This window comes from Gekko japonicus, unplaced genomic scaffold, assembly GCF_001447785.1.
Source record: "Gekko japonicus isolate JY-2015 unplaced genomic scaffold, Gekko_japonicus_V1.1 scaffold296, whole genome shotgun sequence".
NCBI lineage: Eukaryota > Metazoa > Chordata > Lepidosauria > Squamata > Gekkonidae > Gekko > Gekko japonicus.
This window is the reverse complement of record NW_015177014.1, coordinates 327,538-399,626: the sequence shown is the minus strand read 5'-3', so window position 1 is coordinate 399,626 and position 72,089 is coordinate 327,538. Positions and strand designations below refer to the sequence as shown.

General features: G+C 42.7%; 3 protein-coding genes across 3 annotated transcripts in view; 2 read left to right on the top strand and 1 right to left on the bottom strand.

The window, feature by feature from the left end:
• The window catches only part of LOC107124272, a 1,564-nt gene extending 854 nt beyond the window's left edge, over nucleotides 1-710 (top strand). The window contains exon 1 of the mRNA XM_015427691.1: nucleotides 1-710. This exon is cut by the window's left edge and continues 854 nt beyond it. Within this exon, the coding sequence (XP_015283177.1) occupies nucleotides 1-691 (691 nt within the window). The 3' untranslated portion in view covers nucleotides 692-710.
• A 59-nt stretch (nucleotides 711-769) lies between these two features.
• On the top strand, nucleotides 770-4,261 carry LOC107124270 (the record flags this gene model as incomplete). The annotated part of the gene is made up of 1 exon (XM_015427690.1): nucleotides 770-4,261. A coding segment is annotated over exon 1 (3,492 nt), but the record flags the coding sequence as incomplete, so codon positions are not given.
• A 20,607-nt stretch (nucleotides 4,262-24,868) lies between these two features.
• Nucleotides 24,869-51,269, bottom strand: MSL3 (male-specific lethal 3 homolog (Drosophila)). The gene is made up of 13 exons (XM_015427687.1): nucleotides 51,152-51,269; nucleotides 48,802-48,884; nucleotides 47,676-47,771; nucleotides 46,725-46,819; nucleotides 44,754-44,842; nucleotides 43,854-43,976; nucleotides 40,020-40,180; nucleotides 38,938-39,096; nucleotides 37,474-37,736; nucleotides 32,411-32,520; nucleotides 29,231-29,330; nucleotides 27,333-27,417; nucleotides 24,869-26,719 (listed from the first exon to the last, which is right to left on the bottom strand). Exons 1-13 carry the CDS (start codon nucleotides 51,248-51,250, stop codon nucleotides 26,620-26,622), a joined length of 1,563 nt encoding a protein of 520 aa, XP_015283173.1. The 5' UTR covers nucleotides 51,251-51,269; the 3' UTR covers nucleotides 24,869-26,619.
• Between the last annotated feature and the right edge of the window lie 20,820 nt (nucleotides 51,270-72,089).

Genomic DNA, 72,089 nt, shown 5'->3' with positions numbered 1-72,089 from the left:
TAGAGGAAGATCAGAGGAATACCGAACTGCCATCCTCTTAGGTCTCCAGGAAGCAGGAAAGAAGCCCATGAATATGGCTAAATTGAGGGAGGTCATTCAAGAGCCAACTGAGCCACCCTATACCTTCCTTGAAAGACTGTACAAGGCTTACCGCCTCTACACTCCTTTTGACCCAGAGGAAGAAGCAAACCGTACAATGGTGAATGCATCTTTTGTTAGCCAGGCTGCACCTGACATTAGACGCAAATTACAGAAGTTAGAAGGGTTCCAAGGGATGAACGTGTCCCAATTAATTGAGGTGGCCCAGAAGGTTTTTGTGAATAGAGATAAAGAAGAGAAGAAAGAAGAAGAAGCTAAGCATAGACGAAAGGCAGCAATTTTAGCAGCAGTGATCCAAGGCCATGAGTATGACCGCCCGTCCCCAACATCCAACCTTGAGCCCCGTGGTCCTAGAACCCTAGGCCGGGACCAATGTGCATACTGTAGAGCGGATGGCCACTGGAAAAACGAATGTCCGAACCGCCAGTCCAGACTCCGGGGGAGGGGAGGATCTAGAGGCCAAGGAAGAGGACAGAGCTTTAACCACCTTCCAAGAGGGCAAGTTAATGAAAGCCGGTACAGCCGCACCTACCCTGCAGGGAAGTCGGAAGATGGCTTTGTTGGTATGGCCGGAATGAACTATGATGATTAGGGGCGACCGGGCTCTGTCAATTGTGGCCCTCGGGAGCCCTTGGTCCGCTTAAATATTGAAGGAAATCCTGTTGATTTCATGTTAGACACGGGGGCTGAAGTATCCATTGTAACGACACCCATTGCTCCGCCCACTAAAGATAGCCTAACAGTTGTAGGCATGGCAGGGAAGAAACTTGCTCTCCCATACCTCCAATCAAGAACCTGTTCTCTAGGAGGTCACCGGGTCACCCACCGTTTTCTCTTAAATCCCAGCTGTCCGATTAATTTGCTTGGGAGAGATCTTTTATCTAAAATGCGTGCCTCCATAACCTTTGATACTCCGGATGGCTCAGCACTTCTGTCCTTACCTCCAGAGACTCAAACTTCACTAGTGTGTTGTAATTTAGAGGTTGATGCTACAGAAGAGTGGCGACTTCCTGAGGTCCTAATGGGATGTGGATTTAGAAGACACCCTGATGGTGACCCTGAAGAAGTCCAGTATCAGACTGATAAAGATGCTTTTTATGACAAGGAAAAGGTGCAGGATAAATTGTACTACCGAAATGAAGTGCCAACTGTATGGGCAGAAGATAATCCCCCAGGCTTTGCTAAACACCAACCTCCTGTAGTTGTGGTCCTTAAACCTACTGCCAATCCAGTGAGAGAGCGTCAATACCCTATTCGTGAAGATGCCCGAAGAGTGTTAACCAAACACTTTCAGAGACTCCTGAAAGATGGCATCCTGATCCCCTGTGAATCTGCCTGGAATACTCCGATCCTTCCAGTACCTAAGCCTTCTCCAGACCCCAAGAATCCTGATTACCGCCCAGTCCAAGACCTGAGGGCAGTGAATACTCAAGTAGAAGCTATCCACCCTGTAGTGCCAAATCCCTATACAATCCTGACTCTGATTCCATCCACGGCTGCATGGTTTACTGTCTTGGATTTGAAAGATGCGTTCTTCAGTATTGGACTTCACCACCAGTCCAGAGACATCTTTGCCTTCGAATGGAGAGCCCCTGGAGCCTCCAGCCCATGTCAGTACACTTGGACTCGTTTGCCCCAAGGCTACAAAAATTCTCCTTCATTGTTTGGACAGGCCCTCGGTAAAGACTTAGAGAACTTTGACACCCAAGAAGGGGTCCTTACCTTAATCCAATATGTGGATGACTTGTTACTTTGTGCCCCTGACCCTCATCGATGTTCCCAGGGCACCCTTAACCTTCTCCGTCTCCTTGATGCCTGTGGCTATAAAGTCTCATTCAAGAAGGCCCAGATCTGCTTAACTCGAGTCCAGTTCCTAGGATTTGAAATCTCTAAGAATCAACGGTCTCTCAGTAATGCAAGGAAAGAAACTGTGTGCCAGATACCTCTACCCCAGAGTCGCAAAGAGCTACGAGGCTTCTTAGGTGCAGCTAGCTACTGTCGGTTATGGATTCCCTCCTTTGCTCTTTTGGCCAAACCCTTATATGAAGCTACCAAAGGGGGGACACAGGAACCTTTTGTCTGGGGCCCAGATCAAGATGTTGCCTTTAGGACCCTGAAACAACGGCTCATTGAGGCTCCTGCCTTAGGACTGCCAGATCCAGAAAAACCTTTTTCCCTTTGCGTAGATGAGAAGCAAAGTGTTGCTTTAGGTGTCCTTCTCCAGAAACTTGGGACTCACAATCGGCCTGTGGCCTACCTTAGCCAAAACCTGGATGCTGTAGAAGCCGGTCTGCCCCCTTGCTTACGTGCTGTTGCTGCCTGCTGTAGACTTATTGAAGCAGCAAACAAATTCACCTGGGGAGCCCCACTCACAGTGTTTGTATCACACGGAGTTAAGACCATTTTAGAAGCTCGTGGTCACAAATATCTGACAGTTTCACGTATGGCCAGGTACCAAGCAGTTCTCCTCGAGAACCCAGGTGTATCTCTAGCTCCTGTCATCAACATAAATCCAGCCACCTTGTTGCCAGTACCATGTGAAGATGTTGAGCATGATTGCCTAGTAACCACTGACCAGCTGTTTGCATCTCGTCTTGACCTTCGTGACCAACCCCTTCAGCAGCCAGACTTAATATTGTACTGTGATGGTAGCAGTTTCATCAACCCTCAAGGACGTCGCAAAGCAGGCTATGCTGTTGTAGATGACCATCAGGTGATACAAGCAGAATCTCTACCCGTTGGAACATCTGCTCAACTAGCAGAAATAATAGCCCTGACAGTTGCCCTACATCTAAGCAAGAATGCAGCTGCAAATATATTCACCGATTCAATGTTTGCTTTCAAGGCAGCCCATGCACATGGAATGCTGTGGCAACACCGAGGATTTATTACAGCCGCTGGAAAGGATATCAAATATGGGCCAAATCTTCGTCTTCTGCTAGAAGCCATCAATCTGCCAACTAAGATTGCAATAATCCACTGTCGAGGACATCAACGGAAGTCTGACCCAATTGCAGAAGGAAATGGTCGTGCTGATAAAGCAGCTAAGGAAGCAGCAGAAGGAAAACTTTGTCTCCGCACTCTAGTTCCTAGTCCGTCAGTCTTAGCCTGTCCTGTCTTCCCCACTCCAGTCTCAGCTTGGACGCCTCGTTACACCAAACATGAAGACTACCTCTGTGACCAGCAATCAGCAAAAAAGAATGAGGAAGGTTGGTGGATCTTGCCAACAGGAAAAATTTGGATTCCAGCCTCCTTAGGCTATGAAATAATGAAAGCCCTTCATGCTAATACCCATTATGGATCTTCCAGTCTTGTTAAAGCCTTAGACCGCTGGGCTCATCTGGAACGGAAGACAGCATTAGCAGACCTCGTGTGCCGTCAGTGTGTTACCTGTGCCCGAAACAATCCTAGAGAAGGTCCCCGACGACCTCCAGGAATCAATACCCCAGGACCAGCCCCAATGACTTCGCTTGTTGTTGATTTCACCGAGATGCCAAAAGTTGGTCGTCATCACTACCTGTTGGTGTTTGTCTGTACGCATACTGGATGGATAGAAGCGTTTCCAACTGCCACTGAAAAGGCCTCAGAAGTTGCCCGAGCCATGTTAAGGGATCTAATTCCAAGATTCGGATTACCTACCTGGGTTTCCTCTGATAATGGACCAGCCTTCATCTCTGAATTAACTCAGCAAGTTGCCAAAGCCTTAGGAATCATCTGGAAATTACACTGTGCCTATCGTCCCCAGAGTTCAGGAGCAGTAGAACGAGCTAATAGAACTCTTAAAGCCTCCTTGCGGAAGTTCACCCAAGAGACTGAACAGCCATGGCCTAAGATTCTACCTCTAGTGTTATTCCGACTGCACTGCCTCCCTTCCAAACGAACTTCAGTTTCTCCTTATGAGGCAATGTTTGGCCGTCCTCCCCCACTGACCATGGGAGTTCATACCGATGCTTATGGGTTTCATCAGTTAATCACCTCAGCAGAATTACAAGCCCTTGGACGACAAGTTGAGAAACTCCAAAGACATTACTCTGCCTGTCTCCCAGTTCCCTTGTTTGATTCTGTGTGTCATGTCAGTCCTGGAGATTCAGTATGGGTTAAAAATTGGAGACCAGAGCCCTTAGGGCCAAGGTGGGAGGGACCTTTCACTGTTTTACTCAGTTCCCCTACAGCTGTGAAGGTCGTTGAGAGGAAACCCTGGATCCACTGGACGAATTTGAAGCTTGCCCATACTAGATGGACTGCTGAGCCAGGATCTAATCCTACTACTGTGAAGCTTAGACGTGTCGTGCCCAGTAATCCAGCAAGCTCTGCTTCTCTTGGGCCCACGCCCCAAGAGGACACAGCTGAAGATTGACTCCAGAACCCCTGCTGAGACCTACCGGAAACGGTCTCCCTGCGCACGGGTGAAAAATCAGACCTTCGTTGGAGCATCAGGCCCTGCTCTAGTCACACCGGAAGCTGACTAGTCGACGCACAGGCCCAAGATGTGGATGCTTCTGTTAAATTGTGTTTTTGTACCTTCTATGATCTGCATCCCAGTTATGGGGTTTCCTGCTTGTACCTCTTGCATTACTTCCACTTTTCGTGAAGGTCAAGTCTCACAAACCCTCATTTATCATTCTGACTTTGATTGTATTTCGTCTGTAGTTACCCAATGTTCTCATGAGGGCATAAGTTACAGTGTTTGTGTAAATCAAGGGAAATTTATGTGCTTTCGACCCCAGTCCAATGTGACTCGGGCCCGTATTAATGTTTATGCTTATATTAGTGGATGGTACACAAGTCCTGATACTTTCACCTCTTCCCTTTTAGCGTCCAATGTCACTTCCCAGTCTAGTCAAAGTATGCAAGTCTGTTTTGACATATGTCATGCCATCTCTCGAAGTCGAAAGTATAGTGCAGGGGAAATTAGACAAACGTGTGGAGGGCTAGCTAAAGAGCAGAGCTATGCCAAAGAAGGGAAAATGTTTCTGTCATCAACTTATGAACTTGAAGCACAAGTCTGGTATGTCTCTAATGATGGTAATATCTCAGATGGACCTCAAGGTGGAATAGTGGGAGGAGGGAAAGCCCACCCGTACTTTAAGTTATCCCAGGGAACTAGTCTAACCCCTTGCAGCCATAACCACTGCACTCCCTTGTGCTTACATTTCCGAGCATCCGAGAACCAGGGAAGAAAGAAACTGATGTATGGGGTTGGCATAGATATTGGTGGTCGAAAAAGTCCATACGGACGCATTGTCATAGAAACTATTAGTTCAAAAATCCAAAGCACTGAAATGAAGATTGGTTTGGAAACATACTTGGAGATTGGAAACGTATATTGTTCTTAATAGCCTTAGCCTTTGGTGGTTTGTTACTTCTCCCTTGTTTGATACCTTTGGTTAAGAATGTAGCTACTAGGACAGTTAATGCAATGCTGGTTCACAATGATACTGTTAAACTTTTATATTTGGTTACTGCTAAAAGGAACAGGTTGAACACTAATGCATAAATTCTTCCACAGGTTAAAGAAGAAAAGTACTGTTAGTTACTGTATACTCTCCAGGCAAGGAATAAATGCCATGCCATGTTATTGGTCGGTCTCTCTCTCTGTCCCAGAGAAAGGACCGAAAGGGGGGAATGAAGTAGGCATTATTATTCCTTGCCCATATAAGGGGATAGTTGCTGTTCATGTTCCAGTCATAAGGGGGCAGAAGTGAGCTTGTGTAGTTTGGGAGGGAAAAATAAGCCTAGTCAATGGAAAATTCCACTCTGGTGATGTAAATGGTGACGTGTAACCTTGTTGCAGTATAAAAGCCTGGAGCCTGCGTTGCTCTGGGTTCAGTCTGTTTAAAGCGTGCTTCGCTGACTGAACCGGCGCCAATAAAGTTCTTCTCCTTCTGTTGATCTGGTGGTCTGTGCTTGGGCTTAGGCCCCTTTCTCCGTGCTACATCCAGAAGGCTACAAGCACCCACTCACCCTCAAACTCTGTCTTCTCACACAGCAACCTCAGTTAATGATCCCCAGTAATTTAGCAGTTTAGGAAAGGCAAAAAACATTCACCTTCCCAGCCGCTCTCTCCAGAGTTCTGCTTCCCAGCCCAGCTGGCTCATTTCTCAGTTTCATTCTCATTACCAAGTACTCGCCTCTCAAAACAAACAGCCTGGCAACCTGCAGGAGACTTGAAGGTGGGAACATCAGGAGGCCCCCCCCTGTAACTTCCTGTGCATCTTTACATCACTTCCAAGAAAAATCCAGAAGTAGCATAGAGTAGCTCTAAGAATTACCAGAAATTCTATGGTAAAACTAATAGGTTTTCCCAATAAGTGGCATAGTGGTACAGGTGACACCAGCATTTTGTTTTCTCCCGACATTGTTCAGAGCAGTGGCAGTCAAAAAGGACTGGCAGTGGGAGGACTCCTGCCATAGCAGGAGGCCTGGCATCCCTATCATGAAAAATGTCTAGTATATTACACGTGTATGGTTTTATTTTATTTATTTACGCTCTTTTAACTGTCTTTCGATCCAACTTATGATCCTCAAGGTAGCAAACAAACAAAACCGTTAAAGCAAGCTTTAAATATATACTATAAAAGCAACTGTAACACAAAACATAGTTAAACAAAACACAGAAACGGGAAAGAGGAATAGTGCAGGAACACCAGATGAAACCGCCATGTTTTTAAACAGTGTTAGCAGACAATGATGGAGGGGAATAGATGAATCTCCCTGGGAGAGAAATTCCATAATTTTGCTGTCACAGATGAGACTGTCCTTTCTTGGGTTGCCATGCATCCAGTCTCAGACAGTGAGACACCAAAAGAACCTCTCTTGTAAGAGATGACTGTGGTGATCAGGTAGGTTCCTATGGGAATAGGTGATTCTTAATGTATATTGTCCCAACTCATACAGATCTTTAAAAGTCAGTACCAGAACCTAGAACTGGGCCCAGAAGCTGACTGACAGTCATTGTAAGTAAAACAAGACTGGAGTGATATAGTCCCTACAATCCATTCCAGTCAACATTCTAGCTGCTGCGTTTTGTAGTTTCCAAATGCTTTTCAAGGGCAGCCTCACATGCAGTAAATTGCAGCAGTCTAATCTAGATGTTATCAGGACATGTACCACTAGGGATGCCAGCCTCCACTTGGGACCTGGGGATCCCCCAGAATTATAGCTCATCTCAAGATTACAGAGACCAGTTCCCCTGGAGAAAATGGATGCTTTGGAGGATGGACTCTATAGCAGTGTACCCTATTGAGGTCCCTGTCCTCCCCAGGCTCCACCCCCAAATCTCCAGGGGTTTCCCAGCCTGAATCTAGCAGCCCTAGCCCCCATCTCCCACTGGTGTCCGGGGGGGGGGATGACTTGGCAACCCTATGTGCCACAGTGGCAAGATTCCCCCCCCCCAGGAAAGGCCATAGCTATTTCGCCAGCCCAAGCTGGTGGAAGGCACCCCTGGTCATCACTGCCACCTGCTTACCAAACAGGAGGCCTGGGTCCAGCACCACCCTCAAGCTATGAACCTGCTCCTTTAGGGGGAGTGTAACAACACCAAGAATAGGAAATACCTCTGCTCTGATTCTACTTGTCTTGTCTCACAAATGGATTTTGTCGAATGTTGCAGAATACAGAAAGGGTCAATGAAAATGAATATCGGAGCATCTATTTTGTAAGGAATGGCTACATTGTTTGTCACTTTACAATACAGAATAATATGGTTATGGAGAATGTGATCTAGCTCTATAAAATTATGATTGGTGACATGAAGCAGAAATGGTAGCTCCCCCTCCCCAATCCTTCATTTTCTCTTGATTTGATCAGGACAGCTATGGATAGAATTGTATTTTGCTTTTTGAAAATGTCATTGCCTAAAATTCATTTTTATTCATATAGCACATAGTCTTGCTTCCCTTGTTTGTGTCTACTATTGTATGAAATAAATACGCTATCCTTTCATAGCATTATTCTGAGTCAAATGTAAAAAATGAAAATTAAAACTTTGCCATTATAATTAATTGATTTAAAATCTTTTGATTGATGAAAAAGATACTACAGATTAATATTTTAAAATGTTAATTATTTTTAATGTGGACACTTACTGATCTATGGGAGATTAAAACCAGCTGACGGTAGTTGTGATAACCAAGTGCCTTGGGACTCCCATTTAGTAAATTACATCTCACAGTTAAGAACATCTTAGGTGGAAACCTCATGCCAAATTAGAACACAGCTTCCCTGACTCTAATTTCTTTCACTATGAGCAGAGAATATGTTATCATAACAAAATTTACCAATTGCACTAGAGTGGAAAAAGATAGGCAGTGATATATACATTCAGAATTGGATTATATTAATTGACTGTTGGCAAAGTAAAGCTCTAACATCCAAAAACGTGTTCAGTTTACTGAATTTTTGGAACTGGACACTGCTATATAGTTGTTTTAATGTCTGTGTTTTATAATTTAAATATATAACAAATATATAGAAACTATTTATAAAGTGGGGTAAACCACGAGCTTAACCAATGCAATAGGACTGACAAGATGGCTGGCAACTTGTGGGAGTTTTGTGTTAAAATGATTGTGTGAATTATCACTTAGCGTTTGACAATATGCAGACCACTGTTAAGAGGGTTACACAGCATCTGGGTATGAAGAAATGAAAGTGGATTCTATTCTTTAGTGCTGCCAGGTCCAATAAAAGAATACTGAACAGTGCTGGGGAGGGAATTATAAACATCTTTTCCATTCGCTGCACTGAAAGCGGTTCCCAGAAGCATTGAAATACAGGATCTCTCACATATTTGTTTTGGAAGACACAATTTAATTGACCCAGATGCTTACTAGAATAGAGTTGTGTTTAATTTCTCTCTCCAGCAGCTAAGATGGAAAGGGAAAGAGGCAAAAGAAATATGTTCTCGGATTCATTATAAACTGGTAACTCAAGTTCTGAATATTTTCAATGCATCAGTCTCATAAATATACCAATGCTCAATGGTCCCCCTCTTTGCTTCTTAAAAATGTGGTAAATGCTTCCTTAATCAGTTGAAGATACTTTAATGTTCAATGACTATGCTTCACTGTAGGAATAAGATATACATAAAAGCACACACACACATGCAAAATCAGACATTTCTGGGCCAACTTAGTATGGTTAATTTGATTAAGTATACAGTTGGATAATAGAAAACTAAAATAAAATGCAGTTGGTTTCTGATATGTTAACTCCACTAAACAAAAGAAGCACCAAAAAGAAACATGAATGTCCATTTATTTATTGATATCCTGCCCCCCCCCCCATTCGGTCACAAAGTGGCTTTTAGAACTTCCATTCTCCTACAACAATGGCCCTGTGAGGTAGGCCAGGATGAGAGCTTGCGACAGGCCCAAAGTAAACCAGTCAGCTTCCATGGCAGAAGTGGGGATTCGAACTTGGATTGCCAGGTCTCTAGTCCACCGTTTTTGTCCACTGTACCACACTAGCTCTTCTTGTTCCTACTGAGACAGTGGATTCAGCCTTTTACCACAATATTTGTAATACTACTAATCTTAATGCTGAACAGTTTTTTTTTTCTAAATGTAGTCTCTGTAATAATATTTTATGGTAGAAATAGAAATTATTTACCCATAGTCCATTAACAGGCATTTTCAAAAACTGTAATGCTAAGAACACTTTCATGGGTGTAAGCCCCATTGAATAGACCTGAAGAATATTGAGTAGATTGGCTTAGGATTTCTCTCCTAGGAAACTATAGGCTGCCCTACTTTCATTGTTTAAGGGTGCCACAAGGTAAGCAGAATCCTATAAATGTAGGTTTTGGTAACTCAATAATTATCCCTTTATAGTCATGTTGCTTTAGACTCCAGTTTATTGACAGATGGGTAAAGAGACCATCCTAACCAGAGAGTGGTTGAATGAGAGTGGTAGTAAAATGAGAATACTTTGTTACTTATTTGGTTTTACTCAATCAGTTATTTTTACTTTCTGTGCACACCTCATCCAACATTTCTATCATTGATATTTCCCTTGCACATTTATCACAATGACCTGAAAAACAGAACAGCACAAGAGCATGTTTATTTAAAAAAAAAAACCAAAATATGCAAGCCACTTAAAAAATCATCCATCATAAAGTTTCTTTGATATCATTCATCTACCATACCGCCTATTGGAAGATACAGTCTTCTGTTAAGATGAGTTCTGTAACTAATTATTTCTCTGCTCAGAGCATACTATCTAGTTCTCTGGCTCATCATCACGCACATTCAAGATTCATGCATTCTTAGTGATTATATTGCTGTTTAGCTCTGGTTTTCAGAAATTGTTTCAGAGATGCAGATAGATATGAGTAGCTGGGATGAAATGCAAAATACTCATTTCCCTTTATAGTCATTTCTCCTCTTGCTCACTCAACTGTTCTGTGCTCCCTCATATAAGACTTACCTGTGTAACATTGCAGCATGAATGTCTGCATCAAAACAAATGTCTGCTCCAGTAAGGCACATACCTAAAATAGCCCAGCTCTTCCTGCTTAAAATGTATGACAGCATTTCAGAAAAATAATACCATATGGAGCATTAAACAAGAACATCCTTTAGAAGTACATAAGCAAAGCAAAGCAAACCCACTGTCCAGAAGGTTTCAGGTTACACTAAAAGAAAAAAACATTAAATATCTGCTCTCCCATCCCATGTGGTTTACATTTCTCATTCTTCATTACTCTTTAACAGCTCAGCATACTCCCATTTTCAATCAATTTCTTCCTGTCCTGTCTGTATGAGGTGTTTTTATAGCTTTTAAATTTAGCAGCATCTACATCTAACTGGGCTTTTAGCTTTTCTTTTAATATCTGTACTTACTGGAAGGTGAAGCTCTATAGTCATACATTCCTACCAATCATAAGTAGAATATGGAGTGGGAGGGGTTCTTCAACAACTGTATATTGACCTAGTAACATCCCATTGCCACCATTCCATTCCTAATGACACTTTAATGGCAATTGATTTCCAGGGTCAGATTCTCTGTTGGTACTTGAAGCGCCAATGCAACTCTTCCATTTATTTTAGCACATTAATAGTACAATCAAAGCAGTTACAGCCATCTAAACTCACTAGACTGAGAAAGATGTAACTCTGCTTAGGATGGCACTGCAAAACTCTTCCGTTTATTAAATGGTAAAAATGTAAAGGTTCCCTTGCTCAAAAGCCAGTCGAATCCGACTCTAGGGTTACGGTGCTCATCTCCGTTTCAAAGCCGAAGAGCCAGCGCTGTCCGAAGACGTTTCCGTGGTCATGTGGCCGGCATGATTAAACACCAAGGCGCACGGGACGCTGTTACCTTCCCACTGAAGTGGTACCTATTTATCTACTTGCAATTTCTTGCTTTCGAACTGCTAGGTTGGCAGGAGCTGGGGCCAGAGACGGGAGCTTATTAAATGGTAACCCTATATTAATCTCTTCTTCTTCTTCTTCCTTCTTCTTCTTCCTTCTTCTTCCTCTTCTTCTTCTTCCTCTTCTTCTTCTTCTTCTTCTTCTTCCTTCTTCCTCCTTTCTCTTCTTCTTCCTCCTTCTTCCTTCTTCTTCCTCCTTCTTCCTTCTTCTTCTTCCTCCTTCCTCCTCCTCCTTCTTCCTCTTCTTCTTCTTCCTTCCTCCTCCTTCCTCTTCTTCTTCTCCTCCTCCTCCTTCCTCTCTTCTCCTTCTCCTTCCTCTTCCTCTCCCTCTTCTTCCTCCTCTTCCTCCTCTTCCTCCTCCTCTTCTTCCTCCTCTTCCTCCTCCTTCTTCAGCACATAAGACATACTGCTTTCAAAACATGCATGTAGAATTATGCATAAAACAGCCAAAAACTGACCATCTTTCAACAGCCCCAGAAAGTTGATCTCTGAGGTGAGCACCCAGCTCTTCATCATAAACAAACATCAGCTACTGTATTCTCCAGATCATCTTTTTACATTTCATTGCCACAACTTATTTCTGATTAGCTCAAGGTTTCAAGAAATCATATGAACATTATTCTTAGAAAATGTCTATTCTAATTCAATAATTCACAATAGTAATAAAGCAAAAGGGATTTTCAGATTAGCATATGTAAAGTTTAGGAATTGTTTTTCCCCTTATAGTAGCTAAAGGGGCAGAAAACTGGAGTTCATCTACATTAGACATAGTTGAGCTTGAATAACACGCAGGGCTCTTTTTGTAGAAAAAGCCCAGCAGGAACTCATTAGCATATTGGGCCACACCCCTGACAGCACAGCTCATTATCCAGCCTTTTGCTTGTTATTCTGTTTACCTTGTTTGTGGTCAAAACCCAGGGCCTTTTTTTGTAGCAGGAACTCCTTTGCATGTTAGGCCACACACCCCTAATGTAGCCAATCCTAATGAGTTTCTGCTGTTGGGTGTGGCCTATTATGCTAATGAGTTCCTGCTGGGCGTGGCCACTCAGGAGCCAGCTGGAACTCCGTTCCTGTGAGTTCCTGCCCCAAAATAGCCCTGAATAACAGGAGATGCTACTGATGCCAACAAAAGCATATTTTAATTCATCCTTACTCTTGTGAAAAATGGCTACATGATTGCTGTACATTTTACATTATTGATGGGCTTCTTAAGTACAGCAGAATGTTACAGGCTGAGAACCTGGTTTTCTTCTTATCATTAGTAAATGTATCCTTCCTGTGAAATTCTTAGATCCAGATTCTTATGTCATTATTATGCCATCCTTTGAGACATGTTTTCATTTTACTTTTGAAGATATGCCTCTAAAGCAATAAAAAGAAGATGAAAGAATTATTAAAATTTTAAAAACCAAGGTAGAATTATAGTCCCATATTTAACAGACCTTTTAAACCCAATCTCTTGACCTGAATTAGAATACTTCACTATACTGGTCCTGCACAGCAGATAAAGAAAGAGTGGAGGGAAGCATGCTGGAGGCTTCTTCTAATTATTTTACAAAGAGCTGTACAAAAACTCCCACCCCACCAATAAACAAAAACAAACTAGTAACAGGAGAACAAAATTCAAGTCCAGTTTTATTCAAGCTATCAGCTTTCTTATGCATGCACATTTCTTCAGACATATTGGAACAGGAAAGAGAGGGAGTTAAGTGAGTCCATTTTTGTAGTAACTTCCTATTTTTCCCTAAGTTCCTGAATAATCATATGAACAAAACTACTCAACTTGCTAGGAGATTAAGGCTGCAATTCTGAGAAAATTAAATTGGGGTTCACTTCTGAATAGAACTGCTCAATGTCTAAAAATTGTATGTTTTTATATCAAAATTTGAGAACATGAAGCTGAGCTTGTAATTGAGGTCAGGTCAAACCACACATGGAACAGTTTTGGGGTTGTGAGGATTTCTGTTGCTTCTTCACATACTTCAAGCAACGAAACACCATCTTAGATCACATTGAAGATGATGGTAAGTTAAGCAAAGGCTTTATAGATTTTTAAATCGAGTCTGCATTAGCTATATAAAGGCCCTGTTGACACGGAGCATTTGCCTCATGGAAGGCACGATAGTCGGGCGGATTTTCCGGGCGTGATCACACCAGAACATCTGGGAGGCATAGTGCACCCATGGCCAACCGATGGCATGCCGCCAAAGATGCACAGTTAAAAGGTACCTACAACAACCTACAGGAGCTGCGGTGGCTCAAGTGGTTAAGACGCTGAACTGCAGGCTGTGGAAGGTCAGTAGTTCAGCGGTTCAAGACCCGGGTGCCGCAAGACAGGGTGAGCTCCTGTCTCTAGCTCCAGCTCCTGCCAACCTAGCAGTTCGAAAGCAAGAAATTGCAAGTAGATAAATAGGGACCACTTCGGTGGGAAGGTAACAGCGTTCCGAGCGCCTTGGTGTTTAGTCATGCCGGCCACATGACCACGGAAACGTCTTCGGACAGCGCTGGCTCTTCGGCTTTGAAACGGAGATGAGCACCGCAACCCTAGAGTCGGATTCGACTGGCTTTCGAGCAAGGGAACCTTTACCTTTACCTTTACAACAACCTACAGGCAAATGGTTTGCCATGGGCTGCATACAGACTCCTGCAGTGTGATTGCGCCGGTGTGTGGCTTTTCCCCCAGGTCGTCCTCTTTGCTGCGGGTGCCGACGGAGGAAGCCCCGGTGTGCCGCCATCGCATCTGATCACCTAATGGCAGATCAGAATGTGACGGCGCAAATAGCCATGCTTCCCCCGTGCGTTATCTGGCCCGTGTGACCGGGGCCAAAGTAAAGTAATGTGAGCTACTGAACCTGCCTGAGTAGCAGATATATGGAATAGCACAGTTTGGCTTTCTCACTGTTGTGTGGTGGGGGAATAATGTTAATTTGGAAGATTTTAAGTGGCAGCTTATGACAGACAGAATCAGCCCTTACCGACAGGATCAATTCTACCAAGAGAAGAATGGATGTTTCCTTTCTCTGTGCACCTCTTCTCTTTAAAGGCTGTTTCGAAGTGTCATGTTTTATAACAGTAAACTCAGCCACCACCCTGTACTTGAAAACTGCCAACATTTTCTGAAAAAACAGCTGCATACAAACAAAAACGTGTAAAGTTCCACTATATCATGGTGAGCTACAGAATGAAAAAACTGAGAAAAAGAAAGTGCTATGATTTCTTGCTGTCGACTTTTGATGTTCATCAAAACCCAACATCATGCTGTTTTCAAATGTCAGAAGTTGAAATGTGTTAGCGCTTTGCCTCTTCAAAGGGCGGAAGTGGCATGATGTGAATTTGATGCAATAGAAAGTAAAGTTCTGTGGGCTGGTGGCCATTGCTGGAACTGTTCATTCAGAGGACTGACCTCAACACTTTTAATATATACAATGTATTCTGCCTACATTCTATCCATGCTTAAGTCAGGAATTCTGCTTGAAATGCAGAAATCATATCCACATATCTTGAATAAGTTAATCAGATACATGCAAGTTCCATCTATTTACAGCTTCATAACTGTTCAAGATGAGCAACCAACCTCTTCCCATTCTCTTCTGTCTGCTGAGGATACTGATAAGCAGTAATAGCACAGACTATGCATTTCTCTAACAACTTGGCTACATAGCAAGGAAGCTCACTCAAAGAAATGCTGCAAAGTTTTAAAATAGTAACTGTTTAACAACTGGAAACCGAATTACTGCAGAAGCTTTTTCAGGTTAGAGAACCATCTGAGCACTTTGACAGTGTTGTTGAGGAGTCACATTAAAAAGAATTGAATGAGTGATCCTGGTAACATATTATAAACCAATTTTTATTATTTTTAAAGCATAAGGGATTTTGTAAGCTGAAGTCTATCATCAGATGCATGAGGAGGAATGATTAAGGGCTGGTTAAAATGGTATTCAATGCTTGCCACAGAACAACTCTTCCCTGTATGTGATCCACAGATAATTGTGTAATTTTCAAAATGTACCTTTCATGCTATGGCGATCTCACCCTCTTCCCTCTCTCACACACAGGATTTTCCTTTTTCCTTCTTTTTTCTTGCTGAGCAGCCCCTATATCTATTTTTCTTATTTATTTGTCTATGGCTGTCCCACCTAGTCGCTTTACTAGGTATATTTTGATGCTGGCCCAGCCCAGGGAACTGAGGGAAGAAACACAATCACCTTCTTCTATTCAGCTTCTGAAATGGATCGTGAGGCTTTTGACAGTTCAAAATAAACAAAAGGTTTTATTTAATTTAGAGGAGAAAAGGTCAGGTGGAATCAGGGGTAGGATGTATGAGGTAAACCAATAATAAAACTGAGGTAACTTTGTAATCACACTAACTCCAGATAATTCGTTGCCAATGTTCCTGCTATTCAAAAGGTCTTTTAAAACTTCGAGGAGAGAGGCTTTCTTTTCAGTTTCTGTTTAAACACTCAAGTATAGCTTTTTGAGTTTCACTGACTCTTAAAGTCTAGAAGGCAGGAACATACAACCAATTTCCTAAAATCCTTCTATATGCACAGACTAGGGATCACTCTTCTTTTAAGAAATATCTCTCTTTTCACTGGACAGAGATTACTTCTCTTAATTAGAAGCAATTCCCCTTTTTGGCTTGAATGGGGATCCTCTCTGATCCTCCCACTCCTTTTGCCTCCTTACCAGTCCACAATCATTGTTTTACTGTCTCTTCTTCAATTGACAGTTCCCAACTGTCATTCCTAACTGACTCTCTCCACAGAATTCCATTTGAACAAACTGTCACTCAAAGGTTCTCAGATTCTGTTAGCCATTAACCCTTGACAGTTCATCAAATGTTCACACACTAGATGAGCTGCACCCAGTCATGGATATGAAACACTAGTGTGTGAACATGCCAAGTGCTTAGACCCATACACATGGAAGACATATTTAAATGTGTATGGATAATCTGTAGCATGTGGCATGATCTAGGGTCAACTAGATCAGGGGGCTATATGTGCAGCCCCCAGTGGAACAAATACCTCCCCCCTGGGACCATTTCAGTTCAGGAAAATGGCAAAGGAAATCCCTTCTACCCCCTAAAGTCCCAATCTAAATCAGGGCCCCACATGCTTGAGATATTCGTTCTCAGCAGCATAACATATGACTGATGGTCTGAAAGTTGGGTCACAGAACCCAGATTTAACCTCTGGAAAAAGTCAAGCATCTGAAGGCATTTTGGGATTTTTGCGGTCCAATTTTGCATCTCCCTAGCCCCACCACTTGGTACCTCTCCAAAACAAGGCAAAGTTCTTGACTGTGCATATCACAGGGATACAGGCAATATATTGTTCAATGCACTGTGGTAAACATGTATTGGCAGGGAGAGAATCAGGACATTCTGCTGTGCTCTCTTTTATGTGTGTTAGGTCTGTACAGTGATGTGTCAAGTCTTGAGGCCAGGAAATAAGTGAATTATTTTATCTGAACCACATTTCCTTTTACTGGTAATATAATTGGTCTTCTAGTATTCTATAATCACACAAATTAAAGATCAACCCTTTTAAGCTTATGTTAAATTGTGAAATGCTTGTAATCACAAGTAAAATTGTTTTTCTCTCTGTAATAGGATGCATATTTGTTGTGAGCCCCTTTTCTACAGCCAGGGGACTGAAACTAAATTTAGGGCTGATGTTTTACATTTGGTACAATCGCTACAGAAAAGTAAAATATGAAAAATGAATTTGCAGTAAAAATAACTTCAGGCTAAATTATTTATCATGCTTGTCATCTTGAAGCCCATTAATAGCTGTAGGCCCACAAAGAACCTGAAATTACTCAAAATGACATCCTTAAAGAATTTTACATAACTAGAAGTAAAGCTACAGTCACAGGACCTCTTCAGGAACTAAATGTTAAGTGTTATTGAGTGTTGGTAGCACACAGTGGTAAATATAAGCTTTTAGTCTAAAGCAGAGATGTACACTTCCACCTGCCACCAAAATCCCCCTCCCCCAGATATTATGGTGTAGTGGTTAAGTGCACGGACTCTAATTTGGAAGAACCAGGTTTGATTCCTCACTCCTCCATTTGCAGCTGCTGGATGACCTTGGGCAAGCCATAGTTCTGTCAAAGCTGTTCTTGAAAGAGCTCTCCTAACCCCTCCTACCTCACAGGGTGTCTGTTGTGGGGAGGGGAAGGGAAAGGAGTTTGTACGCCGCTCTGAGACTCCAAGTGAAGGGCAGGGTATAAATCCAATCTCTTCTTCTCTTCTCTTTGAGAGGGCAGAATGATTTTTAAGAGAAATATGTACAAATGTCTGTCCCAGGCTTCTGTAATAACCCTGATAATAATTCCGTACTATGTGTGGAGCAAATTACAGCGCAGCATCTGGGGTTGAAGAAGGCTATCCAACACAGGATATACTTGGAATCCCAATTTTTTGGGAGTACAAATAGAAAAGTGTTCCAATTTCCACAGTGTTTTCTCTTCCCACATGCAAATTAAGGATGTGCATGCATTCCAATGAGCTAAAAACCTAATGTGAAAATCCTAGTTTATTTTAGTTATTTGGCCAATGAAAACAAAGAGGAATATTAATAAAGGGAAAAAAGTTCTTTCTTCATGCATCATTTGTATCCATCCTTTACCTTTCTCTGCCCCCTCCATTTGACTGTGCCTTCTGCATGGTGGCTCCAGACTGGTGGCAGCAGCTGGGTCATAGGGCTGGCCATATGGCCAACCAACCAATATATCTTTCTCTCTCCTGCTGCTACTGCTGCTACATCAAATGTCTTTTTCTCACAGCATCTATGATGACATTCCTCAGTGTACCCTGATAAATGTAGTGATACATGCATACTCTGGAGACTGTATTTTCCAGGATACAACAAGCCTAGGGTGAAAACAATACCTGAAGCACCAGAAGGAGACAGAAGGCAGAGGCAAAAATCCTCTCTACAAGCTGACTGATTGGCTAGAGATGCCCTGCAGTAAGTGACACCAGTCATTGTCACCTGGCTGCAGGGGGGGAAGAGCAAGGGAAGAGCAGATGCTTCCAGTGGAAACAAAAGTTAGATTAAATGTAAATGTAATGAAACTGAATGAATGAATGAATGAAGCTTTAACGGCATATCCCTAATGGAACATGACTCAAGCTCACTTTAGTTTTTGTACCCATGCACATAAACATTATGGAGAGGCACATTTCTTGGAAACTTTTAAAATCAGTGTATGTACAGACTGTAGACCATTATTGATGAAAATTGCTTTTCCTGAAAAAATCTACAGTTTCATTTTCCTGTAGTACAAAATGGTCTCACAATTCCAGAAGTGAAGATCAATTCAAAGTACAACAAAAGCCTTGATGAATTATTGGACACCATTTACGGTATATCTTGATCTGAAATACATTTAGCTAAATCAATAGGATTTCATTCCGGTTTAGTATATTCAGAATGGGAATGTTCATGTAGGTCAGGTAATAATCAAGCTAGATTGCTGGTTATAGACTGTAATGAAATTCCATTTGTACTGGTGGCCAAGGGAATAGGCTTGCCAAGTCCCCCCCGGGGGGGGCGGGGAAACCTCGCCCCAGAGGCCCGTTCCCCGCCGCTGGCGGATCAGGCCCCAGGGGGAACTCCGCCCCGATGTGCATGTCACTAGGAAGTGACGTGACGCCGCCGGGCACGCTGGGGGTGGGGCCACAGTCATCCGAGGGAAAACTTGGATGGTCGTGGCCCCGCCCCCAGCGTGCTTGGCATCGTCACTTCCTGGTGACGTGGATGCGGCACGCATGCGCGTAGCATGCGCACGCTCCATGATTAGCCCGGGAGTCCCCCGCTGTGGAGGAAGGTAACACTTGGCAACCCTACAAGGGAACCATATTCACCATGTAACATCTTAAGGCAAGGGTGTCAAACTCATTTGTTATGAGGGACAGATCTGACATAAATAAAACCTTGTTGGGCAGGGTGACGTGTGTCATAAAATGTAATGCCAGGTAGTGGAGATATAAACTTTATAAAGGACACAAACACAAAGAGTTTTCTTAAACTTAAAATAAAAAGATGCTTAAAACATTAGCACTCTTGCAATATTTTGTTTATTTAACAGTGTCTGATAACTGACACCTCTTGCTCTGAATTATTACATCAAAATGTCTGTGCTGTTGCAATGTTGAGTAAGCTGTTCAGGTGTGTATCTGTAAGCTGCAAACCTACAATGATGCAGCAGCAGCAGAACTGGAAGAAGAAGCTGTATGTTTGACACCACTGCCGTAGGGCTTTGAAATACTGGGCACAAACCAGGCAAAGCCAAAGTCCCTTGAATTTCAATTGATCAGAAAGAACGTAAACCTCACACTTAAGATCTCTCCCACTGAAATGCATGGCATGCCAACAGAATTCAATTTGCTGGATTATGCCAAACATACCCTTCTCGAATGGACTTCCATTTTCTATCTAATTATGGAAATAATTAGGGTGATAGGGTCCATTAGTGAAGTCACATTGGTTCAAAGGCAGCTCCCACCTCAGTTCTATTCATCACAAAAGCTTGGCAAATTCCCCCATTAGGATGGAGATTTGGCACAGATAAAGTCCAACCAAATTTTATGAAAAAAGTCCAAACTGCTAAATTAAACAAGTTAAATATTGCCGAGCATTTCTATGGTTACAGAGCTTGAAATGACTTTTTTTTCAGTCAGTCACAAAGAAGCAATCCAAGGATCCCTACCTGTTTAGGCCCAAATTCACACAATATGAATAAAGTTACAGATTTCAAAGCTCCAGTACTACTTTCAATGGGTGCAAGAAAGAGAGTTCTGTGTGTTTTGGGAAGGACAGTGAGAAAACAGCTGGGAGAGGCAGAATGATTGTGTATATGTGCATATAATTCTGACAGGCACAAAAATGGAGTGTAAGTGGGCCAAAAAAAGAAATGTGGTACTACAATGTGAGTGGGAAACGGTATCCCTGTTCAGAGGTACACTTCTTATGAAGATGGAATAGGGTCACCAACCTTCAGGTAGTGTCTGGAAATCTCCTGGAATTACAACTGATCTCCAGGCTACAGAGATCAGTTCCCCTGGAGAAAATGGCTGCTTTGGAGAGTAGACCTCTAGGACACAATACCCTGCTGAGGTCCCTCCCATCCTCAAAGCTCCACCCAAAAAATCTCCTTCATTCCCAGCCCTGGCCACCCTAGCATGGGAAGTCCTTCTATCTGTCATGGCCTTCAAGTGATTCTCTATTTCAAGAAATACACAAATCCTAGGATCAGTTAATCTTCACTTAATAGAAGCGTGAAGGTACTTATCTGTTCCTTACTTTCTTTAAAAATTAAGTCATACCCTAACTTCTATGCTATGTGTGTAGTAAAGATGTTACACATTACCTCCGCTTACAAATTAAGCTCCATGCCCCTACACTTGCCTCTGGATTTTCATCCAAACATAGGGCCTATGGAATGTGTCCACACAGAAATTCAACAGTTGCACTTTTTCTGATAACTTGCTGCATACACACAATCTCTCCCTGGAACAGGGTTTCCAGGGGCATTTTGGGCTATGTTGGCAGATCACACTCTGTGGGCAGAAATACTTGCGCCTGCAGAAATGTTAGAGCTGACAAGAACACAATACAATCATATTCAGAGTTACTCCAGTCCAAGTTTATAGATTTCAATGGGTTTAGACTGGAATACCTCTGCATCAGATTGCACAGTGAGTCAAATGTGACTGCACACATTGGGTTGTGTCTAGCAATGTGCAAGCAGAGAAATAAAGGGACTTAGTGCAGTTGTGCTTGTGCAAGATCTTTGTACCCTATATATTACAGGGCCCAGAAATGGGTTGCTGAAGATATTGTGCAAGTAGAAATGCAAGTAGGGATACATTAACTACTGCAGTCTGTTTTTGGTCACATTCTTGGAAGACCTCTAGTGGAAGTAGAAATTTTGTGCTGGATGAAATCCAATGTATTTACGTATTATGTTACCTGGAAGTTACTTGGCTGAACTTACAATTGCTATACTTTGTAGAGCACTATTGTAGGCCATTTCAGGATCAGATCATGTAGCTGAGTGAGATATCTTGGATGGGGGAGGGTTAACACCACAAACTGTTATCCCCTCCCCCTAGTATTGTTGCTAGTACTATCACGGGGCAGAACTATTCATATACTACCTGTAAACTCATTGGGTTGGATCCAAACCAGATTTCTGGTCAGCACCAAAGATACCACAGCTAACATTCAAATCTGTTGGTTTCTATGAGCAGAGTATATGTGTTAAGAAAACAGCCAAATGACAAAACCGCCCACTTGATTCTTTTAATATTGTGTGTCCACACAAGGTTGTTATATCATGTTCAGCAGCCATTACAAGTCAAAAGTAGGGATGTCCAAGACAACTGGCATTCTGGGTGCCAGCTTCTCAAAACCAGAAATTCTTTGCAAAGCCACTATTGACTTGAAGCCCCTATAACCTGGTTGTAGTAGCTTGAAGAGGTGGTGTTTCCAGGTCTCTGTTGCCAACGTCTCTGTTGCCAACCAGCTGGCGAGGGAATTTGTAACAACTGTGCTTCAATGCTTCTGAAGATATTAGCAAGTCTTCTTTAGGTTCAATTGCTGAATATACCACTTCAGCACCTTGGACAGTCTATTAGATCATTCTGCCTTCAAAGGTGCTGACCTTACCAATGTTCCAGGTGGGCAGCAATGTTGTTTTGAAGCAGTAGTACAAAATTAGAGTCCAGTGACACCTTTAAGACCAAAGGTTTAGTCAAGGTATGAGCTTAAGGTATGCCTTGCACACAAAAGCTCATATGTTGAATAAACCTTTGTTGGTCTTAAAGGTGCCACTGGACTCCAATTTTGCATTACCAATGTTCTATCTCTACAGTTCCATGGAAATGAACCAATACAGTGCCACAAGTCATGTTTGAGCAGTACATATTTGCTGGATGGGACTACCTCCACCTCTGTCAGCCCCAATGGTTAGGACAACAATCACAGAAAAATCTGAATCTGAATCAGGTACTCACAACTTACCGTTTGATGTAAAACATCAATGCAGAATCTTTATAATGAAGTTGAAAGAGTCTTTTCACGATTGCCCATGTTATTAGTTTACATTAAGGACTATTTGACTATAAAATGTTAGCTCATGCATCCTATTGTATAGTAGTTCTCTCTTACACTGAACAATATTTGGACTGTTTGCATATAACAATGGAAACTTTTTTGCACACAAATCCCCAAATCTGTACTTTTCAGAACATCATATTATGTTAATATCTTATGCATATATACTATAACATCCATAATCTGTAGCATTCAAATACATACTTCAGCTATAGTGGACAAAAAGTACTATCATAAGCGAGAAGAGCAGCTAAAAAAATTAGCTCTTCATTCAACATATGAAATTTAGCCCTCTCCCTTGTTCTTCCTGATACTATTTTGCTCCTTTAGGAATGTCAGAGCACAATGGTGACATGACAGAAGCCACAAACAATAGAATCCTCTTTTCTGTGCAACTCTGAGGTACAAAAATCTTTTCTTGAATCCCTGGTCCAAAGGCATCCCCCCCCAAAGAAAACCCCACCTTTGCTGTCTTCTGAACAGAGAGTTTATTGTTCCTAACCCTGCATAGGGAAAAATAGGGCTTTGCCACAGCCCTTAGATATTTTCTTCAACTATGCATCTCTACCACATATTGTTTCTTGAGAGCTGTATATCCAATCCCTGCTGACTTTGGCTTAAGTTGTCAATACCACCTAGCAGTGCTGTCTCCTCTGTACCATAGTGTGTGCTGTAAGGCTTCTTTAGACTTTTCCATCTACCCTTGCTTCAGTTCTGTCTTCTGTCCTTTCCCTCAAGCTGTCTTCTCCTTCACCTGCCTTTTCGCCATATGTTTCTGAATCTATTTAGTAATTGGGTCACTTTCTTTAGCCACTTGGTTCCTTATCACTTAGCTTCTCTTTCCAGTTATCTTCCTATCTCACCATACTATTCTGTCCTGAGCCAGTATAACATTTTAATCACAGTCAAGGATAACTTTCCTTCTCCAAATAAAATTGAAAATGCAAATACATTTGCAGACCCATTGGTTTTGGAAGTTTCACAACAAGAACAAAACAGCGCACAGCTGTCAAGCTGATTCACATAAGGAACAAAAATGATTCCATTATGGAATTTTGTGTTATGCTAGTCTTGAATTTCAGGAGTCAAGCCCCAAAGTCCTCTTCTGTCTATGTGAAAAGCCAGACAGCTCAAATGCATTCACTATTTCATAATAATTGGTGCCCTCCTGTCTGCTTGGATTTTCCTCAGCACCTGTGGGAGCCATTCTGCACTCTGTTAGCATCATACATTAGAATAGAGGAAGAGCTAATTTGCCAGATGGAGAGAATTGATGGCACACCAGCTAGGCACTTCTCCTTCGCGCAAATAAAAGCCGTCCCCTAGCAATACAAGTTGAATAAGAATAACAAACTTGCTCCAGTTTGTCCTGCCCTGCAGGAACTGGTTTTATTCAAGAAACGCCACCATACATAACACAACTTGGTAACAGCCATCTTTAAATATATTTATGAGAACTCTTGCTGCTGTATGTATTTTGCGTTACCACCAAAATACTTCCCTCTTAACAACTTGCATTCCCAAGATTATTTAGAAACAGAGTTTAATGTGAAACATGAAGTGTAAAATAAGGATCCACATGGCCACTGATCTCAATAAAGACCTACAAAAGGGAACTTTAGTGTTAACTGGGTGCTTATACTGTGACAGATGTAGACATTTTGCAATCACAACAACAGGAAAGAGATCAGCTGCCACCACAAAAATGAATTGGTCCATTCCCATAAGCAATCTGTTCAAACTAGTCTTTCTGTGCAGTAATGTACCCTAGTACAGAATCATCTAGGTTTTAAAAAATGCCAATTTTGTGAACCAATGTTTAATTGTGAAATCCATACACTTGCTACTCTAAGTAAAAATGTGAAAATGACCTTTGGACATTTTAGTTGCATCCTTGCATGGTATTGGCAACCACACCCTGGGACAGGCACAAGTTCCCAGCTGAGTAAAATAATGAGTGTGAATCAGTGAGAGCCAGAAGGACAGGCTGGACACACACATTCTTAAAATATGCTGTACAGGTAAGCTAAAAAAAAAAAGAGTTCTCAAACATAGAAGAGTTTTTGTAGTCTAACAATCACATAAAAGTATGAATTCAGCTACAAGCTAACCTTTTTTCTTCTGTTCACTGAAAGGATGAAGCAAAACAGTATTTTACATGCATTGTGTTTCAAAACACTCAAAATTCAGAAACCAAAATGTATGATTATTCTACATTAAGTATCTTGTTAATATTTAACTACTTTGTACCAAAAATATTTACAGCAAGGCAGACAACACTGTCCCCATTATAAAGCTTCAAATCCAAGACCAAATTACATTACGGCTCTTAGGACCTAAGGTTTAGAAAGATGGCGGCATCTTCTTGGAACCAATCAATCCACAAATCTAGCCCCTCAAATAGCATGAGTCTAAATGCTGCACAGACCCTATTCTTACCAGATAGTAAGGTCACACTGGGACTTACAGACATGTTAGTTCACAGGTTACAAGGCCTGTAACAGACCGGTATGAGATAACTGCATGGAGGCCTACAAAGTATGTAAACAGGCCCAGAGTCTGAAATGTTTTTTTCTTTTCTTTTTTTAAGTCAGGTTTTATTGGTTTCATGAAAGAGTACTACAAAGAGAAATAATGGTTTTTTCAATGGTTTACCATTAAGCACATAACCTGATTTTCAGTTTAAGGTAATGGGGGTGCCTTTTCAGTTTTGGGATTGGTTCACTTAAATTGACCACTCCAGTACATATATTAGATGGTGCAACTTTAAGCTGTCACAAACTACTATGGGAATCCGATCCAGTTGCTACTATTACAGAAACTTTCCTAGGCAATAGAATGTTCTAGCTTAATCCATCTCACGCAAACAAGTACCCAGTTATAGCCCAAGATGACTAATACAAACTCTAATATAATAGTGTTTATAAAAGCACAACTGATAACAATCATACTGCAGAAGTGATAACCTTTAGGCTCATCTGCCTGTCTTCAGATCAGCTAATTTTTTTAAATAATCAAACTATCTGTTGGCATGGGCAGCAAAAGATTCTGCATGTAAATTTTATTTAAGTCTGCCCAGTGCAGGGAAGATAGTGTTAATTTTCAAAGGGCAGTAGCCACATTATAACCAAGACAACAAACTAGAAAACAAGTGAAGTATTCTAGATCTCTATACAAACAGTAATGTATACATTCCTAAAACCAGTCAAAGTAAAACCAAATACCCTTTTCAAACTGAACAGCACATACCTTACCTTGAATTAGAAGTCACTGTTTAAGACATTTTGCCTAAATGATTGTTGTTGCTTTGCCATTTTTCTTCCTAAGAACACTAGGTACACACTGTTCTTCACAACTGTTTACACCTATCACCAAAACAATTCAAATCATGTGTTTGGATAAATTAGTCCAAGAACAAGCTATTCAGACACTGCCAACCCACCTGCTGTGGAAAGAGGTAAATACATTCTTTTAAAGCAATCCCAATTTTCCCTCTCCCTATAAAAACATCTCAAAATAGAGATCACACTAAGAAGCTAGTTGCACATTCTTCTACAAGGGGAATTTTGATCACCACAGCTTCCTATAATGAAACATGAATTCCATTTGTGAAAAAGGAAGTTGGTACAATGCCCTTTCTGCATTCATCTTAAACGAGGTGATGTTGAGAGAGTTTAAACTGGAGCAAGCTTATGTTAAAGTGGAATGCAGCATGAAGTTAATTCTCATGAAGTCTTTTTTATTCCTTTTCCTTACTTCAGTCGTATCCAGTTCTGTGCATTAGCAGTCAATGCAGAGCTTCAGTTATCTAACAGCGAAGGTTATGTAGCCCTAGAATGCAATGTCAGCATAACTTTGAAATGAGAAAAAGATGCACTCATGTCAAAAGAATGACAATGCTGAAGGAACTTTTGAGATATCAGAATGACGACACTTTTCCATTTTCTCTCCTCATTCTGAAGCAGTACAGTAAGTCATGCAGTATGTACAACTGTGTTCTAGCAATATTCATAGCTAGTAGATGGCACGTGGATTCTTTGTGCTATAGTAGGCCTCACAAGCAGCAACATAAGCAGATTCTGGGAAGAAGTCATCGTGGTATTCTGCTAAAAACCTGAAAGAGCAGAGCACATATGATTTGCTTTAGAATGTATAATGTGCATTTACAAGTAGGCAATAGTTTAAAATAAAAAAATGCAGACTAAGAAAGTGCAGAACATCAGATTTTTAGAACTGTATTGCCTCATTTCAGTAACTTGTAAAACCATATTGTAGGGCAGCATCTAAAGGTCATTTAAAGGGTGAAAGTAGAATGCAATACATTTATTCCAAATTAGGAATATCTTTTTATAATCCAAATAGTGTGTGCTTCATATCACTTTACCAGGCAAAGAAATTCTTTTCAAGATTATTAATACAGCAATTTTTGGTCATTACCACTAGAGGCCACTGGTGCCAATGAAAACCAAAACCCATTGAGTACAACTTTCTTTTAGGTCCTTCTGCTACAAATACCATTGAAAATGACAGTTCCTAACCCCAGATGCAAAAAATATGGTTCCCAGCATGTTAAACAGAAGAACCTTAAAGAAACTCTTTAGGCAGAATCTCCTACCTTTATACCCTGAAGATGAAGTGATTCTGCCCTGGTTCTCTCTCCCCAACCTATTGGTAAGTTAACAGATTCCCTTGAATGTTAGGGTTGTGAGACAATAGCATCAAGTTACCTTAGAAACAATTCAAAGTGCTTCACTAATGCCTTTAAGTTCTTGTCAGGAAAGCTCATCTTCCCAAGAATCTCTGGAAGCTTTACTGTAAAAGGAAAGGAGAGAAATGATATGGGTTTTCCATCACTTCCACAGTGTTTGAACACAATAAAGGTAAAGGTTTCCCTTGCTCGAAAGCTAGTCAAATCCGACTCTAGGGGGCAGCGCTCATCTCCGTTTCCAAGCCGAGGAGCCATCACTGTCCGAAGACATTTCCATGGTCATGTGACTGGCATGACTAAACGCCGAGGCGCACGGAATGCTGTTACCTTCCCACCAAAGCGGTGCCTATCTACTTGCAATTTTTTGCTTTCGAACTGCTAGGTTGTCAGGAGCTGGGCCAGAGACGGGAGCTCACTCTGTCACGTGGCACTCGGGTCTCGAACTGCCGAACTACAGACCTTCTAGTCTGCAGCTCAGTGTCTTAACCTCTGAGCCACCGCGGCCTCCTTGAACACAATATACCCCTCTAAACACTTTTTCTTCCACCAAAGCAATTTATAGCATTGAACTAACTTCACTTCTCTATTGACACCTACTTGGATCATCATGCATGCTTTCAAAGTTACAGCCTATTTATGCTACAGTAAACTTCGGCAAAGATTTACAGCTGTGATTGGATTGGATCCATTCCAGTCTGGCTTCCGCCCGGGCCACAAGACAGAGATGGTGTTGTTCGCCCTGACAGACGATCTCCACAGACAGCTGGATCAAGGCAGGTCTGCACTGCTGTTGCTGTTTGATCTCACAGCGGCGTTTGACACAGTTGATTATGATCTTCTGACTCACTGCCTCACTGACATAGGAGTTCGGGGGGTAGTTTTAAAGTGGCTCTCCTCGTTTCTCCATGGTTAAGGACAGAAGGTGGCACAGGGAGCGAGGATGTCAGCCAGGTACCCCTTAATATGTGGGGTCCCTCAGGGGGCAGTCCTCCTTCCAATGTTATTCAACGTCTATATGCGCCCCCTTGCCCAGATGGCGTGGAGTTTCAGGTTGGGGTACGCCGATGACCCTCAGCTATATCTGCTACTGGACGGCCGCCCAGATACTGCCCCGCATAACTTGCCTGGGGGGTTGGAGGCTGTGGTGGGATGGTTAAAAAAGGGTTGGCTGAAGCTGAATCCAATTAAGACAGATGTTCTATGGCGGGGGGGGGAGCGCGTCAGGACTGGGGCACAGACTTCCCACGCTTGAAGACTTGGGACCAGTGTATCTTCGGGACCATCTCCTCTGGTATGTCCCCAGGAGAGCATTACGCTCTACTGAGAGCAATTTGCTGGTGATCCCTGGCCCCAAAGATTTTTCGGCCCTGGCTCCAACCTGGTGGAACTCTGCCAAATTCCATCAGGGCCCTGTGGGATTTAATGCAATTCCACAGGGCCTGTAAAGCAGAAATGTTCCGCCAGGCTTTTGGCTGAGGACCGCAACAGTTTCCACCATAGCTGCCACCCCTTTCTTTTCAGCCTCCTCCTTAACCTGCCCATGAGATGGAAGAACACCTGAGCAGGTTTTTAATTAACTTAAATTATGGATGCCATCTGGAGACTGAGTAATTAAGATTAACAGATTGTTGATTTTAATCTGTATTTTGTATGTTTTTAATTTGTTGTAAATCGCCCAGAGCCCTATGTACTCAGGGATGGGGCGATTCAGTAATAATAATAATAATAATAATAATAATAATAATAATAATAATAATAATATGATGCACCATATTTTGGAAGCAAGTACCACTGGACAAAGTAGGGTGCAATTGCAAGTATACATGCATAGGATTTGTTGAACGAATTAAGATTACATGCAAACCCTTTTAGATGTTCAGCGATGCACAGATTTTAAAGAAGAAAATTATATTTTACCAAACATTCGTAGTAAATGTTGAGACCCATAAATGTAAGAGGGTGGTGGTGGTTGATCATCTAGGGGATAGTTCTCTGGCATAAGTTTCCACGACAACACCTGAAGACAAAAAAAGAGAGGGCATTCAAGAATACATGAGTAACAATCATATTCCTGGATAACAGCATTTGGAGATCCTATTAGATATTGGCAAAGAATGCTGTTTTAATTCTTTATGTTACTATTAGAAATTAAATTTTCCAGCTTGGAATCAGGTCAGACAATTTCAAGACACAAAAATGCATTTACACAATATAACAATCAGATATGCAGACGATAACACTCTAATGGCAGAAAGTGAAGAGGACCTCAAGATCCTCTTGCTAAGGGTAAAAGAGGAGAGCGCAAAAGTAGGCTTGAAAACATCAAAAAAACCTAAGGTCATGGCATCCAGCCCCATCACTCCCTGGCAAATAGAAGTCATGGAAGCAGTGATAGACTTCACGTTCCTGGGATCCAAGATCACTGCAGATGGTGACTGCAGCCATGAAATTAAAAGACGCCTGCTCCTTGGGAGGAAAGCGATGGCAAACCTTGACAGCATAATGAAAAGTAGAAACATCACCCTGCCAACAAAAGTCCGTACGGTCAAAGCAATGGTATTCCCAGTAGTACTGTATGGCTGCGAGAGTTGGACTATAAGGAAGGCTGAGCGCTAAAGAATAGATTCTTTTGGATTATGTTGCTGGAGTAGACTCTTGAGAGTCCCCTGGACTGCAAGGAGATCAAATCAGTCAATCCTAAAAGAAATCAAACCTGACTGTTCCCTGGAAGGCCAGATACTTAAGCTGAAGCTCAAATACTTTGGCCACCAAATGAGAAGGGAGCACTCACTGGAGAAGACCCTGATGCTGGGAAAGACTGAAGGCCAAAGAAGACGGGGACGACAAAGGATGAGATGGTTAGACAGTGTTATCAAGGCAACGAACATGAAATTAAGCAAACTCCAGAGCACGACGGAAGACAGGAGTGCCTGGCGTGATGCGGTCGCAAAGAGTCAGACTTGACTATGCGACTGAACAGCAAAAATGTGGAAGAATCTGTGACAATTCCAGAGGGAGGATCTTATTTCCCCATTCCCTTTCCAACTTCCTGCTTTCCCTCTTTCCTCTCCCCTTGCAGTGTCTTAAGCCTCTCTTCTTTTCCTTCTTTCCCATCTTTCTTTTCCTATTTCTCTCCCTTGCTGCCTTCGCCCACCCAATTCACTCACTCAGCCACCTATTTCTGTTTCCCTTCCAAGGTCTCACCTTTCCCTTCTTTTGCTCCTTTCCCAATTTTTTAATTACTTTCAGTCCATCTCTTCCCCCCGCCACCCCCATGTTAACAGATGTTTGGAATCTTTGACAATGTTGTCAGACATTCCTCAAAATGGCCACTCTGTGGTACGTTTTCCAGAAACAATCAGATATTGCTTCTATAATTTGTTCGGTTTTTTTTAAACCTACTTTTTTTAGCATTCCATATTTTTCTGGAAACCTGGGACTATCCTTGGTCTTGTACAAAAATACCCCCAATGTATGGTCCCATTATGAAGATTTTTTTATTTATATCCTGAGGCTCTTGTTCAGAATTACCTAAAAAGTCCTAACCAGCCTGAGCCTAGGACACATGAACAAGTACCTATTTCCACATGTTAAAATCAGCATCAGAGGACAGTCTTTGAGTATTCGTCATTGACAGGGTAGCCTAAGTTGCAACTCCCAGGGGTAGGGCCTTTTCAGTGGTGGTGCCCTGTGAAATTGTCATCCCATGTCTGTGTAACTAGGATCAAGTTTAATGGTTTGTATGCACCAAAACAATATTGTTTCAATGAGCTATATCAGTGAGTTCTAGGAGTGATGATAGCTCTATATTCTGTAACAGGTCTGAATCTTGTTGGAGTTTCCTGGTATTTTATTCCTATTGATAGGTTTTAGCTTGTTTGCAAACTGCCTTGGAAATTAGTTAGAAATTTGGGCTATTAGTATTTTAGATAAAGTTTAGAACTGAAAGTACTGCCAAACCCGAATTCTAACCCCAAAACAATTCTGAGATTTTATTCTGTGTACCTGAACTAATTCTCTTTAACATAAAAAAAGGTGGGTTTCATTGCCTGGAACTGAAGCAAAAGTGTTCATCAGTCCACATAAAAATCTTTTCTGAACTGGTTTTTGGGCAAGGGAATTATTTTAGTTCGGCTTTCTGATTTTAATCCCAATAATACCTGTATTAACAAAGTTTAATTTTTTTATTTTGTTTTCTAAACTAAACCTCTATGGGGTCGGGGGAAGGGAACAACCTAAAACTACGAGTAACAAGAGATCATTAATACATATTTTGAATTAATCGATGTTTCCCTAATATCAAAATGGTAATACATGAGAGTTATTGCAATAAAATTGTAGAGAATAAAGCGAGCATTCAAAAACAGATTTGACCAAAGTGTATGCTTTTTAGCTTAAAGTTATTGATTAATAATAGGTATCAGAGTTACATTAGTATACTTATTTTCTTCCTTTACGTTTCTTTTCAAACTCCCTTTTATTTTTAGGAGGCTTAGGAGCCATAGCCCCTAATTCTGCTTCAGAGTCTAAGGATTCAGCAGACGAGGAGTTCTTAGAACTTTCTTCATTTTCATTGTCTTCTTTTTCTGCATCTTTATCGTCCTCCAATTTCTCAGGTCCATCTTTATCTTGTTGTTGTTGCTCAAAATTTTTTTTGCTTTAAGAACAGAGTCAATCTTTTCTTTCTTCCTGTTGAAGTTGAAAATAATGCCTTCCGGTGTAATTTATCTGTAAGGGGTGTTATGCTTTTGCCATCTCTTTCTCTCTCTCTTAGACAAATATCATTAGCAAACAAATAAATATCATTGGACAAATAAATATCATTATCAATATATATTTTTACCCCTTTTGTTTGTATTTTAGCAGTCTCATTTAATGTTAATAAAAAGCAAATTTGCATATTTTCCAAAAAAAGGGTGTGTAATATTTGTTCATGTCGTGTGGCTCTCAAACATCTGACGCTTATTCTATGTGGCTCTTACGTTAAGCAAGTTTGGCCACCTCTGGATACATGCATATTTCAGGACTGAATTCAGACGGTTATAAACAGGGGCAGCACAAGACCTAAGAATCCTGTGTAGGATTATAAAGGTTTACCTCATTCAATTCATTGTTTCTTCTGCCTTCAAAACCAGCAAATACTGCACTGCCCTCTTTGCTGGGAGTCAAGGTAATGGGCGAAGAGGATCCACTGTGGACAGGGGTTTCTTCAAAATAAAAGCAGAATAATTTTATTCATTGTAATGGGACCACAGTTTTACCTGAATGTCCTCTAGCAACTGGGCTACAGAATCCCCCTGGCCCTTCGATGAAAACTCCAATTTCCAGGGGGATACCACGGTCAACCAAACATGGTGTACAGCAATTCTTGTTTTAGTTACTTCCTACAGGGAGGAACAGTTAGGTGTGCATTCTTGATTCATACTTAAAGGTAAAGGTTTCCCTTGCTCGAAAGCTAGGCAAATCCAACTCTAGGGGGCAGTGCTCATCTCCGTTTCCAAGCCAAAGAGCCAGAGCTGTCCGAAGACATTTCCATGGTCATGTGGCCGGCATGACTAAACGCCGAGGCACACGGAACACTGTAACCTTCCCACCAAAGCAGTACTTATTTATCTACCTGCAATTTCTTGCTTTCAAACGGCTAGGTTGGTAGGAGCTGGGGCCAGAGACGAGAGCTCGCTCTGTCACACGGCACTAGGGTCTCGAATTGCCGAACTACAGATCTTCCAATCTGCAGCTCAGCATCTTAACCTCTGAGCCACCGTGGCCCCTGATTCATACTTGGAATGCAATAATTAAACAAGGTTGCTCTGGGAATAGTGAGATTTAGAAAAGTCTCAAACTAGTCTCAGACTAGGCAATAAGGTTTCAGCAAAGTATCATATAAACCAAATCCAAGTTAGACTAGAAGGAAAAATAGTGTTGCACTTACCTGTAAGTGTTATTCATCAAGTTGTTTTTAGTGCAAGCACACATTGGGACTGCGTAGGTGCAGGCCAGCCACCAGAGGACTTTTCCAGCTATTTCTTCTCTCTTTAGAAGATAAGGGGGGTCCCCCCCTCCCGTGGAGTGAGTCAGTAGCCATTTTCTCACTCAGGTGGTCATGTGCTCTGAAGTGGGGGTTCCCCTTTCCCTCAGTTCTCCTAAGTCACTGTGAGCACTCTGGGAGAAACACCCAAGAGAGCTCAAGGCAGAGCAGGAGGGAGGGAATGTGTGCCTGCGTAGAAGACAACTCAGTGAACAACCATTACAGGTACACTGTTTTCATCTTCGGTCTTCTGTGCAATCCCACATTGGGAGACTATAATGCTACTCACCAAGGAGATGGGGTGATGGCTCTCATTGGAAGAGAGAATGCAGGAACGCATTGCAGACTGAAGTCCTTTCGTGCACTGACATCCACACTGTTTGACAAAAGGATCCAACAATGACCACATTGCTGCTCTGCAGATGTCTGTCAACAGAGCACCACATGTGAAGGCTCCGGAGGCCACTTGAGCTCTGGTGGACTGGACTCTGATGGTCAACAGACACAGCTGCTTGGCTTGATCGTATTCGTACCACCATTTGATGGCCCTTGTGACCCACCTGGAGAAAGCCAGGGAGGAAGCTGCTCTATACTTGGAAGGGCCTGAACAGCATATGAAAAAGCATGCTGACTTTCTAAAAGGCTTTGTTCTATGTACATAATATAATAAAGCCCTTCTGACATTTAATGTGTGAAGGGCCTTTTCAGAGTCTGAAGTTGGAAAGGGGAAAAAAGAACGGTAAAATGATATCCTGTAACAAGTGAAAAAGGGTAATGATCCTGGCCAGGAAGCGTAAACTAGGTCTCAATACAGGAGGATGGCAGTTCTAAGGGCTGCCATCCTCCTGGCTGACATAATAGCCACCAGAAATAGGACCTTCAGAGATACGGCTGCTAAAGAAGAAGTGTCCATAGATTTGAAAGGTGTCAATATTAACTGCATCAACACCCCTGTCAGCAATCATTGGGAGATCATGGGCGTCAATGGGGGAAACATGTTAACCAATCTTTTAAGGAATGGACATGAGAGCTGGTGAGAAAACAGGGGTTTTCCCCCCACCATAACATGGGAAGCAAAGATGGCTGATAAGTGTATCTTCATGGATGACACTGAGAGCCTTGAAATCTTAACAGCTAGCAGATAATCGAAAACTAATGGTAGATGGCAGAAATCAGTGGAAACCCCCTTGGAAGCTGCCCATAGGGGAAAATGCTTCCATTTACCAGCATAAGAAGCTCTGATGGATGGCTTCCCAGGATTAAGGAAGACCCGATTCACCTGATCTGAGAATTTTATATTGATAGATTCAGTAACCAGGTTGTCAGACATGAACTCCCCACCTCATGATGTAACATCAACTCCTTGAGTAACAAATCTGGGATTGTCGGGAAGTGTATAAACCTCCTTTGGGATTCTGACATGAGGGTCTGAAACCATGTTTGTCTTGGCCAAAAGTGGGTTCCTAGGATACACCAGGTCCCCTCATTCTGAACCCTGGCCAACACCCTCATGATCAAAGAGAACGGGGAAAGGTGCCCATTCACCTGAGCTGTAAGGCGACCCCTATTGAGAGATGATCACTCCCTGCCCAGAAGCAAAATAGCATTTGAGGCAAACAGATCTACAGAGGTGCCCCATTGTGCAAATATTGGCAGCATGGATTACATGGCAATGGACTACTCATGCTCCAAAAAGCCAAGGAAGAATACGCCTTCCTGGTAATGGCATCAACTTTTCAGCCCTCTTTGTCAGCAGGGGATGCATGGCTACCTAGGCAATGCCAAACCTGCATTTCTTCTGCTACAAGGGACATTGGGTCTGGGTGCGTAAACAGATATGGGCATCCCTCCTGTTGTACCCTGTAAAGGTTCTCTACCCTTTTAGAAGTGAAGGGGTTGCTGGAAGGTTTCTCCCAGACAGCAGTGTAGATATCCAATATACCTTCCGGCATGAGGAAGGTGATGGTTCCTGGTGAGTCCAAACAGAGCCTTCCTAAGATCTTATCCTTGGGCTTCAGAACAGAAGAGGTCACCTGGATTTCTGGGGACCTGGCCATCCTGATCATCTGTCTAGGGTACAGACGGAGATCCTCATTGGGTGATATCAGATCCGTGCTTCCCACCATTTTGTCAGGAGATGGATTGGATGGCTAACCAGAGATCAGTTCCAACAGGGAAGGTGCGCCCTCCTCCTCAGAATAGTTAAGTGGATACTGCTCAGGAGGGGAACCAAGACAGTCCAGGTTGGTACCAAAGTGTGTGGAGAAGGCCCAGAGGGATGAGCAGGCTTGGTTCTGGAAAACCTAAGGAAATCATCCCATTCCTGCAGGAAGGAGGAAGTGTAATAGAAGGAAAATTGCTGCCAGGGGGAAGAGGGGTGACATAAGGCCAAGGTGCTAGTTGCATAGGCTCTGGGAGCAAGACCGGATCCGAGGAGGCAGAAGCCATTTAGACTTTGCCTTCAGACAATGAGGGGACTGGAGCCTGTAGGTGTGGATATGGTGTTCTAGGAGAAGGTAAGTCCTGTTGAGCAGGTGCCAGAACTGAAGAGGTCAGAATGGCTGGAACCAATAAGGCCACTTTGGGTGGTGAGCGACTCAGAACTGACTGACTCTTCTCACAGTGTTTTTACACAGTGGTTGGTTTTGGCCTTAGCCTTTTGGGGGAGGCTCCAAAACTCACTGAGAACACTCAGGTGATTCAGATCGGTGTGTCTGTTTGGAACGGACCCCGGACGGAACCAATGGCTGATCTGTTAAGCCTGGTAACTTACTGGGGATCATTTACAACTGCTCCACTGAGGCCGAAGCTTTCACTGCCAGGCTTTCGAAGAACGTTAGGGCTTTCTCCCAAAGGCTAGCCTTCAATCCGGCCACTGTGTTGGACCGTGCCTTCCGAGTGAACTGGAAGCACTGTTTGCAATTGCCAGTGTTATGCCCTTCACCATGGCATAGGAGGCAAAGGGAATACCCATTGGAGTAGGTAATTTTCATCCCACATTGGGAACACCTTTTAAATAGCACCTTCTGTGACATTTCTGATGAGAAAGACAATGATTCTGTGAAGAATAACCTAAAAGGAACAGGAAGTCACTCGAACATGTCCTTGCACAGAGCACGTGACCATTTGATGGGAAAACAGCTACTAACTCGCTCCGAGGGGGAAGAGCTCCCCCTTAGCTTCTAAAGAGAAAAGAAAAAGCCAGAAAAATCCTCCAGTGGCTGGCCTGTGCAGATTGTGCACAATGTGAGACTGCACAGATGACCAAAGAGGCACTGTATTTCTTACTTCACACATGAAATAAATTCAGTGAGTGTCAAATATTTGACTCATTACTCAACTTAGTTTATTAGAGTAAGAACAGTGAGTTTGATTTAATCAGCATTTCCATATTTATTGAAAGTATCCATATGAAAGCCTATGCTAGTGTCTTCTTCCCCAAGACTGACCAGTGGATACAGGTGCAAATATTTAATGTCTTTGGTAGTGGCCCAATTCACCAGCTTGTATGTGCTGAGACAATATAGCCAGTTGAATAGTTGAAGAACGGACCATGCTGCTTATAGAGCCAGAGTAAAAATGTAGTACTGTTACAAAGCAAATAGTTATTTCAGCTTCTGACAAGTTATTGCTGCAAAGGAATTTCTTCGCAGCAACTTCTGTAAGACAATCAGTCTGGAGCTAGACATAAAGGATGTATGGCTGCCATCAAGCAAGCAGCTGTCTCTCTCTAGTGCCTAGGAGGAGAACATCTGTGACAGCACAGAGCTGCCTCGCCTGCCTTGTTTGTTGCTGCAAACAAATATGATATTGTCTCATGTGCTTTGCATTATTATAATGTATACAAGAAGAAGAGATAACGGAGGGCTGCTGTTTTCCAACAGCAATTGTACTTATTCCATAATACCTATATCTGGCAGTTGAAGTTTCATGTATCAATACTTAAGATATTTACTGCAGGGTAAAATTTTCAGTCCCACTAATATCTACTTCCATCCACTACATTTACAAATTCAACAGAAATTACTACATCCCCTGCCCCCATCTGTAAAGGCGAAGTATGATAAATTAAAATAGATTTTACTTCCCCACTCCATAAATTTAATGATCTCATTTCGAAACAGCCACTTACTCTTTTCAAGATGCAAAAACAACTTTGGCATTGAAGCAGGAGTCTCAATATTCCGTCGCTTTGGTTGTGGAGAAGCACTACTTTCTGACAGTCTGTCACAATTGGATGTATGACGGGTAGAACGCCTGAGCGACTGCAAGATTTCAGGTTCAGCTTTCCGCCTTTTAGGCGTTGTGGACTCTCCTGCTATCGGTTGGCTGTCTGTGGACTGTGGAGTTGATGGATTCAGAAGAGGTGGACTTGGGGAAAGCTCTTCTTGATTTCTGAGATAGACAATATAAAGGAGGGGGGACTGGGTTGTAAGTTTGTGTAAGTGTGCTTAAAGCAACTATGCAGACAAATTTCTTCCTGTCAAGAAATTGGATCTTTAGTTCAATTTCTTGTTCTTTCATTAAAAACCAGGCCTCATATTAATATCTAGATCTGCAAATGGGTTGAAGAGGCCAAATGGAAAATAACTGTTGGTATTGAAGGGTTGGCAAATCAACCTTGTAAACTTTGGATAACAATTCAGGTATATAGACAAACCATTTGTTTACCAGGACAGGAGCTGGCACCAATGCATCCTTCAATTGGTGCTGTGATTTATACTATACAAGGGATAGGTTAGATTGCAGATAACCCCTCTATCCTGTCATAAAGTGGCCCCCTTCTGTTGCATCTGTTGTAACAGATTTATGTCAACATAATTTCACTGGCATGATTTTTGATTGGGCTAAAAGGCTCAGCTCACTCAAATCTTAGGCCTTAAAAAAAGTTAGCCTTTCTGTTCTTTGTTCATTGCTAGCACAGCTAACATGAGGTACAATGAGTTAACCTCGGAATGGACCAGGCTCTTGCCCTGGCAAAGTGTTCTCTCGACAGAGTGACATGTATTGCTGCGTGACTTCAACCTGGAAGAGTAACATCTGGTAACTATGAATTAATGACCTAATGTGTAGTTAGTATTTTAATTGTAGGTTTTTTTGTTTTAGTTCTCACTGCTAATGTTCTTTTGAAATAGTCTTGCATACCTTAATAAATATGCTTTGATTATACTTGGTGTGTTTTGTGCTTCAAGTGCCTCAATCCTAATTCAGTACCTTAGACCCTTAAGAGTCCACCTACGAGGTTGTTGTAGAAACTCATTCTGCAAGTGGCCTATCTTACAGGGCTGGCTTTCTTGATTAATCCTAGTAAGGTTAGAAGCCATCCTCTTAGATTCTGACTGTGTGGGTAGTAGCAAATACCATAACTGGTGAGTGTGTGGATGCACACCCCAGGGTTTTTGTAATTCTGCGCTCTGCCAGCCAGTACCAAGAATCCCTTGGATTAAGGATTCGTAACACTTGCTTCCAAGGGCTTTTTGTTCATTAACTTCAAATACAAATGCTTATACAATAAAACTTAAATGCACCCCAATTGCACAATTTATTGAAAAACCATCCAGGAAGAATACACTAAAATCCAGAGTACCAAACCTACCTGTTAGTATTTGCTACACTCTCTTTGATTGGAAGAAAGAATTTGGAAGAAGTCACCTTCTTAAATTGGGCTTGCTCATATGGATAGAGTAAAATGACTGGGAGAGTGAAGTCGAAGGTGATTCTTAGCCCATCCACCATTTCTTTACATAACTCAACACTAGAAAATAAAATGGATGATTAAATTAGCCTAGTGTTAATACTCCATAAAGTAGTTGACAGATCTCTGTTAAAAAAAACTCTTTCAACTGAAATGATACTTCATACCAATGTTCCCTCTAAGCTGTGGAGTTTTGTGAGCAAAAATTCTACTTTGTGAGCTACTGGCATTAAAGTTGTGAGCGAGCGATTTGGCTACCAAATACATTAGTTTGCTCTGGAGCCATCCTTCCTGAGCTAAGACGTGTGAGCCAGAGGCTAAAAAACTGTGAGCTAACTCACACTAACTCAGTTTAGAGGGAACATTGCTTCATACCCAACACAAGGTTAACAGAAATTGCCTTTCTTGGCTGCAAACAAGGTTTGGCTGATTAACAGTTCAATTCCCTCAACCGCAGAGGGGCAATCTTTATCACACTGAGCAATCTTGGACTTATCACACTGAACTGTGGAGTCTTGCTGAGTGTTTCTGAAACACAAGATCATAGACAATATGCTTACCCTACTAAGCTCAGGAAAAGGACTAGAATTCACGTTCTGCAGCATTTTTGAAGCACTCAGTGAACAAAACACAACACAATTCAGGAGACATACAAACATCTCTCAAGCCTGGAATTGGCAGAGGGGAGATTGCCCCATAGCTGTGCTTTGAAGGAGCTCCAAGGACCCCAGAAGTACAGCACAACTATGTCAACAACACCCTGCCCTCCACCTCAGCTCTAAGCTTGTGACAAGAACTGGAACTCTTATGCCTGCCAATACTACAAGGATACATTTGAAGCCCTGTAAGTAAGTCTTACAACTTAAGTTATGCATATTGCTTCTGCAGCTAAAGCAAACACAGGACAATGACTGACAGAAGATAATCTAGCCTCTCATTTCAAATATATAGTAGGCATATGGAACCAAAGAAGTTTTTCTTACTTCTTTTCTGGAGGGATATAGTGGAGATTCAGATTGGCGTGTGAAGACATTTGATGGTGTCGAGATCTTTCATTGGCTGAAAAAGCAGCATTAATGGCAAAATGCTTCACATATGACTCCAGGATGGTTATTATATTTGTCTGACATGGCAGTTTCACCAGCTGAAGAAGAGAGTTAATTATTTATCAAACCCAAACAATTTTGCAACTACATACATACATCCACGTGATCAGCTGTGTTGGTCTGAAGCAGAAGAACAAGTTTAGAGTCCAGTGGCACCTTTAAGACCAACAAAGTTTTATTCAAGGTATGAGCTTTCGTGTGCGTGCACACTTTGTTGTTGTTCAGTCGCACAGTCGAGTCCGACTCTTCGCGACCCCATGGACCAGATCACACCACGCCTTCCTGTCTTCCGCTGTCCTCTGAAGTCGGCTCAATTTCATATTCGCTGCATCTATGACACTGTCTAACCATCTCATCCTTTGCCGTCCCTGTCTTCTTTGACCTTCAGTCTTTCCCAGCATCAGGGTCTTCTCCAGTGAGTGCTCCCTTCTCATTTGGTGGCCAAAGTATTTGAGCTTCAGTTTCATTATCTGGCCTTCCAGGGAACAGTCCGGATTGATTCCTTTTAGGATTGACTGATTTGGTCTTCTTGCAGTCCAAGGGACTCTCAAGAGTCTTCTCCAGCACCATAGTTCAAAAGAATCTATTCTTCGGTGTTCGGCCTTCCTTATAGTCCAACTCTGGCAGCCATACATTACTGGGAATACCATTGCTTTGACCATGCGGACTTTTGTTGGCAGGGTGATGTCTCTACTTTTTATCATGTTGTTTAGGTTCGCCATCGCTTTCCTCCAAAGGAGCAGGCATCTTTTAATTTCATGGCTGCTGTCACAGTCTGCGGTGATTTGGGATCCCAGGAACGTGAAGTCTGTCACTACTTCCACGACTTCCCCTTCTATTTGCCAAGGAGTGATGGGGCCGGATGCCATGATCTTAGTTTTTTTGATGTTGAGCTTCAAGCCCACTTTTGCGCTCTCCTCTTTTACTCTGAGCAAGAGGCTCTTTAGATCCTTTTCACTTTCAGCCATTAGAGTGGTATCATCTGCATATCTGAGGTTGTTGATCTTTTCCCCAGCAATCTTAATTCCCGCTTGTGATTCATCCAGGCCAGCATTTCGCATGATGTACTCTGCATATATATTAAATAAGCAAGGTGACAATATACATCCTTGTCGTACTCCTTTTCCTATGCTAAACCAATCAGTTGTTCCATATCCGGTTCTAACTGTTGCTTCTTGACCCTTATACAGGTTTCTCAAGAGACATGTGAGGTGGTCTGGTACTCCCATCTCTTTAAGGACCTGCCATAGTTTGTTGTGATCCACACAGTCAAAGGCTTTAGCATAGTCAATGAAGCAGAAGTAGATATTTTTCTGGTACTCTCTTGCTTTCTCCATAATCCAGCGAATGTTGGCAATTTGATCTCTAGTTCCTCTACCTCTTCGAAACCCAGCTTGTACTTCTGGTAGTTCTCTATCCACGTACTGTTGAAGTCTAGCTTGTAGGATCTTGAGCATGACCTTGCTAGCGTGTGATATGAGTGTAATTGTGCGATAGTATGAACATTCCTTGGCATTGCCCTTCTTTGGGATTGGAATGTATACTGACCTTTTCCAATCCTGTGGCCACTGTTGTGTTTTCCAAATTTGCTGGCAAATTGAGTGCAGCACTTTAACAGCATCATCTTTTAAGACTTTGAATAGCTCAGCTGGGATACCATCACCTCCACTAGGTTTGTTGTTAGTAATGCTTTCTAAGGCCCATTTAACTTCACATTCCAGGATGTCTGGCTCGAGGTCAGTGATTATACTGTCGTGGTTGTCAAGGACATCGAGGTCTTTCTTGTATAGTTCTTCTGTGTACACTTGCATGCATACAAAAGCTCATACCTTGAATAAAACTGTTGGTCTTAAAGGTGCCACTGGACTCTAAATTTGTTCTACATACTTACATGTTTGTATTATTTAAGAAGTGCAAACATTATTATTTTCAAATATAAGCTGGTTGGCAAAGTTTGTTTTAGGAGTGTGTCACAGAGGATGTAAGGGTCTGTGGGGTGCTCCTTTACCCAAGCTTCTTTCTCTACAGAATTGAAACTGCCCCTTCCTTTCAGGCTACTATTTCTGGTAAGGAAGCAAATAGAGAACTAATATAATTACCCAATTAGGGTTAATAGGTTAGTTCTACCAGCCTTGATTCAACACACACACAACCCAAAACTGATGGTTAAATCTTAAAAAATACATCAGGATACACAACCATAGATCTCCCACAATTCTCATCTAGCAGTAGAAAAGAGTACGAATCCAGTAGCACCTTAAAGACTAACAAAAATTGTGGTAGGGCACAAGCCTTTGTGAGTCACTGCTCACTTCTTCAGATACAGCTAGAATGTGAGTCTATCTGTCCTGTCTATTGGGAAGGGGAGTTATTTCAGATGCCAAATGACATCAGGAGGCAAATGACAACAGAAGGTCTTGAGCATCCAACTGGATTGAATCGAGACCTAGGTTTCCTGTTTCACTACTAATGCTGATTTATCCATGCCTATTATGTCTCTGCATATCACACCTAATCCAATCACACCTTCTATTGTTATTTGCCTGCTAATGTCATTTGGCATCCACTTTCCAATATACAGGACAGATGGAGTCATTTTCTAATTGTGTCTGAAGTGAGCAGTGACTCATGAAAGCTCATAACCTACCACAAATTTTGGTAGTCTTTAAGGTGCTCCTGGACTTTTTTCAACTGCTACAGAGAGACTAACCCGTCATGATACAACACGTCTAGTTACTCTTATTTGTTCACAGCTAAAGGCCTCCATGTTTCACAAAATAAACTCAGTGAAACCATGCCTGTCCCCATCTACCTCCTCTTCTTGTATTGACACATTTATTGTAAGCATGACTGCTATAAAGAACTTAACATACTGCCTCTCCTATTCCTCCTGATTTGAGGGATAAAGATTGTGGCTTGGATTCTATATCTTGTTTTTGCCAGTACTCATCTTCGATGTCCAGTGCTAGACACTTCTGCTCACACAAGACTAATGTCTCTTGAGCAGCCAAAAAGTGCCTGTTGCCAGAAGAATGCACTTGGCAGACGTAAATCACTTCTTCAATGCACAAAGAGGAGTGCAGGTGGAAAGAAGGCAAACCAATAACACTCCTACACCAGACAGCATAACAAGCGAATAAAGGCCAAGGTTTCACCTAGTTTTTACTCAGAAAACCTCATGTACTGAAAAGTGTGTACATTCGTTCAATTCTACCAGTTTCAATCCTGTTTATTTATGTGTGCTCCAAATTGCTATCCTAACCTATTAACAATGCAATCCTAAGCAGGTCTACCCAGAATCCTACTCAGGTCTGTTCAATGAGCTTACTCCAAGGAAAGCTTCAATGAGCTTACTCCAAGGAAAGGAATGCACCATAAATTATTTAGTCCAAAGTTTATTATATGGTCAACAGACCTTTCAGTAACTATAAATTATTTAGCAATCAACAAGTTAGAGAAGCTTCTGTCCTATTAGAGGTAGTGAGCAATCGGATCACAGATTAGTACATTTCTTCTGTCTGTAAACTAAGCCTGAGAAGGCATAGAGAAAGTTAGAAGAAAAAAACTACTCCACTTGTTATATTATTTTAAAATGAAACATTCTTACTCCAGTAGTAGAAATTAGCTATTTTAAATTGTTCGTTATCAATCCAGAAACCTCACTAGAATTTCCACAAAGTTTATAGAAGTATGTCCATCACTTATTTTTACCCGTTTTCTCCTGTTAATATAGTAACAATCTTCTTCAAGCTTCTTCTTTAAAATTTCAGGAATTTCAATATTTATTGCTTTTTCTTCCATCTCCCTTTTAGCATGAGTCTCTTGTTCTTCTTTCTTTAAGACAACAAACAAAAATTTTAAGAAAGCTACTAACCCTTTTTGTATACTTTGTTCAGGTACGTAACAAAGCAGACCATTAGAATTTTTAACATTAAGTTACATGAAGTCCCACTTTGTGTATCATATAATCTACTAAAACATAGCTGTTCTAAAGAATGGCATTTACAAAAGCTGCCACAATACAAGGATGGAATTTACCCCAAGCATTTTTACAAGAAAGTTATTAAGGAAATAAATTCAGGTGACTTAGCAAACATTGTTTAAAGCTCCACAGGAAGCCAAAGTTTTTTGGGTTTTTTTTTTTAAAGGAACGACATTCAGTGGAAGCTCCAAACACTATGCCCCTGGCTGAGAGAAAAGGACTAAAAACAATAGACTGGAGGGAGGGGGGGAGGACGGGGTAAAACTGTTAGAGTATGATGGAATATGAAAATGTATAATCAGAACGATAATAATAATAACAATAAAAATATTTATACAACAAAAAAAAGTTTTTGGGGTTTTTTTTAATCCACAGTAAATGCTTATGCAACTCCCATAGTAGGCAGTTTTTTAGTTTGGGCGCAGAGTTTGCTGCTCCAACAGTGTTAATGACTATGACAGTAGCTTTAGGGAAAATGTTGGCCTTGTAAATCTCTAATTATGAGACTCTCCACTATCATTTTGCTTTGCCACCCTATGTGCCTGTCAAGTTTTGGTAACTGCTGATAAAGTGTTCCCTGGCATTTCTTTTCTTCATAAATAGGATCATGCTACAACATACAAACACACCATTTCTGTCTTCTCATCAATGTCACTTTCTTCACTTTTTATTTCTTCATCAGTGCCTTCATCGCTGTCATCAGAAGAACTGCTTATAGCTGTATAAGAAAAAAATGAGTTACTTAACCTGACAAAGAGGTGTAATCCCCAAAACTAGAATTATTCATAGACTAGGAAAAAGGCCCGTTGTGGAAATAAATACAACGGCCTCTAGAAAGAGGCTCTGGGCGGGTGCCCCAGCCTTGGGCACTCAGTGTCAATTTGCTGTGGCGACCTCAGCAGGGTATAATGACAGTGAGTCCACCATTTTCTCCAGAGGAACTGATCTCTGCTACCTAAAGAACAGTTGTAATTTTGAGTGATCTCTAGCCCTCACCTGGAGATTGGCAACTATAGTTCCCCAGAAGGGACTAGTTGGAGGGTGGAGTCTATGGCTTTGTACCTGTCCGAGGTCCCACGCCTCCTGAAACCTCACCCTCTCCAGGCTCCATCCCTCAAATCTCCAGAAATTTCCCACCTGGAGTTGGCAACCCTATCTCCTTCCCAGCTAACCATCAACCTACCTTTATTTCCCCCTCAGTCTTCAGCTTTCCACCCCCACACACACCTGCAGCCTCTCCCATGCTCTGAAGCCCTGACTGCTACACCATATTGGCTGTCATATGGGGCCACCTCAGCAGCATATAAGGATACAGAGCCCACCATTTTCTCCAGGGGAACTGATCTCTGCCATCTGGAAAGCAGTTGTAATTCTGAGGGATCTCCAGCCCTCACCTGGAGATTGGACACATTTTACCTCAGAACAGCAAACTGTTTAGAATGTTAGAGGCAAAAGCCAATCAAGTCGCATATGCAAACGACATCTGTGTTCTGAGGCAAAGGCCAATGAGGCTGCATATGCAAATAACCTCTGTGTTCTGACTGGCTATGGGGGGGGGAGAAGAACAGCAAACTGTTTAGAATGTTGGAGGCAGGACTCAGGCAAAGCAGCCAGTGGATAGGGAGACCCTCTGAATGACAGATCAGAGAGCGAACTGATTTTGGAGCGTGTGGAATGTTCTAGAGAAGTGCCACCACCATTTGGCTTTTATTTATAACGGAGATTGCTTAAAAACAATACTTTTTTTAAAAATGTCAAGTACAGGATTAATTTTAATTACCAAACCCCAGTAAAGGTTTCTTTTTGTGATAAATGCAGAAGCATAAAAACCTATAATGAACAAAGAGCCAAAGTAATATTAGAAAAGGTTACCTCCAACATTTTTCTTTGAAGCAGAATGACCTCAAAATATGTATACCTTAGCACTCAATTTACCAATTCAAGTTTAACCTCACTATTAATTTACCAATTCTGCCAGTTACCTGAATCTTTAGTTCAATCTCATATTTAAAGCTTGCAGCTCAATTGTTCCCTATGTAATCCCCTCTGTAATCTGGTTAACTGGAACTAAGAAGACTGATGGATATAGACAAAGCAAAAAACTTCCAGTTAAAGGTGGTATACAAGAGATTAGACTAAATAAAAGTTAACACTTAAACACTGCATCAGAGTGGATGGAAAATCTCTTTTCTGTTTTAAACACAAAATTGTTAAATCTGTTAAAATTGTTAAATTGGCTTGAAACAATGATAATGATTATAGACATTTACAGTAGTAGCCCTAGCACTATTCATCCCTGCCTATTGTTTCCATCTTCTCATTGACTTTAGATTGTAAAGATCTAATAGGCCAGTCCTACTTTTTTGTTTCTATAACCCTATGAAATGCTGCACACATGGACAGTTCTGTATAAATGATAGCTAAATAATCTGATAAACATGTTTTGTTTACTGGTACACATGGAACATTTCCCCCTTAAAATGGCACACAGAACTCATCTCTTTTTTAGCATTAACTATTAATTTTTAAAATGCTTCCCATTTTAGAATACCTTTAAACAAGCATCGTGACTGTCATAAGCAGAACAAAATACAACTTACATTTTCCACTGCTCTCATCATTCTCAGCAGGAAGGCTTTTCAGCACTGAGTCAACACCAGGCAATCTGCAACGCCCTTTCTTTCCTTTTCTTCTCCTAAAAGAGATTTGGGTCAGGCCATGCAGCACAACATTATTTTGCTACTTTCCTTTAAAGCAATAAAGTAGAAAAATATAGGAAAGTAAACACTTGTATTACTAGATGCCTCCCCTTTCCTGAACAGAAAGGATAACCTATTTCCATGGTGTTTTCTCAGAGTTAACACTAAATCATATTCTTTATGTTTTGGGATTTACAAATTACCCTTCTGTTAAGATAGATGTCTCCCTTCTGTTGGAAATACTCAAAAGCCTCCTTCTAACAACAGTCAGAGTCAGGCATAATGTTGCCTTGCTTCACATATAAAGAGCAGCAGTTGCCAGTCAGCAGCAGTAGCTTCATTTTAAAGGACTAGCTCCAGCTGCAGAAAACAAGATCTCCCCAAACTATGCAAAGTGACCACACTGAAGCTAAAAAGGGGGGGGGATCTGCTCCTCTTAAAAAAAAAAAAGCTGCCTCAGTTGAAGAAACTGGGCTGATAAGAAGCAGAAGCAGAAATGGCGGCCTAAGGACTATGAAATGGTAAGTCACTATCTCTAGTGACTCCCTTCTAAACTGTCCTAACTAATGGAGATCCCTCCTGCCTTCCAAACGTATAGCTCTTCGTTATAAGAACAGTGAATGAACTGAGCCATATTAAGGTACAAGGAACTTTAAATACTAGCAGAATCGAGAGAAAAATCATGTGAGTGTACGGAACAGCAGTTCTTTTCAACAAGAGCCACAACTGTACATATGTATAGTTTATGAAACATATACACAGTTGTGGCTCTTAAGACACTATTATAGAAGTGTGATCATGAATTTCATTGGCTTTAAGTAACGTTTCAGATGTGCAGTGAAAGATTCTTACATGCGAGCCACAGCTTTCCTTGCCAATTTACGTTGTAATCTGCGGTTTTCATCAGTATCGCGAAGAACATGATCTTCGGCTGCCCATCTGTCCCAGCTAGGAATTGAAAAGTACAGCAAAAGGCAGGTATTAAAAATAAAGGAAGATTAGGATGCTATGTATGAAATAAGTAGGATCTGAAATATGTAATACATATTTACATATGGTACTCTTTTATTTTACATTTGTCAGCACCAAGGTTATCATAAGCAGACTTATGGACCTGCATGGCCACATGAGCAGATCAGATGAAGCTGCCTTCTACTGCATTCAGACCATTGGCCTCTCAGGGTCAAGTACTGTATTCTGACTAGCACCAGCTCTTTGGCGTCTTGGGCAGAGGTTTTTCACATCACCTTTAACCTAATCCTTTTAACTGGAGATGCTGGGGATTGAACCTTGGATCTTATGCATGCCAAGCACATGCTCTATCACTGAGTCATGGCCCCTCTCCTATGACCAGCCACTAGTAGAGAGCACACTGTTGGGCAGCAGGAAAAATAGCCATTAGGAAAAGGCACAAGGCTGATGCAGTGGTGACAATTTTATAATTGGTGTAGTCACAGCAGAAACCCCTCCCTATTCATTCACCTTCCCTGCTATAGGGGTGTAGACTTCTTACACCTGGAGTGCTTACAGTCTAACCCAACAATAATCAGGCATGCTAGCACAGCACAACAGGGGGAAGGTTAGTGGGGATTTAGTTAAACCAGATTTTTAAACTATTCAATGTTAAAAATAAATACTAATAAGTAACAAAAGTAACCAGATCACAGAGATACCGTGAATTAAGCACAAATGCAAGATTACCAGATGAACAAAACATTAAATAAAGCAATAGGCTCAGTTGCGTCCTATTACATTGGAGGCGGTCCTTACAGTGCAGTCCTGCTCATCTAGGCAGTATGCCTTGGCTCAGTGGCATATAAGGTAAGCAGGCTTCAGACTGCCACAATTTCATTAAATGAGCTTCATGGATACTCAGTCCCCCATGCATATGACTCCTTTGCACTTTATTGAGCAAATCTCTTCACAAAGTTTTCATAACTCGGAAGAACTTTCATAACTATGCTACAGGTGTTCTCACCTTCTGTTCCAACCATTAAAATGGATCAGATATTCTGGAATCTTTCTTCCTTTCTCATCCTTCCCAATAACAATGTCAACAATCTGAAATCAAAAGCAATTACTGTGAAGTCATGTTAACGATACTCTCAGCAGAGTAATATTCAAATTATTTATACTTTCACAAAATACTGCCTTAAACCAGAGGTTCTAAACTAAGTTATTTATAAATACATTTCTTAAGTTTTCATTTCCAGTCAAAACTACTAATATCATTTCCAAGCAGCCTTGTTAGTATGAGGCTGACAGATAATACCAGGGTTAGAGGCCAATTGCATAAAATGTTAAAAGAAAAATTACAGTTGAGACTGCATTTTTATGAGTGCCCACATTGTTCCCAGTAGGAACCCTATAACTGAACTGAGGTTTGGATTCACTTCATCTAGAGATCAAAAACTTCACCAAAGCCCTTCACAGAAGAATATGCACTGTAGTGGTTGGGGATCATTGAGTAGGTAGCTTTTTATACATCTGTTTTCAAGATGTATTATTAATTACGACATCTCCTGAACTTTTGGAGATAGGGAAGATTAGAAATCCAAAGAAATCAACCTCATATCCAAACCCCAAAATTATAAGCCCTACCAATGTTGTTCCCTATGTACTGCATTAAAGAAAAAAATCCTGCAAAAATGTGAAGGCATGCAACTTTGACACAGAAATATACTACAAATGCACCCTACTTTTAAGAAAGTTCCAATTAAGTAAGCTTGGGGATAGGATTAGGTTAGGTTAATAACATCCAAACCAAAACCATACCACTGGTATCCACAAGGTATCTCATTTAAGGAACTGTTGCACCATTTATACCATCCAGTCACCATAATTGTATAGGAGATGGCAGAAACCACTATAGGAACAACACAGGCTATATAGGCGTATTTTAGCATGAATGTTTTCAGGGGGAACAACCGCACACACAAAAAAAATCCATTTTATTTAAAAAGTAGGCTTTTCCCACACACAGCAGCCAGTCTTGGAAGACAGGGATGCTTAAATGATAGCCTGGTTTTAAAAGCAACATCATAGATCCTCCTCCCCCCGCCCCCCCATTTGGTCACCTTGGTAAACCATTGGAGAATTAAAAAACTGTTGTGGGGGGAGGCAGAGACCAGAATATGGTATGAATACTGGCTAGTTTCAGTACTCAGAGCTTCAGGCCCTAATCCTCAGCCATACAATACATTTTTCAAGTGCTTGGAATAGTTCCATGTATGTTTCACTTTAAAGCCAAGTACCTCCAATAGTCCCCTCCCATACACATGCATTTCTCTTATCAATGTGTTTTGAAATACCGTGCACTCTTCTCCATGTTTCTGAAGCCTATTTAAGTCAGATGTATGAGCTTCAAACAAACCTCATACCGGTATTATTTCGGCAAGAATATTTTCTTTTTACATGCAAGAATAAACACTTTTATTTTTAGTGCAGCTTTTCCAGGCCACCTCAAACAGTACAAAATACACTGATCGCACACTTCTACTTTGCTGTGTCTGCACCAGTATGCTGCAGCCGAGCATGGTTTCCCAGAACATGGACACTCTACAAATTTGCATGTGTACATGAGGAGACTGGTGGAGACCCTTATACAAAGTTATTAGACACTGCCTGATCCACCAAGCACCAGAGGTTAGGGTTGCCAACTGACTACAAAAGGTTGCACGTCAACCTTTCCTTGTGCTTGATTAGCAGGGATCAACAGAGCTTTTCACAGCATCTTACAGCTACAAGCCACCCAAAGTGATAGTGGGATATAATTATGTAGGAATTCAATCATCTCCGTTTTCTTGCCAGATGGTGAAAGACATTCCTCAGCACCAGCTCCAAGTAAATTACTTGTAAGGTTCTCCACACCACATGGCCGAATACACATACTAGGGTGGGATTGACCATTAACCCCACGGGGAAGACTGTCCCACTTGGGGTCACCACCCTGCCAGGACCACCCCGCCCAAGAGAGGGGCGGACGCTGCAGTGGAGGATGGGGCTGCTCTGCCACCGCCCTGCCAGGGAGAGGGTCCGCTCAGCTTCACTTTAGCCGGGCCCCTCCTGCTCTGGGCTGGCCAGGCAGGCGCTCCCCCCCCCCCGCCCTCCTTTGGGAAGCCAGGCCCTTCACGACGGCCCTTTCGGCCACCTCGTCTCCCCCCCACCTCCCCACCCCTCGCGTCGCTCGTGGCCCACAGCGGGAGACAGTCTCCGAAAAGATCCTTCCGCGACCTTTCATGGAAGAGCGCCTGAACAAAGAGGCCGTTTCCGTTAGGATTTGTCAGCGAGCGAGCGAGAAGGCATGCGCGCGGCGGAGGAATCCCCACCTTGGCATCATAGAGCACTTTCGCTTTGGTCGGGTCCGGCTCGAAGCAGAGAACTCGCTCCCCTTTGTGGAATTTAAATTTCATTCCCCGCGAGGTCATTTGTTCATCATGGCGAAAGGGAGACTCGGCCACGCCCCCAACGCCCCGACGGGAGCTCCCAGGACGGCTCGCTCCGCCCACTCCCGTTTCCCCCCGCCTGGTGCTGCTAGCGGTGGCGGAGGGGAAGGTCCGGGCGGCAGGCAGGCAGGCAGGCAGGCAAAGGTGGCGCGCAGTAGGCAGCCTGTCGAGGAGCTCGCTACACCCGTAATCAGTTTAGGGGTTGTCGCAGAGACCTTTGCTTTGCCTACAGGCAGGCGGGGCCCCAGCCAGGAGCGCCGGCCTCGCACCCCGAAAAGAGGAAGGAGGGAGAGACTACCCCGCCAGCCTGCGGGAGGAGGAGCCTGCGACAAGGTGGCTGGATAGGGCGAGGAGAGACCGCTTGGTCCCTTGACGGGCGAGGAGAGAACCCGGGCAGGGTGGCCCCATCCCGTGGCGAAGGCGTCGTCCCGTCTCTCATCGTAGCTGAGGGGGAGCGCTCTGCTCGGCCTCCTCTCTTCTGGCGAGGGACGGGACTGAGCCGCCTGCCTGGCCGCCCTCGCTGCGGTGAGGGATGTGGCCATCCCACCGGGCCCACTTTGCCAGGCGAGCTGGAGTAACCTTGGCCACTTCCGTTGTCAATTTTTATCATTGGTTTGTCCCTATTGCTTCAGGGGTCCCGTCCCCCCCCCCCAATGTGTTTTGCTCTTTCTAGTAGTCCCAGCGGGAGCAAAACACATGTGGGAAAGGGGGGGGGCCGGACCCAAAGCAGTAGTGACAAAAATGACAGTACGGAAGTGGACAACTTGTCCCTTCCGTCAGAGCACTCCCCTTTCGGGGCTGTGGTGGGGGTGTCCCGCGCTTGTCTCCCAGGCTGTTGGCTATAATGGCCAATCCTCCACCGAGCCTCAGTTCTGATAGAGTTTGGTGAAATGTCCTCACTCCTTAGTAAGCAAACATAAGACTGCAGCCTGGCTTCCAGCAAAACAACAAGAATATCAATAAAGTAGTCTCTTACAAATTGGCAGTGTTAGATTTGGTGTTAGATAAAAACAGGTTAAGTAGTTACATTGTTTTGCAAACCCTCCGTTTAATAATGGGCAGTTAGAAAGGTTGGAGCATCCTAATAATAACAGTGGGTTCTGCTTGTGAAAGTTGGTATCATCCATGGTAAATGGAAAGTCTGTGGAGTAAGCTGCATTTATTAGTATTACTTGCTTCTCAGTAAATATGCTTAGGAGTGTGTTTGGCACACTGTTAAACTTAAAGTCAGTTTTTAAAAACAGCCTGTTACAGGAGGCTACATGCCTTGCTGGACCAGCAGAATTGATCAGTGTGCCATTGTCTGCCCTGCAGTAGCAGCACTGCTGTTCAGAGGTACTGGCATTCTACAAAAGAAGCTGACAGATGCCTTAAGAACGTGATCTAAAACTTTTTTGTATTTTAGCTTCCAGCCCCATGAATTCTGGAAAACCACTCTGATGTTATTTTGGTTGGTCTCAATTACGCAGCTTTTGTTTTTGGAGAGGGGTTTTTTACTTTCTGTTCAATGATCCCAAATATGTGCCTACATAAGCTGTTTTCACAAATGATGCTTGAATTGTTCTTCAGTATTTCTTGTATTTGCAATTGCAACATCAAATTACATTGTTTCAGTTTTAAAATTGTTCGCTTCTACTCTCTATTTTCATTAATAACATTAACTGGTGGTATTTCCCAGACTAGAAGCTGTTGCTCATATCCCTCATGAAAACACCAACAGAGATTTAAATAGATTGCTTTAAACGATAAATGACAAGGCACATAAATTGTCATTCCTATGTTTAAAGATTTTAGCCTGGTCTATTTCAACTAGCTAAAGAATATATATTTTGCACTGTCAATGTACTGAGAAAAAATATTTTGCCAAATCCAAAGTACTTAATATGGTGTAGTTCAGAGCGTTCAGTTTTCTTGATCCTACATTTAAAAACGTACTTACTCTTCTGATCATAGTAATCATGTAGCCATGAAACAGTACAGTTTGCATATATCACAATTGGTACAATATTTTTCTGAGGATGAGGCTTTCTGTTAAGAGTCTACTTGGAAATGGGATAAACGGTGAGCACTCAGATTAATTTAAGGAGTGGAGTATGAGAGTAAGCACTCAGATTAATTTAAGGAGTAGAGAAAAGTTTCATTGATATATTTTAATTTAACCAGTAAAAGGAGATAATTTATTAAATTTATATGCCAAATGTACTCGCTATTCCCATTCAAGCCATATGAATATATGTAAATAAAACTTACTTGTTTTCCAGGTATGTTATTTAATGAAGTATAAAATCTTCAGTGCTACCCATGCCAAGATATTTTGTTGTTTACTGTGACTAAAATCCACTGGATAAAAATATGCCTCCAACTCTTCAGGTGAAATAGCAGATTGTGTGCATGCCATTACATATAATGAAGGATTGCTGAGTGTTCGCTGGGCACACAGGTGGTAGGGCTGGTCAAATTGACATCCCCACTCACCCATGGCATGTAAAGTACATGTCTCCAGAGGTACACGATGCTGTCAAAAATTGGCTGTGTTAACTTTCTGCCCTTGCAGATTGCCTACTCTTGCAAGGTGATTGTCTTTCAGTGCCTACATCCATATAACAAGGAGTACTATTCTGAATTCATTGCACTGCCGCTTCATACTAGATTATCTCCCAGTTCTTTCTGGTTGACCTGCTTTGTGGTAAACCGGGGGCCAGGTCTACCCCAGGTTGTGAGAGGTCAGCTAGGGGCAACCTTGTTGATATCTTCAAGCTCCCACTGCAGTAAGTGTGATAGTTTGTACTGCGAGTCTACAGAAGTTCAAGCACTTGTGGAGGATAATAGCCACGCATCCTCCACAGTTGCCTTTGCAGAATGGGAGGACCAGATAACCCCATGGAATTAGTTGGGACAAAAACACCACACCATTTTCTTCCATCCATGGTCTCTTTTATGCAAGCCAGCTCAATTTTTTTCTTTCTGTGACATCTTGGAGAAGCATGCAATTTTGTGCCTTTCTGATCTGGTACTGCACGGTATTGGTGTAGAGGTGGGGCCATTGCATCAACTGGCTATCTGGTAACACCCACCCTTCAACCTACCAACTCCCATTTGCACCAAAACAGTGCATTCATTAAAAGTCTTGCTCCAGGTAAAGATTGCCCCCAGGACCACTAATAAACCCCCCACACCCCCACATTCAATATGCTAGTAATCAAAGGAAAGTCATACAGTAGTCCAGGGCAACAGTCACAATGTGGTGATGTTAGTGTTGTCCAACAGGTAAATAACAGGTGACACTCTTCCTAAACAATGGTTGTTGTTGTTCAGTCGCACAGTCGAGTCCAACTCTTCGCGACCCCATGGACCAGCTCCCGCCAGGCCTTCCTGTCTTCCGCCATCCTCTGAAGTTGGCTCAATTTCATGTTCGCTGCATCTATGACACTGTCTAACCATCTCATCCTTTGCCGTCCCCGTCTTCTTTGACCTTCAATCTTTCCCAGCATCAGGGTCTTCTCCGTGGTAGGCAACCTTTTTTTCGCTCAAGTGGTGGGAAAAAGTTCAACTTCTGCCTGGGAAGATATTAATCTACTAGCAAATAAAATGAGGGGGAAGGGAGATATAATGTACTGGGTTCAGATGCATAGCAAGTGATCAGCTCATATTTATTAGTGAAGTTCAGCTCAACTAAAAGACAAACTAGCTGGGTTCAAACCCTGCTTTTATCCGTGCAGCACCCAACACACACCCCACTCCCATGATTGACTATTTACAGTGTAAGAGTCCATCATAGGTCAACCTTAGGATCCGGGCAGACTTGTTGGTCCCCACTAGGATCAAAGTCAGCTATTGTTCTAAATCCTGAAGGTGCGCTAGACCGCATGGCTTCCTTAGCGCTACGTGCCCAGACATGTCCATATCAGTACATAACAGGAGATGAGGGTTGTACTTGACATGTTTGGAGCAAGCAAAGCCCCACTGGCACTGCCAGCATCTCAGGGATTCGCCTGGGACTTGGTTGATGGCTGCGCAGGTCTGAGAGGTGATGACTGGCATAACCACTGTACTGCTGGCCCCAGCTGTGCGCTGCCACTGCTTCGGTTACTTGGGAGATCTGGCCCTGAGTACCAAGCAAAATGGTCTGGTGTGCGGCTGTTAGCAGCAGGCCAAGGGCTACCTGGCTATGCTGTAAAGCACAACTTTCTTCCTGTTCTGTGGTGTTGACGGGTGCGGGGGAGGTTGGTGCAAATGGGAGTTGGTTATCTCCAGTGTTTCCCAAGCCTGCTTTTATGTGAAGTTGTCAGAAAAACTGCAGCAAAACCCAGATGGCTGCCATCTAGGTTGTGGGAAAGTTTGGATTTGCCTGGTCCTACCCATAAGGCTGCCATTTTCCCCTGCCCTTCGCCCTGCAGTGGCCGGGGTGTATGTGTTAAAATCAGCAGTTGAATACAATCTGCGTAACAGGTTCTTTGAATTTCCAGCTTTTATTTGAAAAAAGTAAGTCTAGTTCCTTTCATTGCGAAGTAAGAGCAAAGTCATATTTCCCCAACAAAAGGGCATTGTGACTTACTTTTTAAAATCAAAGCTGGGAATTTAGAGAACCTGATATTCCTACTTGGCCATGAAGTTTCATAAGGTGGTGCTTGGGAGGGGAGGAGTGACATTTGAAATATGGGATCCTACAATCTGAATTTAATTCAGGTGACATTTGAAATATGGGATCCTACAACCTGAATTTTGTCCCTGAGGCAATTTAACACCTATATGATATCACTGGGAGAGATCACCTGGGGATTTAGCTTAAGGTGCCACATACACGCACACAGATAGATATATGGATATATGACACACAACTCTATCCTTTTTAACCAAGTCAGATGAGACAGTAAATATTCTGCATTTTTGTCTGGACACTTCAATGAGCTGTGTGTGGGCCAATAAAATGAAACTCAATGCAATATAACTTTACAAGCCTCTACATGGTCTGGGAGCAGGGTAACTGAAGGTTTACCTTATCTCATATGACCCTATCAGTTGACATCATTTGAGGTCCTGCTCTATGTGTCCCGTCTTTCAGAACTGAGGCGGGTGAGCTCCAGAGACAGGGCCTTTTCTGTTGCAGTGCCAATACCTGGAACTCCCTCTCTGCAGGGGTTTACCTACTGTCAAATCTCATACTGGAGGAGCGAGCTCCCAGAAGAGATCAGGGCTCTGCAGGACCTTATGCAGTTCCACAGGGCCTGCAAGACAGAGCTCTTCCACCAGGCCTTCAACTAAGGAGCCACCCTGAATAATTGAAAGGTAGAGAGCCCTGTCTCCTGGAGCTACCATCAACAGCCTGTGCCTGCCACATAAAGAGACAGATCAATTAGCGGATCATCAGGATAGACCATTAAACTGTTGCCGCCATCACTAAACATTATTACTATCAGATCTAATATTTACGAGCACTTTGATACTGGATTGTTTTAGAAGGTTTTATGATTGTTTATCATTGTTATTTATGTGTTTTATTCTTTTCTGTAAGCCGCCCTGAGCCTGCTCAGGCGGGGAGGGCGGGGTATAAATTGATAAATAAATCCTTTTTTATATAACAATCAAAACATTTTTATTGTTTCAAGCTTTTAGAGTAGTGCTCTCCTTTGTTTCTGCTCCCTTTCTGCTTTGAAGTGTTTACCTCTGCCCCTCTGTCTTCTTGATTTTTGTGTGGGTGTCTGTGTCACTGCTGGCCCCATTATTCATAATTATTATTTTCAGCTGGCAGCTGCTGTTTTATTTGCTCACTAACTGTTTAAATGGTTGCATTTCTGCTCCAATACATGTCCGTGCAGCTGATATTGTGTTGAACATGTGTGTGTTCTTTTCTTGGAAATTGTAAGCTGCCTCAAAAATATTTTATTGAGATAGCTGGATATAAATAAATAGGGGCTATATCTTGTCTTCCTTTGCATAGTCTGTTTCTTGCCTTTATTTATCCCCTTTACTATATTTGAACAGTGTCTGGTGTAAAAATTGACGATGAATCTGGAAGCTTCTCTTTGTTCTTTTAATCTGGCGTGCTCTTTCTTGGCTTATTTGTTGATATAGTTCTTTTCTGTGAGAGTCCTGGACAACGTATCTGCTGTGTTAATAACTGGGCTATCCTGTTGATCTTCACAGGATTGAGGCCCCGTTAGAATCCCAAAACCTCACAAGAAAGAGGTCTAGACAGGGCAAAAGGCAACTCCAAAAAAAGCCAACTAATCCAAAACATCTAGATAGACCAAAAATGGAAAGCTAAACCAGGTTCATCATAACCAGTGAAGTTATCAGGAAGTAACAAGAGGGGCAGTTAAGAACTGCTGCAATGACTGATCTTCTTGCCGTTAGACTCTTCCTACATGATTGTGTAGGAATGCCGAGTGGCTGGACTATGGTGCAGTTCAGGCTGGTAGCCATGACAACCCAGAGCATCTGGGCATATCACCCTCCAAGAGTACTCAGGCCTCAGCCTCCCCTGCTGCCCACCGATTACTGTCAGACAGATGTGATTACTGTTCATATTGTTATATTATGCATTTCTTCCAGAATTGGAACCAAGGTGGTATGCACAGAGTTCCCAGGAGGTCAGACATATACCCTCTTAGCTACAGTGGGAGAGATTCAGGTTTAACTCTCTTTTCACTATGAAAATTGCTGCATAGTCTTGGGACAGTCTTTTTGTTTCCACCTAGGCTACCTCACAGGGTTGACGTGAGGATAAAATGGAGGGGATGTCTCTGCCCTGAACTTGTTGGCAGAAGGGCATGGAAAAATAAATACAGTTCAGCAGTGTTGATGTAGTATGTTCTTTGTAATCATGCTATGAAACCTAATGGATGTCCCACAGAGGTTCAGTGAGACCCCAAGGTCACTGGAATATAGTTCTTCAAGACTGGCTGGGAATATTGTTAGCATGGAATAAACATGATTAAAAACTGGGAATGTGTATGTAGCATAGAGGCCTGTATTCTGTCATCTATGTTGCTTGTCACAGTACTGCAGTGTTCACTATTGTAGCAGATATGAAATTCTGAAGAGGTCTTCTCAGAATCTCAGGTCCTCTTACAAAGTATGCCCTGTTTCTTATAGAATAGATAACAGTACTTCACAACTAATGTCAATTCCATAAAGTAGAAATTAGCCTCCTCAAGACAATGGATTTCCTCCTGATTAAAAAAGGGCAGTCTTCCTCAATTTCTTGATAGTGAAAGCAACTAAGCTATAGAGTCTGCACTCTTCAACTCCTATTTATGAATTTGTAACTTTACTGTTTGCAACAGCACATAGATTAATCGCTACATAACTATGAATCCATTGTGTAGTTTCTAGCAAGATGCAGCTTTTCCCATTTATCACTAGATGGCTTTATTTGGCTTGCAAGAATACAATAACAAGGAAAATATTTCAAATTACTGTAAGTCAGACTAACCAAATGTACCATTGGAGCGATGAAGCTGCTGAAAATTAATAACAGCTGTCTCCTCTTTAAATAAACAAAACAAAGAAATGACTTCTCAGAAGCAATACTCTCTTTCTGTGAATATTTCTGTTATGAAAGAAAGATGACTCTTTTGGTAAGCTACATCTGCTTGAAAGACTCATGGCATATTAGGCCTTTATCGCTTTATTAAAATTAAAAGTATAAAATACTGTTGAGCAGTTTTCAAATATCACACACCTTTTGAACTAGCATAAATCCATCCTAGGTTCAGTTCTGTACCATTTGCAATCAGTATGAATGTGACAAGAATATTATTAACTTCAACAAAAGTAGAGGGAATATGTCTGCTACGGCAGAAACATTCTGTCCACGACAAGCTGGGACCTTTGCAGAATCCCGGAGAGCTGTACAATTTCTTTAACACACATTTTACTCTATAGGAGTAAACTATAAAGTTTCAGGGACTTCAACAGGCTAATTTAACATTCTAGTCTGTTTTCTCCTTTTAACTGACCTCCAATAGCTCTCAACATTCTGTGCCTCCTGAACCCCCTTCTTTCAATTTACAAAGCCAGACTTTTCTGCATCCTTGGGAAATACCCCAAGTATATAAATTCTTACCTACATTGTGTATGATCTAGTTTTCCTGCTTTCGTGTCACAAGCCTCCTAGTTTACATTTACATTTAGTGACCAGTAGGGAAAATACCATGGCGCATTATGCAACTCCATGCATGTTTAAACTATGTTGTATGGAATTTATCTTCAGTTCCATATGCATAAGATTATGACTGCAGCTATCCTTTTGAACCTTTATTCTTAGCTGAACAGTTTTAAAGGACATTTATCAACAGGCTTCCTTTGTTGGAGAAAGGAAGGAGTTAAGGAATTTGCTCCCCCCCTCCCCAGCAGTAGTCTCTCTATACAGTTGTTAAACTGAGTTTGAGAAAGCTGCTTTCAGAAATTCCTGTTCTGATTTTAGAAGGTTTTAAAGGACATTACCACAAAGAAGATTGCTTTTGTTGGGAGGTGGGGGAGATAAGAAGCTTGTTTCTCATCAAACTCATGCTGCCCCAAAGCAATTCTTTAAAACTTCCAAATTAATTACGCAGGATAGACAAGGAAAGTTCCCTCCAGAAACCCTAATGTTCACTCTAGTAATTTTATAGAGCTGTTCAGAGCCCATAATATGTCTAAGCCAAACACCGAGCCTTTTGACTTCGAGTCCTGTTTTCAGTTAAGCAACATTTTGGGGATGATTGCCCCACAGTGCTCCTTTCGGGAGCAATCAGCCCCATAGACTCTGATTTTCACTTTTAGTGTTGTCAACCAAACTGCTAATGCTGCTTCTATAGATAGGTCCATTGAAAGCAGAGCCTCACCATCCCCCGTAAAAGAGCTATAGGCCAAAAACCTCACAGCGCTTCAAAACTGAAGACTTGGGCTTGGATTTTCAAAGCCCACTCTTCAGCTTAACAGTGATATAAGACTGATTGCCCATATTACTCATTGGGGAAGCATGAGAAAGGTGAGTTAACAGGCCTGTAGCCGGGATTTTTGAATTTGGTGGGCCTTTAAATAAGTCAGGGGGCACTTGCACACATACACCCACGTGAGTGCCACAAATAAAATAAAAATTGAAAGTCGTGGGGCTTGGGCTGGATGGAAAGTGAGGGGTGGTGGTGAGGGGGCTGGGCCCTGAGAGGCCCCACTGTAGCTACGGGCCTGTGAGTTAATGGCCCTTTGCCTCCACCTATGCCCATCAACAGGAGCACCCGATGCAATTTTGGTAAGGCTGAATGGCAGCAAGTAGCTCAGTGAGAGTGAGGCGTGTACATGCATATTCCCCATTCTGTCTGGTTATGGCATTTCCTTACCCCTTTTTGTGGTGAATGGTAAAGCTACTATTTTTCTGCATATCTGGCAGTTTCCCCAGGTATGTGGAAACCTCCCTGTCTTTTGTGGCTGACCCCATTGTACTGCTTTCACGGTTGGCACAGGGACTAACCACTTTACTGTTGGAAGAAATATGTTGGGGCTTGCAAGTAATTACAGGAGGGGTGATAACTGTTTTGGAAATCCTACACATCTTCACATCTCCTCAATCATTCTCTAAGCTTTCAGGAGCCTGGGAAGGCCAATTCCACCTTCCGTCCTATAACTGACTTTCATCTGTTCTCAGCTTTCTATGGCTTCTGAACATATTCAGTCCTTACAGGTTGTTTAAGGAGAGGAGGAGGAGGTCGTTTTCTTTTGATTAACTTACAAAGTCATTTGTCATTTTTACCTGCATGTGTGGAAGTTTCACAACATACAAAAATCCCTAGCATGTCAGTGGATGGGCCTACTTTGTAGCTTTTGCTATCATAATGGGGGTCAGCTGCATTACTATTAAAAGGATGAGGGGACCTGGGGAGAAAGAGGGAAATCCCCTACTGGCCTATTCTCCTCTTGCTTACCTCCTTACATAAACATTCCACCACAACTATCACCTCCTCCTTCCCAATCCTCACAGTATTTCCACTTCAACTACACTGCCCAATCTCCCCATCAACTCTCCGTTTGCCACCTCCCATTGGTCACTGATTTTTTTTGAAAAAATGCCCATATGCCAGTGGACCTTTTTAAAAACTTGTCAGAGCACTCATATACACATCACTTGTCCATGTTTGCATTGTAAACATCTTCCTTTTTAAACTCTGGATATTTTTCTACAAAAAATAGTACTGTAGAAACATCTCCCCTTTCTGTACCTGTCCCCACTGTGTAGGGTTTTTTGATCAGCACCTAGAGGCCAACTATAGAATTAGATATACACTTATGATAGGTCCAGTGCCAACCTATTCAGGAAGCATTATGAAGAAGTTTCTTCATTTAGGCAAGATGCAAAATGCCCAGGTCCATAACTATCTGGATGTCATAATTTGTTCATCATGTCATTTCTGTTGCCTTTTGGCAGTAGAGTAATTGATAATATTACATGATATAAAAACAGGTAGCTACAGGAAGTTTGAAATGAATGGGCATATTAGCTATCATGTGAAGCAGAAAAAGACACCAAACTTGAACTGTGGGTCATTGTAACAAAGTTTGAGTCCAGTGGCACCTCTTAAGACCAACAAAGTTTAATTCTGGGTATAAGCTTTCATGTGTATGCACACTTCATCAGATACAAAGTTTGAGTCCAATGGCACCTTTGAAGACCAATAAAGTTTAATTATGGATATAAGATCAGGTGGGTAGCCGTCTTGGTCTGAAGCAGCAATTGAATGAAGTTTGAATCCAGTGGAATCTTTTAAGACCAACAAAGTTTAATTCTGGGTATAAGCTTTCATGTGTATGCACACTTCATCATTGTGTATGCTATTACCATTTGTATGTTATGTATTACTATAAAGATGATGTTCATTAACTACAGAAACCATTGTTTCAAAGCTTCAGGAATTAAGCAACTATACATTTTGCCAGAGTTGTGAAAAGCATGTCTCCTCCTGCCCATGACTACAAATGCCCTTTGGAAAGCTTATGACCTGCTGTTACCAAATTACTGCCAAATATTTTCTATACTTGTTATCATGAATGAGTACAAAAAGATAATTAAGCTGCATATTCAATACTAATTGACCAGTTACCAAGTGGAATAAATGTGCCATCTGCAAAGGCTGTTGTGCAGAACCTCATATGTTCACAGACCAGTTCATATATTGTATTGCGTCAGATTAAATGTTTTATATTTTTCCTTAACTGGGAGTTTTGTATTAGTGTATCGGTCTTGATGAAGGGTGTATTTTGTTTATTTTGGGTTTTTTTAAAAAAGATATAATTAATTTAAGTTTCAATTCACATTTTATTAGATGCAATACCTCATGTAGTCTCTGGGAGCAAACAGATTTAAGCCATTTATATTATTTGGGTCACGTGAAACCAGGGGTCATTTCGTAGAAAAAGAGCTGCAGGAGCTCATTAGCATAACTTATTAGCATATGCCACACCCCCTGACATCACCGGAAGTGTGCGCCAGCCCCTCTGACAGGCAGAAGCACCTGGCATCCATTCTTTCCCCCCTCTCCCTTCCCTTCGCCTCCAAGTCGGGTGAAGGAAAAGGGGAGGGGGAGGATCTCAGGCGCTTCTGCCTGACAGAGGTGCTAGCGTGCCCACAGCCAGCCTGGGTGAATTATAGAATCACAGACTCATAGAGTGGGAAGGGACCTCCAGGGTCATCTAGTCCAACCCCCTGCACAATGCAGGAAATTCACCAATACCCCCCCACACCCCAGTGACCCCTGTTCCATGCCCAGAATATGATTAAAAAAACCTCCAGGATCACTGGGAACCAAACTGGCCTGGAGAAAAATTGCTTCCTGGCCCCAAAGTGGGTGTGTAAGAAAGGGCCACAAGAACTAAACACTGATGCAACCCTTCCTGCTCTACCTCTCGTGATTTGCCTAAGTTCACACAATCAGCATTATGATCCTTTTAAAGTTGAAAGCATGATATAAATGCAAAGGACTATTTGTAAGATTATCTGTAAGACACAAGACAAGGACGCATCTCACTTCTGGCAATCACTTGGAGAGACCCTATCACTCAGCTTCCATTGCCCCCCACACACCCCACACTGGAATAAGAACATAATATCAGGCCATAGCACATTGCAATAAAGCCCCTACAGCTGTATACAGAAATACTGAGCTTCCCTACCATTTGCCACAACTAGCGCACCACACAACCAGGATCAAGACTCCTAAGTGGACCAACAGACAGGCATACACTCATTTGAGAAACTGAGTATTACATTACAACACCTCTGGAACATTACAGATCAGTAGAGGCAGCACTGCACAATGGTCAGAGTTGCAGATTGATGTGGGGAGACCCAGGTTTGTATTCTCACTCTGCTGGCTGAGTGACCCCAGGTCAAATCTCCCCTTCTCCACCTAACCTATCCCACAGGGTTGTTGTGAGGATGAAATGGAGACTCATGGGCAGGGTCCCCAGCTTCCCTGGCAGGAACACTATGTTAAGAAATCTCTCACAATTATGCAGCCATAGCATAGACTTGTAGAGGAAGAGTCAAACTTTGGGGACTCACCCGTGCACCAAAGGGCCAAGGCAGCAGGAAGCAAGAAGCCTGGGCGAGCTGGGCTCCTTCATGCCTGGCAGAAGATGAGGTGCAGAGGCAAGAGGTGGGCAAGCAGAAGAGGCACTCAGCCAGCCGCACAAGCTGCATGCAAAGAAACTCCCACCGCCCCAAGCTTCAGGGCTGCCTTGTTAAAGGAGTGCGGAGGCCAGACTCGCAAATGAGAAAAAGCAAGCTCAGGGTTGGTGGGTTGCATTTTGGGCTGTGGAAGAGGAACCGACTCCATTCCTGGAATTCTCTCGAGTTCCTGCGCTTTTGGTTTTGCTTTTTGCCAATCCGCCTCCCAAGACTGCTCCAGGTGCTTCGGCCTCAAGGCTGGAGGGAAGGAGAGGCGGTTTAAAACACCTTCCCTTCCCTTGGCTTCCTCAGGATCCCCTGCTGCGGGCCGAATGAGATTCTCTGATCTGATTCGGCTTCCCGCAGTTCAGACCCATTATATCCTATGGGCCATTGAAGTCAATGGTGAAAACATAGGGTATATTCTGGGGGCTGGAGGAGAGGGGGTTTGAGGGAGAGGCTCCAAAATCGCAGGGTAGCTGCTGGAGCCTCTCCCCAAGATATGTGCCGTGTTTCAGGAACATTGAACCAGGGGGTCCAATTCTACAGGCCCCCAAACAGGTTGCCCCATCCCCTCCATTGTTCTCTATGGTGGGAAAAAAGTTACTTTTGTAGTCATCCTTTCCTTTCCTGCCCTCCCTCTCACAATCTGCCTAAATTCACAGAATCAGCTTTGCTATCAGATGGCCATCTAGCCTTTCTTTGCTTAGAAACCTCTGAAGGAGAACCCACCACCTCCCAAGGAAGCCTGTCCCACTGAGGAACTGTTCTGTCAGGAAATTCTTCCTAATGTTTAGCAAAAAAAAACCCCAAAAACTCTTTTGTTTCTATTTCAGTCTATTGGTTCTGGTCTGACCTTCTGGGGCAACAGAAAACAACTCTGCACCACCCTGTATATGACAGCCCTTTAAGTACTTGAAGATGGTTATCATATCACCTCTCAGGCTAAACATACCCAGCTCCTTCGACTTTTCCTCATAGGATTTGGTCTCCAAATACCTCAGCATCGTTGTTGCCCTCCTCTGGACACATCCCATCTTGTCAACATCCTTCTTAAACTGTGGTGCCCAAAACTGAACACAATACTCCAAGTGAGGTTTAGCCAGAGCAAAGTGATACTATCTCTTCCCATGATCTGGGCACTACTGTTGATGCAGCCCAAAATTGCATTTGTTGTTTTAGCTACTGCATCACACTGCTGACTTGTGTTCCATATATGGTCTACTAAGACCCTTAGATCCTTTTCGTATGTACTACTGCCAAGTCCACCCCCCCATCCTATAATTACATTTTAATTCTCAGATCTTTAAAAGGCTGACAATGGAGCCACCATTGCTTCTTTAGGTTCCTCCCATTTTTCCTTCTCATTTAAATCATTTGTGATTGAGCCTTCAATATCTCACTTTTAAGAAATTCCCACCTCTCTTGAACTCCCTTCTCTGTATTTCTGACCATGGGATTCTACCCAGCATAACTTTAGGGTTTTTAAAATGAGCTTTTCTAAAGTCCAACCTATATGACTATGTACAGTTTTTCCCTTCCCCAGGATCTTAAATTCCAAAATGACATGGTCAGTACTGCCCATGGTACCCACTACTTTTACCTCATCAACCAGTTCTTCCCAGCTAAAGGTAAAGGTTCCCTTGCTCGAAAGCCAGTCGAATCTGACTCTAGGGTTGTGGTGCTCATCTCCATTTCAAAGCCAAAGAGCCAGCGCTGTCCGAAGACGTTTCCGTGGTCATGTGGCCGGCATGACTACACACCAAGGCGCACGGAACGCTGTTACCTTTCCACTGAAGTGGTACCTATTTATCTACTTGCAATTTCTTGCTTTCGAACTGCTAGGTTGGCAGGAGCTGGAACTAGAGATGGGAGCTCACTCTGTCATGTGGCACCCGGGTCTCGAACTGCTGAACTACCGACCTTCCACAGCCTGCAGTTCAGCGCCTTAACCACTTGAGCCACCACAGCTCCTTCTTCCCAGTTGGTGAGAATCAAATCCAAGATAGCAGACCCCCTAGTTTCCTTTTCCACCTCCTGGAAAATGAAGTTGTCAGCAAGACAAGTCAGGAATTTATTTGACCTTTTATTTTTAGCAGAGTTACCAGTTAAATATCAGGAGAAACTTCCTAACTGTAAGAGTGGTTGAGCAGTGGAAGAGACTGCTTCGGGAGGTGGTGGATGCTCCTTCGCTGGCCATTTTCAAGCGGAGGCTGGACACCCATCTTTCGGGTATGTTGTAGGGCTATCTTTCGGCTATGCTCCTGTAGAGTGCAGGGGGCTGGACTAGATGACCTGCAAGATCCCTTCCAGCTCTAACATTCTATGATTCTAAAGCACATTCACATATTCTCACATACAGCTTCTGTTTTGTTTGCAGACAGTCCCAAACTCAACCTGAGCATCTCTGGGTCAGCGGTTCTCAAGCTGTGGGTCGCGACCCCTTTGGGGGTCGAACGACCCTTTCACAGGGGTCGCCTAAGACCATCGGAAAACACAAATTTTCGATGGTCTTAGGATAGGGCTCACTATGCTTTAATTATGTTCAATTTGTAATAATGAAAATACATCCCGCATATCAGATATTTACATTACGATTCATAACAGTAGCAAAATTACAGTTATGAAGTAGCAACGAAAATAATTTTATGGTTGGGGGTCACCACAACGTGAGGAACTGTACTAAAGGGTGGTGGCATTAGGAAGGTTGAAAACCACTGCTCTGGGTGATGATGGTGATAATTTGACAAGCTTCTGCTCAAAACCCTGGAGAGCCTCTTCCAGTCAGAGCAGACAGCACTGGCCTTGTTAGATCGGTGATTTAACTCCGTGTGAGGCTACATCATCATTCACTCAGAGTTCTGAACTGTATTTTGTATTAATACCTCACCCAGAGGGGGCTGATCCACCAGAAAGGGCAAGGAACCCTGCAAGTCTCTGGTAGACAGTAATGGCTCAAAAGAAAGTGCTACCTCAGGCAGCTGCTCCCAGTTGTTACAACTACACCGTCCAGGAGTCAGAACAGATAATATTCCTTCCTTCTTCATTCTCCAGGCATCTTTAAACACAGTGTGCCAAGCTGTGTGTGCCCAAGGGACTCTCGTGTGTTGTGAGATTTTAGGAAATCCAGTTTGGCAGTTTGGAAGCATTAGGTGCTCCAGCTCTTGCGTGGGTACAGAATGGCAGTGAAGGCTGCTCCTCCCTCAAATTTTCTGTCCAAACCCACTGTCTCTTTGCCTCATTGCCCTTATCCTGGACTGCTGGTGTTTCTATTTGAAGGTGCTTCAAAGCTGTATGGAGGGAAAGAATATTTTTCAGAAGGGCAAAATAGTATTTCAATTGGGCAAGGACATTTCCTTCTAAGTGTCTGAAAGGGTTCACTGGATGGTGCCTAAATTCTGCCATCTCCTGCATGTATGTTTGCACAAGTTCCATTGAGTTAATGGAGCTCATCTATATTACGACTAGTGAAGTCAGACAATTCTTTGGATACTTAAATTCGGTGACTAGAGCTGTGAACTGGTAGGACAGATCTTTCTACAAACCTGAAAAGGGCCCCAGCTTTGCATAAAAATGTGAACTTAAGAAAAAAACCACACCGGGGGGGGGGGGTTAAAAACCCAAAAATGATAAAAGGAGCGCTGTAGCTTTAAACAAGATCCCCTCAATTGTCATTGCTAGGCAATCACAGCATTCCAGGCTTCGGTTTCTGTGAATAAAAAGGCTGGGGAGAAAACACAGTCCTTTCCAGGTCTATTTTGGACTTTGAGGGAGGACTCATTGGTGCCACACCTGACTAGGGTTGCCAGCTCCAGGTTGGGAAAATCTGGGAAATTTTGTGGTGGGGTCCAAAGAGGGGAGAGGCCTTAGCTGAATAAAATGTCATAGAGTCTACCTTTCAAAGCAGTTATTTTCTCCTGGGCAACAGATCCCTGTCATCTGACATTCAGTTGTAATTCTGGGATATCTCCGGGTCCCATCCTTGGCCTGGAAGCAACCTCTGAGTGACCTCATGCACCAAACAGACTACACCCTTCAAAGCAGCCATTTTCTCTGGAAATTTTTTCCTATATGTCTTATACTATTTCCCTTGTCCTCCCCAATAAAAAATACACACACACAGGCACAAACAAAGCAGCCATTTTCTTCAGGGGAACTATGCTTGTCAACCTCCATGTGGGGGCTAGAGATCACACAGGATTACAACTGCTTTCCAGATGACAGAGGTCAGTTCCCCTCAGGGCTGGCTCGCTCACTAGGTGAACTAGGCGTTCGCCTAGAGCGCGCTGGCCCTTAGGGGTGCCAAACTGCACCCGCCACCCCAAGCCCTACATCGCCCTGACCGGGAGACTGCCGCTGCCGCCTCTTTGGCCGGCTAACTTCTCCCTGCCTGCCCCCTCGGCTTCCCAGTGGTCGCCCCCTCCTCCTCCTCTTCCCCTGCATGCTGCACCCTCCCCGCGTGTGAGGTCTCAGGGCTTTCTGCACCAGCCTCCTGTGCTGCTTCCGTGAACTCAGTGGCTTTCAGCGCTGCGCTGCCCGTCCACTCAACTCTTTTCCCTCATTGCTTCTCTCCTGGGCCAGCAGTTCCTCCCCCCCTTGCTCGCCGAGTGCTCTCTCCTCCGCCGTGCTGTCTCCTCCACCTCGTTCGCTCCCGTCTCCATGTGCGCAAATGAGTGGGGCACTGGAGGTGAGGGGGTAGCGTTGAAGAGCTCCCCTCCTTTGGCAGCTTCTCACTTTTGGGGGCGGATAAACAAGAGTCCACTCATTTCCCACTCCAGAGAAGCCCCCTCTGCCCCCTCCGAGCCCCTCTGCCCTCAGGCACCTCTCCACCGACTTACTGAGGCATGGGTCTGGTCCCTCCGAGGAGCCTCCTTCTTGGCACCCCTTCTGTGCCTAGAGGCCTCCCTCCCTTCGAAGGGGCTCAGGAGGGCAACCGGTGAGGGGTCTTCTTTGCACGTAAGAGCCGAGGGTGGGTACGGGAGGCCCAGAACGTCTGGCAGGAATTGGCCTTGCTGTTTCCCCTCTCGGCGGCCAAGCAGGCACCGGTTTGCCCACCCGCCTGCTTTGCTTTCTCTCTCTTTCCCCACCACGCTTTGGTGCTTCTCTGCGGCTGGAAGGCACCCCCTCTCTGCTGCCACCGCCATGCCGCCCTCTCTGCAGACTGCTCCCCCGGAGCCTTCCAGGTTGGGGCTGTCAACCTCCAGGCCTGGAAATCTCCCGGAACGACAGCGGCTCCCCAGACTGCCAGGGCCGGAGGTACAAAATACAATATAAAATTAGTGGTAAAAAAATGGTGGGCGCCGGGGGGGGGGGGGGCAGAAGGGATTCTCGCGTAGGGTGCAAAATAAGCTGGGGCCGGCCCTGGTTCCCCTGGAGAAAATGGCTGCTTTGGAGGGTGGACTCTATGGAATTTACCATGCTGAGGTCACTTCCTTCTCCAAACCTCACCCTCCTAAGGCTTTTCCCCAAGTCTCCAGGAATTTTCCTAAGGGAAAACTGAAATCTGTGGTGATTCCTTGAATCTGTGGTGATTCCGGAAGATGTCTGGGCCCCACCTGGAGGCTGGCAACTCTAGAAAAAGAAAAGGAAACAGGAAAAGTGGAGAGGCTATGAGGCGTTTTAGGAAAGGGAAAGAGGAAATGCTGAGGGAGGGGAGATTGAGATGCCTCCCATAAGTCCTTGCAGGTTTCTGCTTGTACTCACATAATTGTGCACAGGTTTGCCACGCTAGGGAACATCCATATATTTCCACAAGTGTACCAATTAGCCATTATGGGAAGATTAATTCATTTCAAAGGACAGGGAAACAAAATGTGTAATAAAATCTCATTAATACATCACTGCTTAATTCTCACCATTAAAACTTCACTACTCTATCATATAATTTATTTTATAATAGGTTTTGTTTTGTACTGAGGGACAATTAATGTAAATAGTGGCCTGAGTACACATACTCACTGACTAGATTTGACATTTATAGCTACAAGCTCTTGCATATCTGCATCCTGAAGTTAGTGATTGCATCCCTGTTTCCATTACTGGTACCAGCAAATTCACCATCTCTCCATTTCAGATCTCTTGTTTATTCTCTCCCCCTTCCTGTCTTTCCCCAAGGGAATATGTCTATTATTTCTAGACTGAGTTCTTCCACTTAAAAAAATGTGTGTGACCCCATAACACTTAATTACAGTGTGTTCAAAAAAGATAATCCATTTTAAAATTTTCATAGCATAGAAAATTATCTACAAATTTTTTTTCTACAGTAAAACAAATGTTTATCCTATTGCATACTGGGAAGTTTCAAAACAGTAAATGAGAGACAATCTTATTTGCTCAACTAAATTTCTGATTGAAAATCAGGTAAGTATATTTTAGCAAGGAGTATGAAAGATCCCATGCCTCATAACACTGGAAATAGGTTTCCAATGGGGAAAGACAATAAATGTGTTCCTTTGAAATGAGAACATTCTGTATAATTCAAACATGATATGTAGCAAGAGAGTAATTTAAAGATTCCAGCTATTATAACACGAATGTGCCCTCCCTTTTTTCTATTAGCATCCATATTAAGTGGCTCATGGGACATCTGCCAGAACAACAATAAAATTATAGCATAGAACATCAGTTATAGAACTCATTAGAGAGCCAGTTTGGTGTAGTGGTTAAGTGCACAGAATCTAATCTGGGAGAACCGGGTTTGATTCCCCACTCCTCCACTTGCAGCTGCTGGATGACCCTGGACAAGCCATAGATCTGTCAGAGCTGTTCTCTCAAGGACAGTTCTGGAAAGAGCTCTCTTAGCCCTGCCTACCTCACAGGGTGTCTGTTGTAGGGAGGGGAAGGGAAAGGAGTTTGTAAGCTGCTCTGAGACTCTAAGTGAAAGGCAGAGTATAAATCCAATCTCTTCTTCTTCTTATAACATGTATCTCTCTAATATGAATAACTTAAGTTGTCTATTCTGCATATCATGTTCCTGTTTAAAGATACAAGAGCAGGTCAACTGGCAACCCAATGTTCCTTGATATTTAATGGAGTATTTAAAGTAAAGATCCATTAATTATGACTGACATAAAACAGGAAGGGAGGGAAGGTGGCATGATATAGCCTGATCTGGTCAGATCTCAGAAGCTAAGTAGGGCCAGCCCTGATTAGTATTTGGATAGCAGACCATCAAGGAAGACTGTAGAGGAAGGCTACGACAAACTCCCCTTCTCACTTGTCTTGAAAGTTCCTTGCTGAGGTTGCTATAAGTTGGCTGCAACTTGATGGTTCTTTACACACACAAAACAGAAATGCTTGTGAGTTAAACCGTCTTGATTCCTGTCTTGATTTGAACTTTTCATCCTTCCACCTTCACCCAAAATTTCTAACCTCTCTTTGATCAGATCATGTGATGTTTTCCCACACATCCCTACACTGTCTTCCATCCATCACATCCTTACCTTTAGATCTCTCCATACTCTTCCCCCAGCCCCCATATTGTCGGCCTGTATATCTTAGCTTTTGCTCCTTAAGCTCTATACGCTTAACTACACTGAAGTTGCCTGGTATCTTTGTCTGCCTCTTCAAATCCTTTTTCAAAGCCTATCTGCTCCTCATGGTCTTTCATCCCAAACTAACCAAATTAAGGTATGTGTAACTGCATTTACTTACATTCATCCCTTTCCATTCAGTCTCTCTTGGTCTGCTGCCTTGCCATCAATTTTAGATGGTAAACTCATTAGAATCAAGGATGTGTCTATTTTGTTTTAAAAGCTTTATAGAATCCCAGCCCTCATTTACCTTTCTTAGTGGGCCAAAAGAACTGCCACACAGGAAGGACTCAAAGCCAGAAACTGAATGCTATCAGGAGTGAAGGGATGGAGCCCAAGAACAACTGTAGTGACACGGCACTGTCACATTGCCAGAGAGAGGGAAATGGTATCAGCATGACAGAAACACTGATATTGGCATGATAATACAATTATCATCCAGGTAACATGAGCAATGATATTTTCTTAGGAAACTTTTATGCCACCTGTCAAGACCTGATATGTATTGCAACAGCAGACTCATGGGGGAGGCAATTTGGGGCAGTGGGGGACAGACTGAGGGAAAGCCCTTATGGGCTCATTTGAGCCTGATTTACAGAAGGACGGGATGATCTCATCCTGATCAGGCCACAAAACTACACCACTA

Excerpts from the sequence above, each read along its gene's own strand:
- MSL3 (XM_015427687.1), bottom strand. The coding sequence starts at position 51,250 with ATGACCTCGCGGGGAATGAAATTTAAATTCCACAAAGGGGAGCGAGTT. Across the intron at positions 48,885-51,151 it reads AAGTGCTCTATGATGCCAAG|ATTGTTGACATTGTTATTGG; the intron begins GTGGGGATTCCT and ends TTTTGATTTCAG. Across the intron at positions 40,181-43,853 it reads ATATTAACAGGAGAAAACGG|CTGGTGAAACTGCCATGTCA; the intron begins GTAAAAATAAGT and ends TCTCTTCTTCAG.